The 59,774-nt window shown below is 43.1% G+C and overlaps 1 protein-coding gene across 3 annotated transcripts; it reads right to left on the bottom strand.

The window, feature by feature from the left end:
- Positions 1-4,715: 4,715 nt before the first annotated feature.
- LOC129552645 (carboxypeptidase A4-like) lies at positions 4,716-50,555 on the bottom strand. Of its 3 annotated transcripts, none has more exons than XM_088832546.1 (11): positions 50,414-50,555; positions 22,082-22,163; positions 21,546-21,680; positions 20,221-20,319; positions 16,067-16,168; positions 14,163-14,267; positions 13,277-13,387; positions 12,048-12,138; positions 10,275-10,474; positions 9,075-9,159; positions 4,716-4,983 (listed from the first exon to the last, which is right to left on the bottom strand). In XM_088832546.1, exons 1-11 carry the CDS (start codon positions 50,521-50,523, stop codon positions 4,799-4,801), a joined length of 1,305 nt encoding a protein of 434 aa, XP_088688672.1. In that variant the 5' UTR covers positions 50,524-50,555; the 3' UTR covers positions 4,716-4,798. The 3 variants fall into 3 exon arrangements, with proteins under 3 accessions (XP_088688672.1, XP_088688666.1, XP_088688673.1); XM_088832540.1 differs by lacking the exon at positions 50,414-50,555 and adding an exon at positions 27,310-27,446; XM_088832547.1 differs by lacking the exon at positions 50,414-50,555 and adding an exon at positions 23,423-23,502.
- Positions 50,556-59,774: the final 9,219 nt, after the last annotated feature.

Genomic DNA, 59,774 nt, shown 5'->3' with positions numbered 1-59,774 from the left:
TGGAGTGGGTTGCATTCCATCCTCCAGGGGATCTTCCCAACCCAGGGATCAAACCCATGTCTCCTGTGTCTCCTGCATTTCAGACAGATTCTTTACCCACTGAGCCACCTGTGAAGTCCTAGAAATAGATTAATTGTCAGTTCAGTTCAGTCTTTTGGTCGTGTCTGACTCTTTGCAACCCCATGGACTGCAGCATGCCAGGCTTCCCTGTGCATCATCAACTCCCAGAGCTTACTAAAACCCATGTCCATTGAGTCAGTGATGCCATCCAACCATCTCATCCTCTGTCGTCCCCTTCTCCTCCTGCCTTCAATCTTTCCCAGCATCAGGGTCTTTTCTAGTGAGTCAGTTCTTCACATCAGGTGGCCAAAGTAATTAATTGTAATTAATCCAAATTAATTGCAATTGTAATTACAAATTAATTGTAATTAGGATTAATTGTAATCCTTGGTTAATGGCATGCCTTCTTTTGTTATTTAGCTGTTGAATTAGGTTTTTTACCTGAAAAAAAAAAAAAAGGTAACCTAAAACAAATGCTCAGGTCCTTCACCTCACCAAAGGGTTTTGACCCTTATCTCATGTCCCACCCTCTCCCCATCTAAGGTAATCATCATTCAGAATTCCAGGTTCTCCATTTCCCTACAAGAAGAGCCTGAGATGGGATTCTTGTTTAGATGATTTACTGGGGGAGTTCTCAGGAAAAGGGGAGTTTGGGAAGCAGGGATGGAGAGGGAAAAATAGCTAAGCAAGGATGTGGAATCTGCTGGAGCCTGGATTCAGAGCTCTCAGGCATACAGTGAACCACAGCATTGACTCTACCTTGAAGCAAAGACTACCTGTTTGTACCCAGAGACAGTCAGTGATGGACTGACATTTGGGGAGGCGATAAACAGAAAGCAGGTGCGTGGTTTCCTGGGTAAGGCAACCCCCATTTGGCTAATGGCAATACTCCAGAGAGGGCTGGGGCCTGATATGTTGACAGCCAACATTCACAGTAGCTAGGGATAAGTGCACTTGACCAGGAAAAGGTGTCTGGGCGTGTCTACTATATCTTGCTTCCCTCCTATCCTTTTCATTGAGTTATAGCTGATTTACAATATTGTATGTTTTAGGAGTACAACAAAGTGATTCATAATTTTTAAAGATTATATTCCATTTATATTTATTATAAAATATTTGCTATATTCCCTTTGTTGGACAATATATATTCTTGTAGCTCATTCATTGTATACATAGTAGTCTGCACCTCTTAATCCCCTACCCCTGTCTTGCCCCTCCCTCTCCCCACTATTACACACTAGTTTGTTCTCTGTATCTGTGAGTCTGTTCCTTTTTGTTATATTCACTCATTTATTTTTCAGATTCAACATATAACTGATAACAAATAGTATCTGTCTTTCTCTGACTGACTGATTTTACTATTGCTTACTTTTTTACATAGTTTTATCAAATTTTGTATGTCTTCCTTATAAGTGTGTGTGTATATATAAATTTTATATACATTTACCTCCCAATTATTTGGAACTTTCTAGAAAGGAAATCACACTAAACTTTGTTCTGACTGTAGTATATTTCAGTATGTGAAAATACCATATTTATTCACCCACTGTCCCACTGGTGGACTTTTAAGTCCTTTTTAGGTTTCTGCTGTTATGAACACTGTTGCTGGGAAGATTCTCATATATGTCTCCTGTTACATACTGCAAGAATTTCTTGGGTTTATAACTCTGGGAGACAGTGAAGGGCAGGGGAACCTGACATGGTGCAGTCCATGAGGTCGCAAAGAGTCGGATACAACTTAGCGACTGAACAACAATGCTTGGGATGGAAGAGATGGAAGGGATGGATGGAAGTGTGAAATTTAGAAGATAATGCCAAACCATCCTCCAAAGTGAATTTGCTAATTCACACATCCACCAACAAGGTATAAGAGATCCTGTTATCTATCTCCTCTCCAACTTTTCTTTTTTTTGGCTGCACTGGATCTTCATTGCTGCTTGTAGGCTTTCTTTTAGTTTCGGCTAACGGGGGCTATTCTTCGTTGCAGTGTGCAGCCTTCTCATTACTGCGGCTTCTCTTGTTGCGCAGCACAGGCTATAGGCACACCGACTTCAGTAGTTGCACCACACTGGCTCAGCAGTTGGAGTGCGAAGGTTCGAAAGACAAGCTCAGTGATGTGGTGCACAGGCTTGGTGGCTCCATGCCATATGGAATCTTCCCAGACCAGGGATCAAATCAGTATCCTCTGCTTTGGCAGGTAGATTCCTATCCACTGTCCACAAGGGAAGTCCTCCAACTTTCTGACTTCTATAAACTGAATGAGTATAAAATGGCTTTTCATTTTGGTTTTGATTTGTATGTCTTCCATCAGTAATCATCTCTTCCTGAAAGTGTCAGTCACTCAGTTGTGTCCAACTCTGTGATCCCAGGACTGTAGCCCACGAGGCTCCTCTGTCCATGGGATTCTCCAGGCCAGAATACTGGAGTGGGTTGCCATGGCTTCCTCCAGGGGATCTTTCTGACCCAGGTATTGAACCTGCTTCTCCTGCAGCTCCTGCATTGCAGGCAGTTTCTTTACCACTGAGCCATGCGGGAAGCCCCAATCATCTCTTCCTATGTTATCAGAATACCTGTTACCTCTTCTTAAGTGAAGTGCTTGTTCATATCTTTTATCCACTTTTCTATTGGATTATTTGTCCTTTTCTTACTAATCTGTAGGAGTTCTTTGTATGTCCTTTGTCTTTTGAGTGTATTATGAATATTATGGCTGTCTTCTAATTTCCAGCTTGTTTTCTCATTTTATAGTGTCTTTTAATGAGATCTCTTAATTTTATTATAGTCACAGGTATTCTTTTATGGTTTTTTTATGCTTGTTTAATAAATCTTTCTCTTAAGGAATCTAAAGGACCATTTCAATCTTGGGGGTGGGCAAGGGGTTCCACAAACAGAGGATACAGGCAAGCCACAGAGGCAAGCATGTTATATCTACTGAGGCATTGTCTGGTCTGAAGCAGCCCTGACTAGCCAGCACAAGTGACCAGCTGGCTGGCAGGTGTGCTCTGGTTATAGAATTGGATGTATCATGCTATTAGAGCTGGATACCATTAAAAATTCTAATCATAGACTGTAATTAACTTTCCTTGCTCTGACGCCCCGCTCACTAAACAACCTTCTGATTATAATTTGGCTTCCCATGTATCTTTGCCTATAGGGAGAGAATGTACTGTTCAGGCCGACGTGAGGATCCAATCCACTAAACAGTTACATGCCATGATGTAAATTAATAAATTTGTATTCTGATTTTATCATGTGCCTCATCTAAGCTCTGTAGGCGTGAGTCAGCATCCCCAAGTCTAATCAATACAGACACAAAAAATATCAAGCCTCTGAGCTGAAAAACTAAGAACTAGACCCAGGACCAGAGCGCAATCACCAAGGTAACATTACCCTGGAGGCCCCTCAGCCTGATGGAGAAGGATATGTCATGTGATATGGACAGGGATTAAAATTGACTTTTGACATTATAAAGAGCTGCATATTCAAAACCATGGCTTGGTTCCATTCAGGTGAAGGCAAAGAATAGAAGATGATCAGGAGACTCATATTGAATATTTATTGGCTTATGAGCACATACCAGATGCTGCACAAATCCTAGGCAGAAGGGTAAGATTTACAGACATGTTTAAAAAGAGCAAATTAAAAAAGAGAGAGAGAAAATAAAACAGGCAGATGGTACATGCTAAGGAAGAATGTAACAAGAGGAGCCTGACTGATGAATCTTTGCTCCACCTTGCTACTCAAGGTCCAGGATGCAAAATAGAAAAAGCAACTTTAAAGATCAAAACTAAAAGATGAAAACCAGGAGAAGGAAACTCAAGGTACACCAGAGAACAAATAGGGATGTGCAAGGGTAGTAAGATTACCCAAGCCAGAGGAGTGATTTAGGACCAACAGGGTGAGAGAAAGATCTCTGAAGTAAGTTCAAAAGGCAAAGTAGAGGTGAGCCCATCAGGACAGATGGGGATAATTTAGCTATCCTGCTATTATATTAGATCAGCACTTAATCCAGGTTTTATGAGTGAGCAGTACCTATGAGGACACAGATCACCTTTTGGATCCCAGTTACACTGAATAATAAAGGGGAGAATGTGATCAGAATTGTAATATCTGGGAATTTTTGACCCAGTGATGAGACGTGAGTCTATATTTTATATTCAGACTAAAAGCGAGCAAAAACAAAACAAGGGGATGACCTGTACTGATTACCCTATGGGATTTATTTTTCAAAGAAAAATATGTTCAAGAAGGAGTAAGATCAGTTAAAGGAAGTTCTGTGACATCTAAAAGACAAGCATTACCAGTCTAAAAGACAAGCATTACCTCCCACAGCAATTCCCCTTGGGCCCCAACCAGAGCAAGGCCATGGGTGTGGCTAGATCGGATGAAACTAGAAAACCATTTCACACGCCTTTTGATCTAAAAATGAGGTAGAGACATGCCACCCAGTAAGGATTGATCCTAAGTGTGGCTTGCCCACCCAGCTATGTGGAAGGAAAGGCATACAGAGGGCTCAATGAAACAGCAGAACCAAAACACAGCAGGCTGGCAGAAGTGCTTCTCTCAGCACACAGCCAGAATGCACATACTACAAGGAAGGGGGCTGGCAGGTGGCTGACCTGTGTTCTGTACAAAGCCAGAAGACTCCGACTCACGTGTGAAGGAATAGCTCTCTTTAATAATGGCCTCTGTGTGTGTGCGGACAAGGGAATACAAAATGTAGACAGGATGAGGCTCTCTTCTAGATGTTGTCCTGCACATACTCCATGATGGTCTTCAGCCCCAGCCAGGTCTCCTGTGCAGTGGGGATGATCTGGTCGGCTGGCAGCGTGAAGGCATAGTGTCCAGTATCTCTCAACTCAAAAGTGAATGCATACTTGATGCCATTATCATATGCCCAGTCAACAGTGTTCCCGCTAGCTCTATCTGTTAAGTCAAAAAGAGAAAACACTTTGAGGCCTAGTTCCTTTCAGGGTTAGATGGGATGGGGCTAGGAGCTCTGCCAACCTGTGGTTCCTTAGTGATCTATAGTTCTTTCTGAAAGTCCAGGCCTACAACACACAAACGTTGACCTGATCCCTATGTCTCAGACTGTCCTGCACCATGAAGGTCTTCACTAGTCTCAATCCAAGAGATTTTAAATCCTCATTTCCATTTTGTCACCAATTCACTGTTTGGACTCCTTCAGGTCACTGGAAGCCAATCTCTTCAGAGTGTGGGAGGCAGCCTCCAACACAGCCACAATGATCCTTATCTCCTAGTATTCACATCCTTCTGTATACTATACTTGGCCCTCCTTCACTGGACAGGGCCAACATGACCTGTTTGCAGAAATAAAAGTGTGCGCCCTTCTAAGCTAGGTCACAAATATCATGGCTTCTGCCCTTGCTATCTCTTGGATTACTGGCTCTGATAGAGCCAGCTGTTATGTTGTAAGAACACTCGAGCAGACCTTTATAAAGAGGTCTATGTGGTGAAGAACTCATTGCCAACAATTAGCAATCACTTGGCAGGCACTAGAGTGAGTCTGAGAAGCAGATCCCTCAGCCCCATTAAGCCTCTAGATGACTGTAACCCTGGAAGACATCTTGACTGCAACCTCCTGAGAGTGCCTGAGCCAGAGCCACCCAGCTAGGCAGCTCCTGAGTTCCTGACCCACAGAAACTGTATAAGAAAATTTATGTTTACTGTTTTAAGCTGCTAAATGTTAGGATAACTTTTTGCATCTCAAGAGGTAACTAACAACAGAGACGGAAGGAAGCACTTGGGACTTTCGTTTGTCAAAAGGCTGAGGAAATGCAAAAGACCTGTTTTCCTGCTTCTTCCAGTCAAACTCTAGCAGAAGCTAAATAAAGGTGTAGTGTAGATGATACTGAATAATAAAATAACAATGTCAATAGCAGCTATCATTTGTTGAACATCTACCATGAGCCAGTCATCATACTGGTAAGTTTACATTTATGATCTCATTTAATCTTTAATAAACCAGTGAGGTGGGTATTACTGTCCTTGTTTTTCAGATGAGAAAAAAATCCAGGCTCAGAATAGAATACTTTGTCTAAGAAAATATAGATGGAAAATGGCAGGGCTGGAATTCAAATCCATCTGATGACAAAGCCCATGCCTTCTTCAACCTACTTGGGGTTCAGCAGGTTTTTATATTTATATATAAAACATAAGGTGGTGGTGGTTTATTTGCTCAGTTGTGTCCAATTCCTGTGGCCCCATGGACTGCAGCCCACCAGGCTCCTCTTTCCATGGGATTTCTCAGGCAAGAACACTGGAGTGGGCTGCCATTTCCTTCTCCAAGGGACCTTCCTGACCCAGAGATTGAACCTGTGTCTCTTGTGCTGTGGCAGTCTCCTGCATGGCAGGTGAATTCTTTACCAACTAAGCTACCAGGGAAGCCCATAATATACACATGTCTGTTAAATGAAAATATGGGTCCCTTCATTTTTCCATTGTTCCTGAAGGTTGTTTCTTATGATACCATTTGTGATTTTCTAGAGATGCTGCTTCAGCTGCAATTACATGTTCCCTGAGGTTATGGAATAGGCTCTCCTAATCTCTCTGAAATTCCTGTATAAGAATTCTACAGCATTTCTCTACCTTGAGAAAAATGCTGACTAAAAACCAGACTATGACACCAGCAAGTTACACAGCAAGCTCAGGTATTTCAGAACAGGTTTTAAATTCAGGAAGAGGGCAAGAGGACCTCTGCTGAACAAAGTGATCAGACTCAAGAACTTCACTTTACTTGGGTCCTTGCTAAGTCTACCTACCTACTCTTTTTTAAACACAACTGGGAACATACTAATAACACTGGTGTGCACACTCTATTTTTCAATTAACAAATGAAGATTATTTCCTATTAGCACATACAGATCCACTTCATTCACTTAAGGGCTACATAGTGTTTCACTGTAAATGAGGTGAAGTTGCTTAATCATGTCTGACTCTTTCTGAGCCCTTCCAGGCTCCTCTGTCCATGGGATTTTCCAAGCAAGAATACTGGAGTGGATTGCCATTTCCTTTTCCGTTTCACTGTAGGAATGCACCAAATACATTTTAATCCAGTATTCTACTGATAAACATTTAGGTGCTTCCCAGTCTTCTACGACTAAACAATGCTGTCATGAGAACATCCTTAAAACTCACAATCTACCCATGAGCCAAACAAGCTCAAAGAATTTGTTTCTAAGCCCTCAATAGATCAGAATCTGTGAAGAGGAGGGGAAAGTGTTGCTAGAAGAAGGTGGCCCAAGGAAGGAGACATGAAAATTCTAGAAAGCAGACACAAGAATTAAAGAAGCAAAACAAGCTGGGCTGTTTAGCAAAAGGATTGAACAGTCCAATATAGCATAGAAGGCTTTCAAGATACAACAACTGACATTCAGAAGGCCACGCAGTCATGAAGAAAGGAGCTTAAATCTCTTCTACATGCTCAAATAAGGCAGGAGACTGTGAAAATTCATTTTAGAATTATTTATATTTATACAAATACAAATAATTCTTATAATTGAATAATATATACAAATTTTATAATTCATCTAAAATGTATATTATAATTCATCTAAAAGGATTAATCTAGAGAAAGGGTCAGCACTTGAAGGGACAAATGTCAACTACTTACATCCCACACACCCTAACCCAGAGATTAGAGTGTTTTTATACAAAAATTGATTTCATTTTGGGGAAGAAAGGAGGGCAGGCAAAGCCTATAAAAACTACAGAAGATGGGCTCTTGAAAGAGATAGAAAATATTATGTCTCTTGATAACACTCAGGAGAGCCTTTCTCCTATTCTGTTGGAGCAATCTGATGAGTATCTCTTACTTTGGGCACAGCTTATGCCAGGAAGAAGAATGTTTTCTGATATGGGAGGAAAGGGCTATTCTTTAAACTGTCATTTAGACCCAAAGACCAGGACTCCGGTGACCTGCAGAGATCTTTGGAGAGGACCTCCTCAGAAGGCTCCTGCCAAGTTCCTTTAGCTCTCTTTGGCGTAGGGCTCAGTTCTGACTAATTAAATAGAGGGTGGCGAACCTCTCCTGATGTGTTTGTTCTCAGAGGTGTTCCCATTCAACAACACTAGTAATGATAAACCATGAGTAATTACTAGCTTGTTGATGCAATTAGCAACACAAACATCAACATCCTGCTAAGTCTTTATGCAGCTTGGTGGCATGTGAAATACAGACAAGAGTGCTGAGGTCAGAGTGCAGATGAGGACCTAGGAGGTGGGATGGAGAATCTTCGCAGAAGAGGAAGACTGAGGAGAACAGCAGCTGAGGGCAAAGTACGTAGGATGGGAGAGTGAGTTACAGTATGGAAAAGGAAAGAAATATCGGCAAGTTTTCAGGGGCTTTGAGGGCAGACCAACTGTTGGAAAACTATTTACAGAGGAGGCACCAGAGGGGGAAAAGAAGGACACTTGTTTGAAAGGAGCTTAGCTCCCCATGTTTTGTGTTTCTATTTCCCATTTATAGTTAGGGCCTTGGAGAATAATCATATCCTTCCATCTGATCTAAAAATTTAAAGATCAGATCACAGAATAACAGAACTAGAAGGATCTCAGCAGGAATAGACTGAAATGCTTAGATGAAACACTTCAGCAGGAAACCAAAACAAGGGTTATTTCCTGAAACTGAGGTTGAGTTGTAGGTGATGGGTCTCAAGACCCTCGTCAGGTCTGGAGTCTTCATAGAGTTTTTCTGTTTTTTCAGCTCAATGCTAATGACTGTCCGGAGGACCTCCTAAACCAAGCCTGCTATGCATGTGTTCATTTCAGACAGGAAGATGAGGGGGTCCCCTCCACGCCCTGGTACCACCACCCCAGTTTGATGAAGATGGTTGCCTGCAACAACTACCACCACATGGACTTGACATAAATTCAGCCTATCACTAGCAACAAAAACAGGTTACTACATTAAAAAAGGCTGTCTTGCAGCTCTTCTCCAGCTTCAAGTATCCTCTCCAACTGTTCCCTAGTAACCAGTAAACTCAGGGAGTACTTACAGATACCGGTGGCAATAGGACCCACTCGGAACTGAGTGCCCGACAAGGAAGCCAGAGCTTTGGCTGTATTCTTCGCCACCATATCCTAGGAGAGGGAAGATCATTAGCGTGAGAAAGAATGGACTCTGAAGCCAGACATTCCTCAGCTGTTCTGTACTGCAGTGGATTGGAAGATTCCCGAATCCCCACCCCCGAACCCTGCCCACCACCCAGTGTTCCCGTCTGGTTTCCTTCTTTTCCATCCGACCAGAGACAAGGCCTAACTATAAAGTGAGAGAAGCAGAATGGTTCCTCCAACTCCTTCTATCACATCCCCCGTTCTTTACCTCCAGTTTGGGACCAGGGTAAGGATAGAGGTGGAAGAAGGCCAGATAAGTGCTCTGAAAGCAGGTGTATTATAAACTCAAGTTGGGGTGCTGTATTGCAGCTCTTTGCAGATCTGGAGGGCTGCTCATCAGCCCATTAGAAATCTAGTAAAGGCATCGCCACGTTCACCTAACCTGAGGGAAGGGGATGTCACGTTCATGAAGACAAGGGAAGGGCAAGTATGTTCAAGAGAAAACCTTTTAAGAGTTTGGGTGTTCTCAGAGTGGAGGTGGAGACAGGGCCACCGTATATGGATGTGCCCTACATAGAGGACCTGCCTGAGACCACAGTCTAGACCACACCTAGTCATAAGCCCTGTAGCTGTGGCCCCTGGCAGAGGGGCACACTCCAGCAAACCAGCAGAGAGGCAGAGGCCTGCAGTCACTCTGCAGGTGCCAGGCCCACTCCAATCAGTTCACCCTAAACGTCTGCTCATATTCTGGGGTGAATCACTGCATGTGGCACAGAGCACCCCTGGGCTGTGGCCTACACCCTACTTAAATGCTACCATACCCCGAGTGAGGAGCACCTCCCCCTTGCCCACCACAATGCTGCCCACAGTTCTTGACAAGCAGTGGAGCTGTAATACATTTTTGTCAGAAAGACAAGTGAGAAGGAAAAACAGCATCCAGTGTGGATCTTGGAACTCACAGCAAACACAGAAATGAGGAGGATCATCTTCTTCCTGTTCCCAGCAGGCCTGATGGCACATTGCAGAGAACAGAGAGAGAACACTGGGCCCTTCTGGAAATAAGCCCAGCTTCTGGACTTTCTCTACAAAGCTTGAGAACCACTGCTGCAGCAGCACCCAGAAGAAACACATATACCACTTACCAGTTCATCAGCATCCTGGGCCTTCTCAGTCGTGTAGCCATATGGATACATCACCAGCTGGCCGTAGTTGTGCAGGTCGATGAAGCATTTGAATTTCCCATGATTTTTAATGAAATCTGCCACCGATTTCACCTCCATTTCTGAATTGGGATGGGCTCCATGATATATTTCAGAGCAAGGGTCGTCACTGGCTCCCACTTCTGCGGAGAGTGACCCAAGCAGAAACGTTAACCCATGGGCTAAGGAAATAGAAATGCAGGATTCTCCACCCAGAGGAGAGGCAGAAGGCAGGCACAGGCCGCTGCTGGCTGCCCTGAGAATCTAGTCCACAATGTATATATATTGTGGGGAGGGTGTGGAAGTGGGGTGCTGAATCTGCCAGTGTTGAGCAGGAAAATTGATAAGACTCCATTAAATGGATAGAGTTGACCTTGTACTGTATCACCAACAATTAATGTCATATTTTACAATGAGTAATTAATATGTATTCTTGATAATTAATATGAATACTAATTAATAATGAAAATGACTCCATTTATTCTGGTGTCAGCTAATTTTCTTGGTTTAGATCTTAATGGCCAAGTGCTGCCAAAAATAATCTATTGTTGTGGCTAAAATCTCTTGATTATTTGACAGATATTTAAAATTATTGCCTTCTGTATTACTTCACAATATAGCCCCCTAAGGTATCTGACATGTATGTGAAAGCATCCCTGTTGTGACTTAGCTTTGATGCCCTCAATTGCCACATTTTTATCAGCTCCTTTCCCACAGTCACATTATTTTTCCCCCAATGGTTTGTGTGGTATTTCTATGCAAGTAAGAAAATTGAAACCATTACATTAAAACATCACATCAAAAGCAAAACATCAGTACAGCTGTGGAACAGTGAAAGAGAACTACCAGATTTTGGAATTGAAAAGTGAGTTTAGATCCTAAATCTCATCAACCATATGCTCTTGAGATTGTCGCTGAGCTTCCATTGTCCCATTTCCAATAAGAAAACTCACTCTTTAGGTCAGGAGAATAAATAATATATGTGAAGTTATGTAGCACATAGTTGGCACTACTGTGGGGGTGATTTTTAAATAGCTGGAACTCAGAACCCGCATCTCCTAATTCTCATTCTCTTTCCATAACATCAAAGGGCAGAGGTTCATATTTATACATCTAAGGGATGCTGGGAGGGATTGGGGGCGGGAGGAGATGGGGACGACAGAGGATGAGATGGCTGGATGGCATCACCGACTCAATGGACATGAGTTTGAGTGAACTCCGGGAGTTGGTGATGGACAAGGAGGCCTAGTGTGCTGATTCATGGGGTCGCGGAGAGTCGGACATGACTAAGCGACTGAACTGAACTGAAGGGTAAACTGCTATAGTTTAATCTTCACAACGTCATCTTACCTATTGGGGTAACAGTGCTAATTGCTCTCTTCTGTTACCGCCAAGAGCCCTTCCACCATTCAGTAACTTGCCCAGGAACCAGGACGGCCAGGTAGCAGGTCAGCCCGTGGATTTGTATAAGATAGAATAGTTGTAAAGATAAAAGTGTTCTCTCAGGAGGACAGAAACTGCTCAGTCATTCCCTTTCAAAACTACAGTGAACAATAATATAGAGGGATACACAGAGAGAATAAGGGATTTGCCCGGTTTCTCAATGAACCAGCAATGGAGATAGCCCACAAACCAGTTCCCTCACTGCCAGCTCAGAGGCCTGAGGACCAGGCTACCCAGAGATATCAGGATTTGATAACTGTCTCCCCCACCTACCTCCAAACTTAGAATCCCAATTTCTATTTGGATCAGTACCAATGCAGGTGGTTCCAGGATTTATAGACCGTGTCTTCCTCCATAATCGGTTCTGAAAAATTCACCAAGAAAGAAACAGCATTCAGAGATGGGTCAGGGCAAGAAGATGTGAAGATTTTCTTTGGGGGCCTGTGATGGAGATGGCACCATGGATGGGGCAAGCTGCCTCAAATTCTGGAGGCAACTTCAGAGATCTGGAGGATCATCAGGTTTCAGCCCTCTCTAACTGCAGAGTCTCCTCTCCTTCCCCAGAAGGGAGAATTAGCCTACTGATCAGGAGAAAAGGACTTCCCCAAAATGATCTGATACCACCTGAATCCATTGGATAATTGAAGGCTTCAGTCAAAGTGGAGCAGATGGACATTATGGGCCTCAGTGATAATTGATGTGATAGCAAGTGCACAGTAACTATTTAACCCTTGCCTAAAACATTAACCTGACTCCAATCAAGCATCTAGATCTGACCACAAGCGAATAGAAAACACGGGGGATGAGGGAATAAATTAAATGGTACAGAACAAAGAAGTCATCAAGCAAATTCAGAATGTGACACATTTTACATGACAATTTACTTGGGTTTCTCCAACAAATGAATGACATTCTAAAAGACATGTGGGAATAAGGTGGGGGTGGAGAAGATGTTGTATAATAAAAAAAGCCTGCATAGTTGTAACAACCAAATACAGGCACAGACCTTATTTGGATCCTAATTTCAACAAATTGACTCAAAAGACATTTTAAAGATAATTAGGGATATCAGATGATATTGAAAAACTTCCATCAAATTTTTTTACTGTTGATAGTGGTGTTGTTTTAATTATCATCAGCTAGAGATGAATACTAAAGAAGTTTTGAATGAAGCAACCTGATGTCTGGGATTTGCTTTAAAATACATCAGAAAAAAAAATGCATAGGAGGGAAAGAAATGAAAAGAAGATTGGTAAAGTGTTGATAATTGTTCAAGATCCATAATAGGGAGTTCATTAGACGATTCTCTATAAGAAAAAAAATATTCCCTGGTAACCCTCAACCCAGAGAATGACTGGAAAATGAGACCCCCCAAGGAAGCTCCTAAAGTGCACATTTTGTGGAATTCTTATCTAAGGTCATAGATCTATGCAGTCACAAAGCAAGGAAATCAACAAATAGGTCTTAACTCCAAGCCCAGCCCATCTGTCAGTATTACTCACGTGAGTATGAGTGTATACATATCCATCAGGATTGGCCACCGGCAGCAAGAAAATATCCATTTTCTTCAAGATGGAGGTGATGGCTTGATCTTTCCCATAATCACATGCAATCTAAGCAGAGACAATGTGCTTGTCAGCTATGTCTTTGCAGGCTAGGTTGCTAGGTCTAAGTCAGATAATCTTCCCCAGATGCCCAGCTCCTAGAACAGCATCTACCCTCGGGCAGTCTCCCTGCCACCCTTGTAGGTGCAGCTCTCTGCAAAGCCCACAGAGCACCTCAAAATCTGAGGGAACATGGCTACCTGATGACATCAACTTCAAAGAGTCCTGGGCTGCCTAGTTTATTCTTCCTTTCAGGGGGTAGGAGCAGGGGAAGGGAGAACCACACATCATAATAGTTATTAGGAGTATGAGCCCCTGTGCTAGGGTGGGGGAAGATGGATCCTCCACTCGCACCACCCCTCCTTCCCTGGAACTGGCTTAAACTAGACTTTCCAGAGGGACAGAGCATAGAGATAGCATGAGGTCCCTGAGGGCCAGGGAAGCCTGAAAGGGACTGAAGGTAAAAATTATCTGAGCCTTGCAGCTAAGAAGGCCCTGCTCCTTTCCTGCAGGACTGACTATGTGTCAGTGTTTCGGGGCCTCCTCTACAGCTCATTAGTATGCTCACTGCTATAAGCGGACTTGGCCATTTAGCTAAACTATGAGGCTGACTGTGGGGCTCTGATCTTTTGTTTCTCCAATTTGAAAAGACTCCCCCAGCCTATTGTTCCTGTGAGAGTGCCCTCCTAACCAACCACCCCCTCCCCAACTGGTACAACTGCATAGTACAGTACAGGGCACCCCTGACCCTGCAGAATTCTGGGCTAATACTAGGCGATATGACCTTTTTCGCAGTCCAGATTGCTGTGGCAGGTGAGATCCACTCCCGGGCATGGATGCCTGCATTCAGCCAAATGGCTGGCCGCTGCCTGCCTTCTCCAGTGCTGAACTGGAAGGAAAAAGAGGCCAGAAAATTACCCTCCTGTCTGGCTGTGTCTCTACTCACCTCTCCTCTCCTCTTCCCAGCTCGCCCCTATTCATTTAAACCATTTAAGATCATTCAGAGACCAAATGTTCCTAAGGGCACCATCCATTTATCAGGATTCTTCAGGTCGGGGAGCTTAATTAGCTGACTGGCAGGGCGAAATTGCAGCACCACAGCTCCAGGCAGCTTGAACCACTCCAAAGTTGGAAGCAAATGGGAAGGGGAAACAATTGCTATTGTGAATTATAATGCCAGTATGATGAGAGATGATATTATGTCTCTTAAATGGACTTCCCTGGGGGCTCAGATGGTAAAGCGTCTGCCTACAATGAGGGAGACCCAGGTTCAGTCCCTGGATCGGGAAGATCTCCTGGAGAAGGCAATGGCACCCCACTCCAGTACTCTTGCCTGGAAAATCCCATGGATGGAGGAACCTGGTAGGCTACAGTCCATGGGGTTGCAAAGAGTTGGACACAACTGAGCGACTTCACTTTCACTTTATGTCTCTTGAATGACCTCAAATGGTATCTCAACAGAGAGAGATGCAAAAGTGCATGAACCAGCCTGTTCTATCTGATGCCATAAATGAAATCAGTTTTAAAGTGAGGAAGGGAGGGTTCACTATTGCTCACTGCATGAACTGAATTCTGGCTGCTGCTTTTTAGTGTTGGGCCCCCTTGGGTCACAGCTTGATGCCAACGAAGCAAAGGTCTCCATCAGTTGGCAAATAATCTAAATTGATGTAGATTATTTGACAGCTCAAAGGCAGGTCTTCTCCCACTGGTAATTTCGCCATTATTGTAAGCCTGGATCCCTCAGGACCTGTATGGATCTAAGTGTTTGACAAATTCTAGGCACCATCACTTGTTCCATAGTTTATATCTCCAAATTCCTTTTTATTCATTTGGCTGGATTATTTCTGTAATTTATGTCACTGCCATAAATTCTTTGCCTCTTTTGCCAGTATAGACCTAAAATCTGTTAGAAATATCTGGAAATTAGTCTTGATGCAGCCAAGGATCATAGACTGGGCTTAAAATTACATCAACCCCCAAATTACCCTCCTAGATTGCTTTTCCAATAAGTACCCCTAAAAAGCAGAATGGAATTTTTAGACCCATCCCAATTTGTCCTCATATTTACAGAAGATGGGAATGGAGGCAAAAGACTGTGGCCAATCTGAAAGCTTTATAAAACACTAACCACCTCCCACTTTTTTTTTTTTTTTAATTTTATTAATTTTCTTGGCTGCCCTGGGTCTTCATTGCTCTGCGTGGGCTTTCTCTAGTTGCAGTGACTTCTCTGGTTGCAGAGCAAGGCTCTAGGGCTCACAGGCTTCAGTAGTTGTGGCACACAGGCTCTAGAGCGTCAGCGCAGTTGTTGTAGTACATGGGCTTAGTTGCCCCTCAGCTTGTGGAATCTTCTCAGACCAGGGATTGAACCCAGGTACCCTGCATTGGCAGGTGGATTCTTAACCACTGGACCACCAGGGAAGTCCACTCACCTCTTCTTGATCCTGGCTTTCAGCCAAAACTTGGAAAGGGATGTGCTCCTTCTAGCTCCATTCACAATAAGCAGAAGCAGGGGACCCTGTGTCAGAACAACTTCTAACTCGAGCAGAGGTGTCCCTACCTCACCCTCCTCCCTGAAGTCAAGGAGGTCCTTACAAGCTGCCTCTTTCAAAAGTGTGAGGGCTCAGTCCTAGACACAAGGAACCAGGAGCCTGAGTCCAGTTGGGCCCTTCAAGGTGCATGGAACCTCACCTTCAGTACATACATTGACCGGTTCTCAAATGAATGCCCAATCTCCACCGTGCTCGCCAAGTGAGGATAACATTTGACAATGTTGTCCATCTCGTTGTGAATCTGAAGTGTGAAAAAGTAAACACAGGGGCATTTAAAAAATTTGTTCAGCTCTAGATGGGTATCTGTGAACTTTATTTTATTGATCTTAACAATTTTTTTATAGTCCCCTAACCCTGGGGTTGACAATATGAAATGCTTATTATTAAGCAACTACCTAAGAATACATCTTTATGATTTTCTAGAGAAAAACACATTTTATTTGTCCACAAAATTACAGTCCATTAAATGAGAGTAGAAACACTTATACAGATACTGCTCCAAAAGTGTGGCCTTTGCACTATACTAGTCTGGGCCGTATATTATCACCCTGCTTATTTAAGTTATATGCAGAGTACATCATGAGAAATGCTGGGCTGGATGAAGCACAAGCTGCAATCAAGACTGATGGGAGAAATATCAATAACCTCAGATGTGCAGAAGATACCACCCTTACGGCAGAAAGCAAAGAGGAACTGAAGAGCCTCTTAATGAAAATGAAGGAGGAGAGTGAAAAAGCTGGCTTAAAACTCAATGTTCAAAAAAGCTAAGATCAAGGCATCCGGTCCAAACACCTCATGGCAAACAGATAGGGAAACAATAGAAACAGTGACAGACTTTATTTTTTGGGGCTCCAAAATCACTGCAGATGGTGACTGCAGCCATGAAATTAAAAGATGCTTGCTCCTTGGAAGAAAAGCTATGACCAACCTAGAGAGCATATTTGCCAACAAAGGTCCGTCTAGTCAAGGCTATGGTTTTTCCAGTGGTCATGTGTGGATGTGAGAGTTGGACTGTGAAGAAAGCTGATCACCGAAGAATTGATGCTTTTGAACTGTGGTGTTGGAGAAGACTCTTGAGAGTCCCTTGGACTGCAAAGAGATCCAACCAGTCCATTCTAAAGATCAATCCTGGGTGTTCATTGGAAGGACTGATGCTAAACCTGAAACTGCAATACTTTGGCCACCTCATGCGACGAGTTGACTCACTGGAAAAGACTCTGATGCTGGGAGGGATTGGGGGCAGGAGGAGAAGGGGACAACAGAGAATGAGATGGCTGGATGGCATCACCGACTTGATGGACATGAGTTTGAGTGAACTCCGGGAGTTGGTGATGGACAGGGAGGCCTGGCATGCTGTGATTCACGGGGTCACAAAGAGTCAGACACGACTGACCGACTGAACTGAACTGAACTGAACTGAGATAGCATATTAAAAAGCAGAGACATTACTTTGCCAAAAAAGGTCCATCTTGTCAAAGTTATGGTTTTTCCAGTAGTCACGTATGGATTGAGAGTTGGATCACAAAGAAAGCTGAGTGACAAAGAAGTCATGCTTTTGAACTATGGTATTGCAGAAGACTCTTGAGAGTCCCTTGGATTGCAAGGAGATCAAACCAGTCAACCCTAAAGGAAATCAGTCCTGAATATTCATTGGAAGGACTGATACTAAAGCTGAAGACCTAATACTCTGGCCACCTGATGAGAAGAACTGACTCATTTGAAAAGACCCTGATGCTGGGAAAGATTGAAGGCGGGAGGAGAAGGGGACAACAGAGGACAAGATGTTTGGATGGCATCAAGGACTCAGTGGACATGAATTTGAGAAAACTCCGGAAGTTGGTGAAGGACAGGGAAGCCTGGCGTGCTACAGTCCCTGGGGTCACAAAGAGTCAGACAGGATTTAGCAACTGAACTGAACTGAGTCTAGATAATCAGCAAGGGCCCCATTTAGCCAAGATTCTTGAAAGAACTCCCCTCCTTTTTTTCCATCACTTTTTCATCACTTTCCCATCAGTTAGAAAGAAAATTCAGCATGTACTATGAATCTATAAAATACCACACAAGTATATTATGTACATTATAAAACAAAAAATAGAAACGAAAGTTGTTATATTAATAATAAATTCAAATATATGTAGAAATATAAATAGAAATTGCAACGGTTTATTCCTCCACCCCAATGGACTATCTTGCTTACACCCCACTGTACAAGCACTCCACTTTGGAAGTGATTCTTCTAAAGACTTTGATCTCTCAACTGAAGAGCTGTAATAAAGCAAGGTTATGAATGCTTCCATTTGCTTTCAGTAAAAAAAAAAAAAAAAAGGGTTTGCTTTAAATGGAATTCATCCACCTTAGTTGTTCAAACTTTTTGAGGGCTGAAATAAGGAAATAAATGAATTTATATTTAGACCTTAAATTTGAAAGAAGGAGCTTTACAGAGAAGGAAAGTGTGCAATCAATACAGAATAAAATCAAGCTTAAAGGGTTTATCAGACTTGCAGTCATTATGGCAGACTGAGCAAGAAACTCGCTCTCAAATATATAGGCAAGCCAGATAAAATACTATGAAAACGAGTCCCAGCCAAATTTAAACGCCAAAAAATAAAAAAGGAAAAATTGTGCCAGAAATGAAGAGAGAGCAAGCTAACAGAGTACAGGACGAAAGATGAAGCCCAGGGCTAGATATCCGTCTTAGGTTCTGAGGGTTTACAGCAACAAGGAAGAGGAATAGAGGGCAAAGGACCTGCCTGGAGCAAGGAGCAGGTTCCAACTTGAGAGCTGTAAAGTGGTAATTACGGCCGTGAAAAGGGCCTGGAAACTCTACCCACTGACCCTAGAGAGTGGAGCAAAAGCCAGATGCCTGCCTGGAGTCATGAGAGGAAAGAGACTTACTCAGGAAAAGTTAAAACAACAAGCTGTGTCCAGACAGGGGTTGCAAATTCACATTGCCAACACGAGGGGAAAGCTCACCCGCAACAATAACAAAAGTAACTGCCACCACAGCAATATGCACAAAGGGGCTGAAATTAGAAACCCTGGCGAGACGAACACGAAATTCCCTTTCGAGACCTAAGAAGGCTCGAGTGATTGTGGGATATGTGCTTCTAAAAGCTGCTTTTAGAAAGAACTGAATGCGAGCAGCCTTCTGCTGCAAGCCAGATGACAATGATACCTCAAGTTAGAGAACAAAATTGAGTGGATAGGAATGTGGGGCTCCTCCAGCAGGCAGGTGAGGGGATGGTGTTTCCAGTATCTTGGGTGACATTTGCAACCTGTTAGCTCAGCTCAGGAGTGCCCCAAGTTAATGAGGCTATCGTCACAGGCTGCATCCCTGTGTGGGCCTCAGCTCCATTTTCGTCCGTGGCCCTGCACTGAACTCCTAACTTTATCCAGCTGTTTTGCAGATGTATGTCACTGGTCACAAGAGGGATCAAGGGGCAGCGTGGCCAAGTGTACACAATAAACAAAGCTACTGACAATCCTGGGAAAGAAGTGGAAAAAAAGCTTGGGAAAAAAACCCTCATCTGAAAGAAAAATAATTCAAAGTATATGCCTCATGAAAAGCATGCCAGGAACTCTATCTTTGGATATATATTCAGCTATAGGAAACAGAATACCAGTTTAGATTTGGGGTTTGTTCCTGAGTTAGTGGAGAGTTTCCAACTAAGGAAAAAAACATTGAGGGGCCTAAGAAAACCATAGGCTACGTGATTCAGTTCCATTCCAGTCCTTCTTGGTTCTTCAAATTCCAATATTACATTAAATTATTCTGCTCCAAATTTCTTATTTGAAGGGCTGGCTTACCTTGAAAGTCATTTATATAGTGGTTTCTAACTAAACACAGCACCAACATGTATATGGAACAAATATACATCATAAGTAGTCATGATAAATGAGTGGAAATATTTGGTTAACCTTGGAAATAATCATTTGTCTATTTGCCTGGGATAAGTAACACTTTAATCTGGGTGAATAAAGTACAGGGATTCTGGTGGAATATAACAAGGTTGAATTACGAGGACTGAAAATGGTTGCAATTACTTCATGGTTTTCTTTGAGGGGTTGCTTAAGAAAAGAAGAATGCATAGGGGAGTAAATGCTCAGTTTGCATTTCACTCTGCTCTTAGGAGATAAACAACCCAAGAATTAGAAAGAAATTGAAGTGTATACGTTTTAATCCCTCATTGTAGGCATTCTGTACTAGGGACTAACACCTCCTGGAAGTAAGGAGAGGGGTTACAAAACCCAAAAGGCCAATGATCTGATCTTCGCCTGCTCTGAAATACTTACAGCTTCCAGGGTGTGATAGGCTCCATAGTTAAAGCAATTACTGCTCAGTTCTTGACGTACATTGTGTTGCATTTGTTGGTCTTCATTATCTAAAACGGTCTAAAACAGACATGGCAACATTACAAAGTGATTCTCTGGGGACAGACGTCCATGTTGTTTCCATTCTATCTTGGGACATGGGCTGGCCAAGATGGCAGCATCCTCAGCACACATATCAAGAAGCACAAATGTCAAGGTGTAAAAGGAGTCAGATTTCTTCCCCATATCTATAAAATCTTACTTCTTGGAGCCCAACGTACATCACCTCATTCAAAACTTACTTTCTCCCTGGAAGCAACATATGTGCCATTTGGTTATTCTATACTATGAATTCTCTAGACGTCAGCCTGCATCTGGTATCCAGTGCCTCTGAAATACCCAGCTTGGGAAACCATTCAGAAACAAAGAAATTCTTACAACCACTCCTACTTTGAAGGCTCCTGGCAGATGTCTGTGACATGTGAGGATGATTAATAAGCTCACAGCTGCTCACACCATCAGGAAACTCCCAGGCCAAATCACCAATTAGTCCACAACCCACCTCGGTGAAGGAGAGAACGTAAGCCAGACACTGTCCTGCTGTTCAAACACAGCTCGTGAGGCTGGTGTCTGAGTTGGGCAGTGACACTGACTCTGCTAGGGGCTGCTGGTAACATTCTCCCTTTTGCCAACGGTGCTTATTTATTATTTATTTATTTTTGCCCATGCCACATGGCATGCGGGATCTTAGTTCCCTGACCAGGGATTGAACTTCTCCCCCTTGCAATGAAAGTATGAAGCCACTGGACCAGCAAAGAATTCTCAAAGGATATTTTTTATGACTTGCCTTCAGCACCTCCCCACCAGCACACACTCTATTCTTCCCTCCTGACTTCAAATAAGAAAAAAGAGACATAATACTTGTGAGATAGCTATGACATACCAGGCACTGTTAGGCATTTTATGCTTATTTAAGTACTTAATCTCAATTAATTGTATGAAGTAGATAAAACTATTACCATTTTACTGATGAAGGAACAGAGTCTCAAGAGGGTAATAGTTTGTCTGAAATGACACAGCCAGTAGTTAGCAAAATCAGGATTTGGATCCAGATCTGACTGGTTTGCCATGTAAGCCCTTTCGAGGAAACATGTTCCTCTAACAAGTCACTGTACTTTACTTCCATATACCTCAATGTCTTCATCTGTTCAATGGAGAAGAATAAAGCCAGAACTTGAAAATGTTCCAAGTCCACTCTGGCTGCTTGGTCCTACGCAAGACAAGTGGAGGGACCTTGGCCTACCCACCTGCAGGTCTTCAACAGCCACTAAGTACTCTAAGCCATGGTCCTCCAGGAAGGATTTGACTTCCTGCAGACTGAAAGAAGGGACCAGGACATCTGCAGGATGACCGACGGCAGAGGGAGATTTCCACAAGTCGAGCTGAATAAAAAAGAAGTAAAACCAGGTGAAAGGGTAGTTCAGGTAAAAAGCACAATGAACTCATCCTTCTAGAACAACTGCCAAAAGCCTGGGTGGTCCCTGAGAAGCTGAGTTCTGCACAAGGGCAAACTTCTGTCATTTCACAGGTTTATCTGGTCAGGCCTGCCCAGCAGGCAACACATGGCAAAGCTCAAGGAGTAACAAGTCAATGGCAGAGAGAAAGATGAAGCCCTCTGCTGAGGACCCCATCTCCCTGGAGAGCACTTCCCCACCAACTCTCTCCATTGTTCAAAGACATGTTGATTAATATAGGATTATACACAGAAACTCTTCAGGAATAACAATGCCAGCGCGCAAGAGTCTTCTCCCACCAATACTCAAAGAGAAAGAGAACTAGGTACCTTAAGGTTGTCTGAATTCACTAGCCGATTGAGTTTGCTGATCTCATCTCCATTTCTGACGTTAATTCTGAAAACCTGGTGCCTGGAGAAAGAGAGGGAAAAAAAACAAAAGATAATGGTAAGCTTTCAGCTGGCAAATAAACCCCAGGACTACTATCCCAGACATAATGAAAGGAAATGGTCTAGTCTTTGGTTATAATATATAGCCACTAAAAATAAGGCTACGTGGCAAATATGAAAAAGTGCTTATGGTATATAACTTTAAGGGAAATATTAAGTGAAAGAGCAGGACGCAAAATTGTATGTATGCCATGACTGCAAGTATGGAAAAAGCAGATGCATTGGAAGAAAAACAGACAACGGAAATATAGCAAATGCTGACAGTGCTTATGTTCGGGTCATGGGATTATGGATGACTTACTTTTTTCCCCTTGTATCTGTTTTCTGTAATGTGGTCATATTACTTTATAATGAAAAACATATATATTTTGCAGAAAGGAATGTTCCTGACCTACACGCAAAGCTAACTCAAGACATAAAGAGGCACTTCTTCACTGTCAAGGTCTAGGACTGAAACTGGCTGAATGTCCACGCTGGAAAGAGCAAGGAAAGAGAACAGACCTTCCATCCTGGGAGGGTTAGTTATTTTTCCTCTTAGCAAAGAGGGGAGAGACTGGGTGCTCTCCAGGCCCTTCCAGCTCCGGAATCCTACACAAATACATGGTGCTGGGGCTGAACTTGGGATTCATCCTCCCAATGGGGCTCTGACAGGGCCCAGAAGGAAGCTGGCCAGTCCCAAGTCCCCCTTTGTTGTTCGTCCTGCACTTGTTTCCTATACATCATTTAGCTCCCACGGCAGCAGCAGGGGTAGAGGCCCCCGAAGTCCTGTGTGTGGGTGGGAGAAGGCCAAGCCTGAAAAGCTGCCTTTGTGCTCTCAGCCGGCTCAGAGAGCCAGGGGAGCCATTAGGCCGTTGCTAGGTGACGGCCCAAATGAATCGGCACTCAACACTGTCACATGCGTCATCCCTTTGACACAAATGAATGCGGGAAGAGCTGCTGGAGACGGCTGTGGGCTGAAGGACCTGTTGACAGAGAAAATGGTTCTGTCACAGGGAGCTAAACGTGCAGCCTCACGTGGCAGATCAGCATCTCCTCATCAGAAAACCGGTCTAATCCGGATGAACTCTCAGAGCTTAACTTTGTTCTGGGAGCTTCTGGGGGGTCTCCAGGGGGTCTGGTCTAGCCTCTAAGGAGGTAACGTCCGCTGCAGAGTTGCTTCTATTGCAGGCAGCAGATTTGAAGGGAACGCCATTGCTGAAGCCTCACTTTCCCCCTGCTCACCTGGTCTCCACAGGGTCCTGGGAGGTGGACAGCCAAGTGCGTCCCATGGGAGTCTCTGAGGCCACAGTGGAGAAGCCAGTGGCTGGCAGGTATCAGCCTGAACCTGATAGACTTGCTAGATGTTGGACAGTAGCCCTGGGAAGATGGGAAATCAAACCACCATTTCCCTGATACAGGCAAGCAGCCTTGCAAAAGTAACAGGTTTAAAACAGAAGGGAAACCCTTCCTCCTAGCTGAGTACCAGGACCCATCTGTAGAACTCATGCTCTGTTCCAACCTGTCCTCAATACTCCAGAAAAAGGGGCATCTTAAAAATGGGTGTTTGCCTATTTGCAGGGCAGCAATGGAGACACAGACATAGAACAGACTTGTGGACACAGTGGGAGAAGGAGAGGGTAGGATGAATGGAGAGAGCAGCATGGAAACATATACGTCACCAAATGTAAAACAGACAGCCAGTGGGAATTTGTTGTTTGACACACGGAGTTCAACTGGGACTGTGTGATAACCTAGAGGGGTGGGATGGGGAGGAGGGCGGGTGGAATGGGAGGGAGGTTCAGAGGGAGGCAACATATTACACCTATGGCTGTTTCATGTCGATGTATGGCAGAAACCAATACAATATTGTAAAGCAGTTATCCTCCGAACAAAAATAAATTAATTTTTTAAAATGGGTGTTCTGAAAAATGCCTGTGCACTGGCATCTCTGTTAGAAAAATGAGGCATCAGTAAAATACAGCATTGACTAGAGTGTCACAAAGAGAACAAGGAGGGAAAAGGAATAGGAAGAGAAAAAAAGAGGAACACAAGAATAATGGGCTCTAAAGAATATTAAAAGCATGTTACACACTTATCCACAGCATGTGCTTTAATTCTCCCAAAGTGGTAACTACACAGCAGAACTTTCATACTCCTGGGCACAGTCCACAAGGGAGTACAGGGAATCTAATTGGCCCTGATGATGATTAAACTCACAGCTCATTTCATTACGGCCTAATTAGCCCAGCTCCAAAGGATAAAGACACATCTGTAACATGCAGACAGGCAGGGCGGAAGAGCTGTACAGAATAGTCTTTCCCCACATGTCTCTCCTCCGCGTCTCCCTCCTACACATTCTTGGCTCCAGCCTCACTCAAATCCCAAATTCACCATACATTTTGCCCTTCTATGGCTTTGCACATGCTGCTTCCTCTGCCTGGATGTCCAGCCCTTTTCTTTATCTGCCTAGCCAATCTCTCACCCAGGCTTTAGGACCAGACTTCATCACCCATAAGGTTTTCCTCAACCAGAAAAGACAATGTTAGGGACCATCTTCAGATGGCACTAAAAACTGGCAGGAGGCAGGGAGGATCTAACATTATTCCCATGAACATAAGTTCATCCATACCTAGAAGAAGAAAAAACGTTAAGTGGGTGCCAGGTGAAGGGCAGCCTTTCTCTTGCTCTCAGTATCTTTGTCTCTATTTGGAAAATGCACCCTGAGAGTGTGGGTGGTGGAACATAACCTATCTCCACCATCTGGAAATCTTTTCAAAGGTTTAAGCTCTTTCTGAAGATGGAAAATTGGCCTGGGAAGGGGGACATGCTGGGGTTTGCAGGATGCCATGTTTACCCTTCCTACTCCACACAGGTAGGTGTTCCTACAGCTCTTCTTAACTCTGGTGCTCTTCAATACCCGGACTGGCAGCTGCTGCCAACACAATGGTTAGTGATCCGCTCTCAGTCACTCTCACACTCATCTCGTGTTCTGGACAGTCAGTAGTCACCTTGGTTCAGAGCTTCTATCCCTCCCCCCTTTCACCATGTGGGTGGCCAAGTAGCATGTTCTTTGTGCCTTTCTTACTTGCATCCCAGTCAGTCTTAGAAGCCACTACATCTGAGTTGATTTCATGGAACTCTTAAATGCCTACCAGTTACTGCCGATGCTACAAGTTCTGCAACTATTTACTGTTCTCTGCTTGCCGTTCACCTTTAGGCATCCTGGCCACCATCCTATCCTTAAGATGAGTGGAGCCCAGGACAGAAGATACCAGCAGAGTGAGAGAGACTGGGGAGGTATGTGAGTTAGGTGGAAGGAGCAGAGACTGGGGGTGTGGGGGGATGAAGCCATCACTTCCATCTCTATTAGCGCTCTTGCCCCTACAACCAACCTGCTTCCTGGCAATCCAACCACTCGAATGCTCAGAGACCAACTTCCCCTTGCTCTAAATGTTCACCAAGTTGAACTATGGACCTCAGGCTATGTCTATGGACCTCAGGAAGAATTCCTCCACCTTTGCTGGGTTCCCTACTATAAGGCGAGAAAGATTTGGGGGTAAGGATGACACTATTGATTAAAACTGTCTGCAATTTGCTCAGGCACACAGCGCTTTCTGTGTAAGCTCCTATGGTGAGAACTCCAGAGCCCAGCCAAGCAGTCTTAACCCAGGTGTCCACTGTATTATGTGAGAAGTCTGTATCTTGAGAAATAAAGGTTTTTTTCAGCCATGCTAATAGGTGCAGCAGGAACCTGAGAGCTCTATGCGTCAGCCCACATAACAGCAAATGTAGTTATTACACACTTACTGCTGAGTTGCCTGTGGAAAAATCTCCTTCCCTTACCACCTGTTATGCCTAAGCGCTCTGAGCTATTTGGCAGTAGAGACCAGGTGTGAACGGAAGTCATCACCATAAAAATTACTCACTCACATATAAGTAATTACTTCAATAAACAATCTCAAAGTCCCTTTAGCCAGATAGTATAATGGACAGTAAACTAACAGATATAGACAAATCAGTTAGATATAGGATTCTTTCTGGAGATTGTCATTCAGTCGCTCGGTCATGTCTGACTTTTTGTAACCCCATGGACTGCACTTGGGTTTTGCATTCAGAGTTCCAACTCCCCTGCTTACCAGCTCAGTAGCCTTGGGAAGGTTTCTTAATCTTTCTAAGGGTGATTTTTTTTCATGTTTACATTGAGGAAAATAACACCCCTGCCTGGCAGAATTGTGTAATCCAAAAGATAATGTACGTGACAGCTTTTTGCAAATGGCAAAGCATTATGCAGTAATTAGTTATTAGAATTCAATCTTCCAGTAGGGTACCATGGCATCCTTTCATCTCTCCTACCTCCCAAATGTCCTCTCCTTTGTACACCAAAAGGCATTCCACGTGGAGCACATGTGCATGTGCACGCACGCACACAGAATGTACAGGGATACTGTTGCTTTTCACAGCTTTTCACCCATCAAATCTCCATATGCTAGAAGCCACCAAGAAGGGTCTGCCAAACCTTAACCGTTAACAGGAAGCTGAAGCCAAGAAGCCTGTGACCCAGGTTTTCCCCTAAGTATGGCAGAAACTGGGCTTCCCTGGTGGTTCAGCAGTAAAGAATCCACCTGCCAATGCAGAAGCCACGTGTTCAATCCCTAGGTCAGAAAGATCCCTGGAGAAGGAAATAGCAACCCACTCCAGTATTCTTGCCTGGGAAATCCCACGGACAGAGGAGCCTGGCAAGCTACAGTCCATCAGGTCCTAGAAGTTAGACATAACTCAGCGAATAAACAACAAAACATAGCAGAAATTAGAAACAATTGGTAATTCTTAGTAGTTCATAGCACAGGAGTAACAAAGCAGGAGATGCCTGAAACTGACCTTAGGAATAAGAACCAGGAAGAAAGATGGGGCTGGGGAGGGACCGAAGACCACCTAGTTTTGACACGACAGCTAAAACTGAGCCTGAGAAAGAAGTAATCGGTCCAAGATGATACAGGGGCAGAGCTGGGACAGGAATCCAGGTCTTCCCTCCCAGCACCATACCACCTGAGGTGCAATCAGCCATTCATGTCCAAATCTATTTGGTTCCTGTATCTCTGAACTAAGCAGTAAGTGCAAAAGGAACTTACCCAGAAAATGTTTCTCGGTCACAGATGCCAGACCCAATAAGGGCCCCAAAGAAGAGTATCCACTTCATGTTCCAAGGATACCAGTCATAGAGTGGTTGAGTCAAGCTGTATTTATAAGGAGTCTGAGGCAGACTCATGTCCTCAAAAATGCTAATATGATTCCCAAACACCCTTGTAACTCTGACAGTACATCAGGTGGGTCTTTGATGCCTCTTCCATTCCTTTTGAGTGATAAAGGCCAAGCCTCTTGACCTACAAAGTCAGGAATCTGCTCCTCAGGCTGGAAAAGTCTGTGACAAGGGTTCTGTATTGCTCAACACTTGGTTTTAAGTATTTTTTTTTTAGTAAATAGGGAAGTCCTACAGGGCTGAATAGAACTTACACTGACAGAAGAGGCCAGATTATAAACCTGAGATTGTGTTAGCTCTAGAATAAAAATAAAGACTAACAAAAAAACCCCAAGTCAACTCCAAGACCACACACTTCACACACTTGACAAGCCCTTCTCTGGTGAGAGTAGATCATGATGGAAAGTTTGTGGCTTCTGTTTTGAATCTGACACCTAATTTTTCTGACTCCACTAAAAAGGCAAAAACACATGAGGTACACGGTATAGGAGAAATGTGTTAGTCTTAATAAATTATCAGTTTTCCTTGGAATCTAAAAAGATAAGGCTTAATGGTATTATTAATAATAAGACTTACTTATATTTACTAGATTCCGAATCTGGTGTCCTTTCTACCAAATCACAGCAGAATAAGTGGAAGACACTCATGATCACCACTTCTTCAAGGACTCTGGAGCCTTTCAGTCTGTCCAAGGTGCCCCAGATTGCACAAGCCTCCCCCATCCTACTGTCCCCCCATCTACATTCTTTCTGTACTTTCTCAAGGGGAGTGGATTCAACCAAGGGTCATGGTTGACAGTGTTAAAGAAATGTTATTCTGACATTTGTTACAACTGTAAGGGAGACTTTATTCAAGATTATTGCAACAAGACTTCCCTGGTGGTCCAGTGGTTAAGACTCCATGCTTCCAATGCAAGGCGCACAGGTTAGAGCCCTGGTTGGGGAACTAAGATCCCATGTGTTGTGCAGTGTGGCCAAAAAGAAAAAAAAAAAAAGGTTATTGCAATAGAGGTCATGCAATAGGAGAGATTAACTGTGGTCAACTTCAAATCTATTAAATATAGCAGAGCAAGGAGGTCAGTGGATGGAAAATTGCTAAGAGGAGACACAAAGTATAGGGAGAATTTTTGCTTAACTGACCTAACAGGATTTGTGCAAAAGGCAGGCTACAGATTTAGACATCAATGGTGGAGAACAAGGAACCTAATCAGGTATCAAGGACTGAGGGATATAGGTATTGTTTGCTAAGACTGACTTCGGGTCCAAGGATAAAGCTAAGTAGAAAAGAGGGCTCAGGGAAGCCTGTCTAAGGTTTGGTCAAGAAGAGTTGGTCAGGAGTTGTGGAGCTGGGGGTCCTCTATCAGGGCTCTTTTGTCCTTCCAACACTGAAAATGAACTCCTAGGCCCACCCTGATCTGTCAAAAAAGCTGGGCTCTACTTCACCAAGATAGAATTCAGCCTGAGAAGCTGAGCCCTAAATCTGCAAGAAATCTGAACTAAGTAATCAAGCACTCAGAATTCCAGGCAAGCTGAAATTCACTTCCCACCCATATCTCCCAAGGAAAGCCATTAACATGAAGAAAATCCAAATCTCTAATGGAAGTCAGTGTCTAAAGAGAAATGATATGGAATCTGAGACTCAGATTGATGGAGCAGCCTGGAGGGAGGAATGTCACTGGTTTGCCATCACTAGCTTTTATCATGCAGTGTATCAGAAACAGAAAAGCAACTCAACAACGGAACCAGAGGATACAGCACCTAGCATGATACTTAGCACAATCTAGTTGCTTAACTAGTATTTATTGAATTAATAAACTCCAAAGTCCCTTTCTAGCTCTAAAATGTTACTCTATTAAGATGAAGGAGCTGATATATACCACAACATGGGTGAATCTCAAAAACATTATGCTCAGTGAAATAAGCCAGTCATAAGAGCACAAGTTCTATATGATTCCATTTATATGTGGTACCTAGAATAGGTACATTCATAGAGACAGAAATAGAAAAATTACCACAGGTTGGAGAGAGAAAAAACAGGAAGTTGTTGCTTAATGGGTAGAGTTTCAGTTTGGGATGATGGAAAATTTCTGGAGATCGATGATGGTGATGATTGTACAACACTGTGAATGCACCTAATGCTACTGAACTGCACACTCAAAATGGTTAAAATCACTTTCAGTTCAGTTCAGTCGCTCAGTCGTGTCTGACTCTTTGTGACCCCATGAATCACAGCATGCCAGGCCTCCCTGTCTATCATCAATTTATGATATGTATATTTCACCACAATTTCTTTTAATTTTTAAAGGATGTTGGTAGCATTTGCTTTAAATGGGATTTAAAAAGATAAAGGTTTTTATTTTTTATTGTTTTTAATTTTTATTTAATAAATGGTACAAAGCATAATGCCAAAAACATTAACAGTTAAAATTTCACCAAATGAAAAAATACTATATAATACACAGTTATAAAAAGCTACATTAAGTTATTTTACAACTGTCTCAAGCTGCAAAAAGAAAAAAACCCCAGTACCATACCTAAGTTATCCCTCTCTCAAAGTAATGCCATTTATGTTATAAACCATGAGCACCCCATCAAAAGATGGGAACTGCTTTTGTTAATTCATAATATATATATATATATATATATATGACTGTATCACTTTGCTATACACCTGAAACAAACAGAACACTGTAAATAAAATATAGTACAATATAAAATAAAAATAAGTAACAGACCTTTGGGGCTTTACACCGAGTGAGAGTTCCTATTAGAGGGATAACAGCACCACAGCCGTATTGAATCCACATGAAGGAGGCACATGAATGACTGGATTACAAGAGTTACAGGAATGAGAGCTGCTCACGACCCAGAAACTAGAGCTCACAGAAAACCAACAAAGGCACGAGATACAGACCATTTACTTATGAATGTGTAAAACTCAAGAAAGTCCACATTATTCCTATAACATGTTGAAAGTGCTTCAGAATTCAGACAATACTAATTTTCTTATGGTTCTGGTTAAGTTATATGTACCACTTTATAACAAATGGTAAAATCTGTAACTCTGTTCAAAGTTTTAAAAGATTACTTAAGAATGGTTTCTTGTATTTCTATGCCACCTTTATAGTTCTGGTTTCCCATTTCTTAATTAGTAAATTCAGCGTGCAGGTTTTATCCCAGGCTAATTTATACACTTCCTAAAAAGATAAAGGTTTCTAAAATAGCGGTTTGCTGTGTTTCAGGGCAACATAAAGATATAATGTTCCTAGATCAGGACTAGAAAAAGGAATAATCATAACCCAATTTTGCTTCCAATCAAAGAGCTTTTAATGGTAGTTAGTCCCCAGAGTCCTAATGGGGGTGGTCTCACACATGCTCCATGACTGTCTTCAAGCCAAGTCAGGTCTCTTTTGCTTGCGGCTAAGATCTGATCTTGGAAAAGGCAATGGCAAGCCACTCCAGTACTCTTGCCTAGAAAATCGCATGGACAGGGGAGCCTGGTGGGCTGCAGTCCATGGGGTCGCTACTAGTCGGACACGACTGAGCGACTTCACTTTCACTTTTCACTTTCACACATTGGAGAAGGAAATGGCAACCCACTCCAGTGTTCTTGCCTGGAGAATCCCAGGGACGGGGGAGCCTGGTTGGCTGCCGTCTATGGGGTCACACAGAGTTGGACACGACTGAAGTGACTTAGCAGCAGCAGCAGCAAGATCTGATCTCGAGGGAGGCCAAGAGGAGCAACCCCACATCCAAGTAGCGGTGGCTGCGTGGGCGCAGGAGGGCCGAGAGGAGCTATTCCACGTTCAAGGTCAGGAGGGGCGGCCGTGAGGAGATACCCCTCGTCCAAGGTAAGGAGCAGTGACTGCGCTTTGCTGGAGCAGCTGTGAAGAGATACCCCACGAACAAGGTAAGAGAAACCCAAATAAGAGGCTAGGTATTGCGAGAGGGCATCAGAAGGCAGACACACTGAAATCATAATCACAGGAAACTACTCAATCTGATCACACAGACCACAGCCTTGTCCAACTCAACGAAACTAAGCCATGCCGTGTGGAGCCACCCAAGACGGACGGGTCATGGTGGAGAGGTCTGACAGAATGTGGTCCACTGGAGAAAGGAATGGCAAACCACTTCAGTATTCTTGCCTTGAGAACCCCATGAACAATATGAAAAGGCAAAATGATAGGATACAGAATGAGGAACTCCCCAGGTCAGTAGGTGCCCAGTATGCTACTGGAGATCAGTGGAGAAACAACTCCAGAAAGAATGAAGGGGTGGAGCCAAAGCAAAAACAATACCCAGTTGTGGATGTGACTGGTGATAGAAGCAAGGTCCAAAGCTGTAAAGAGCAATATTGCATAGGAACCTGGAATGCTAGGTCCATGAATCAAGGCAAATTAGAAGTGGTCAAACAAGAGATGCCAAGAATGAACATAGACATTCTAGGAATCAGTGAACTAAAATGGACTGGAATGGGTAAATTTAACTCAGATGACCATTGTATCTACTACTGTGGGCAGGAATCCCTTAGAAGAAATGGAGTAGCCATCATGGTCAACAAAAGAGTCCGAAATGCAGTACTTGGAGGCAATCTCAAAAATGACAGATTGATCTCTGTTCATTTCCAAGGCAAACCATTCAATATTACAGTAATCCAGGCCTATGCCCCAACCAGTTATGCTGAAGAAGCCGAAGTTGAATGGTTCTAAGAAGACCTACAAGACCTTTTAGAACTAACACCCAAAAAACATATCCTTTTCATTACAGGGGACTGGAATGCAAAAGTAGGAAGTCAAGAAACACCTGGAGTAACAGGCAAATTTGGCCTTGGAGCACGGAATGAAGCAGGGCAAAGGCAAATAGAGCTCTGCCAAGAGAACGCACTGGTCATAGCAAACACCCTCTTCCAACAACACAAGAGAAGACTTTACACATGGACATCACCAGATGGTCAACACTGAAATCAGATTGATTATATTCTTTGCAGCCAAAGATGGAGAAGCTCTATACAGTTAGCAAAAACAAGACCAGGAGCTGACTATGGCTCAGATCATGAACTCCTTATTGCCAAATTCAGACTTAAATTGAAGAAAGTAGGGAAAACCACTAGACCATTCAGATATGACCTAAATCAAATCCCTTATGATTATACAGTGGAAGTGAGAAATAGATTTAAGGGACTAGATCTGATAGATAGAGTGCCTGATGAACTATGGATGGAGGTTCATGATATTATACAGGAGACAGGGATCAAGACCATCCCCATGGAAAAGAAATGCAGAAAAGCAAAATGGCTGTCTGGGGAGGCCTTACAAATAGCTGTGAAAAGAAGAGAAGCGAAAAGCAAATGAGAAAAGGAAAGATATAAGCATCTGAATGCAGTTACAAAGAATAGCAAGGAGAGATAAGAAAGCCTTCCTCAGTGATCAATGCAAAGAAATAGAGGAAAACAATAGAATGGGAAAGACTAGAGATCTCTTCAAGAAAATTAGAGATACCAAGGGAACATTTCATGCAAAGATGGGCTCGATAAAGGACAGAAATGGTATGGACCTAAGAGAAGCAGAAGATATTAAGAAGCGGTGGCAAGAATACACAGAAGAACTGTACAAAAAAGATCTTCACGACCAAGATAGTCACGATGGTGTGATCACTGACGTAGAGCCAGACATCTTGGAATGTGAAGTCAAGTGGGCCTTCGAAAGCATCACTATGAACAAAGCTAGTGAAGGTGATGGAATTCCAGTTGAGCTATTTCAAATCTTGAAAGATGATGCTGTGAAAGTGCATCAATATGCCAGCAAATTTGGAAAACTCAGCAGTGGCCACAGGACTGGAAAAGGTCAGTTTTCATTCCAATCCCAAAGAAAGACAACACCAAAGAATGTTCAAACTACTGCACAATTGCACTCATCTCACATGCTAGTAAACTCATGCTCAAAATTCTCCAAGCCAGGCTTCAGCAATGTGAACCGTGAACTTCCAGATGATCAAGCTGGTTTTAGAAAAGACAGAGGAATCAGAGATCAAATTGCCAACCTCAGCTGGATCATGGAAAATGCAAGAGAGTTTCAGGTAAACATATACTTTTGCTTCATTGACTATGCCAAAGCCTTTGACTGTGTGGATCACAATAAACTGTGGAAAATTCTCAAAGAGATGGGAACACCAGACCACCTGACCTGCCTCTTGAGAAACCTATATGCAGGTCAGGAAGCAACAGTTAGAACTGGACATGGAACAACAGATTGGTTCCAAATAGGAATAGGAGTACGTCAAGGTTGTATATTGTCACCCTGCTTATTTAACTTATATGCAGAGTACATCATGAGGAACACTGGGCTGGAAGAAGCACAAGCTGGAATTAAGATTGCCGGGAGAAATATCAATAACCTCAGATATGCAGATGACACTACCCTTATGGCAGAAAGTGAAGAGGAACTCAAAAGCCTCTTGATGAAAGTGAAAGAGGAGAGTGAAAAAGTTGGCTTGAAGCTCAACATACAGAAAACTAAGATCATGGCATCTGGTCCCATCACTTCATGGCAAATAGATGGGGAAGCAGTGGAAACAGTGTCAGACTTTATTTTTTTGGGCTCCAAAATCACTGCAGATGCTGATTGCAGCCATGAAATTAAAAGATGCTTACTCCTTGGAAGGAAAGTTATGACCAACCTAGATAGCATATTAAAAAGCAGAGACATTACTTTGCCAACAAAGGTCCGTCTAGTCAAGGCTATGGTTTTTCCCGTGGTCATGTATGGATGTGAGAGTTGGACTGTGAAGAAAGCTGAGCGCCGAAGAATTGATGCTTTTGAACTGTGGTGTTGGAGAAGACTCTTGAGTCCCTTGGACTGCAAGGAGACACAACCAGTCCATTCTAAGGGAGATCAGTCCTGGGTGTTCATTGGAAGGACTTATGCTAAAGCTGAAACTCCAATACTTTGGCCACCTCATGCGAAGAGTTGACTCACTGGAAAAGACTCTGATGCTGGGAGGGATAGGGGGCAGGAGGAGAAGGGGACAACAGAGAATGAGATGGCTGGATGGCATCACCGACTCGATGGACGTGAGTTTGAGTGAACTCCTGGAGTTGGTGATGGACAGGGAGGCCTGGCGTGTTGTGATTCATGGGGTCACAGAGTCGGACAAGACTGAGTGACTGAACTGAACTGAAGATCTGATTGGGATTCCCAGGTGGAACTAGTGGTAAAGAACCTGCTTGCCATTGCAGGAGATAAGAGATGCAGATTTGATCCCTGGGTCAGGAAGATCCCCTGGAGAACATCATAGTAATCCACTCCAGTATTCTTGCCTAGAGAATCCCTTGGACAGAGGAGCCATACTTTGACCACCTGATGCAAAGAACTGACTCACTGGAAAAGACCCTGATGCTGGAAAGATTGACGGCAGGAAGAGAAGGGGATGACAGAGGATGAGATGGTTGGATGACATCACTGACTCTATGGACATGAGTTTGAGCAAGCTCCAGGAGTTTGTGATGGACAGGGAAGCCTGGGATACTGCAGTCCATGGGTTGCAAAGATTTGGACACGACTGAGTGACTGAACTAACTAACTGAACTGAAGATCTGATTGGTTGGCAAGAGGAAGCCATATCAACCTGCCTGTCATTCAGTTCAAAGGTAAATGAATATTTGATGCCAGAGTCATAAGAGCAGTCAGTACTTCCTCCACTGGGTTGGTCTGAAAAGTAAATGAAAATAAATTCTGGTTATACTATTCCCACTGGCCTCTCACAGCTATGCAACCGCTATATGAAATTCCTTCACTGTCAAAAATAAGTCCAGCCCCTATGTGTATGAACCTTGAGAACAGGGATAACTTAGTAGAGGGCCATGCTTATGAAAAAAACAAGATTAATTTGAAAAGAAAAAATGGTGTTATTCAAATAGAGACTATACTTAGCCTTCCTTTGGTGTTCTTAGGAGCCTCTGGCTTCACTCACCCATTTGAAATCCTGCCTGCTCTCCTCACTGGCATCTTCTACATCTTAGGGAGGCTATGCCACTTCCTTCTTTAGTTGGGTGCTAGGTACAAATATTTTTTCCTCCGGTGGGAGAGGAGGAATCACAAACAAAGGAAGAGAGGGAATTCCCTGGCAGTTCAGCGGTCAGGACTCTATGTTTTCACTGCCTAGAGTGCAGGTTCAATCCCTGGTCAGGAAACTAAAATCCCATAAGCTGCATGGTATTACCAAAAATAAAATATTAAAAAAAATAGAGGAAGACATTTAGCCTCTACCCTTAGGGGACTTTCAGCGTAAGGACTGAACAGGCTTTGTTCTGATATAAAATAACATGCCCAGTACCTATATGCGTGGGTAAAATCAAGAATGTGCATCTGTGTAATATGTGGACACTGATATGTGACATATGATAAAGGAAGGAAGCATTAGCCTACAAAGACTTCTGGCGATCATGACTCAGAAGAGCTGAGCAATGGGCCAACTCTGAGGCCCCTTCCGTGGAGGGCTGGTAGAGGTCAAACAGGAGATGGCTGGGGAAGAGATGGAGGAAGTCACCTAGTCCCTAAGAATGAGGCTGGGCAAAGTTCAGTTCAGTTCAGGCAGGTTCAGTTCAGTTCAGTCGCTCAGTCGTGTCCGACTCTCTGCGACCCCATGAATCACAGCACGCCAGGCCTCCCTGTCCATCACCAACTCCAGGAGTTCACTCAAACTCATGTCCACAGAGTCGGTGATGCCATCCAGCCATCTCATTCTCGGTCGTCCCCTTCTCCTCCCGCCCCCAACCTTTCCCATCATCAGAGTCTTTTCCAGTGAGTCAACTCGTCGCATGAGGTGGCCAAAGTATTGCAGTTTCAGGTTTAGCATCAGTCCTTCCAATGAACACCCAGGATTGATCTCCCTTAGAATGGACTGGTTGGATCTCCTTGCGGTACAAGGGACTCTCAAGAGTCTTCTCTAACACCACAGTTCAAAAGCATCAATTCTTCGGTGATCAGCTTTCTTCACAGTCCAACTCTCACATCCATACATGACCACTGGAAAAACCATAGCCTTGACTAGACGGACCTTTGTTGGCAAAGTAATGTCTCTGCTTTTTAATATATTATCAAGGTTGGTCATAACTTTCCTTCCAAGGAGTAAGCGTCTTTTAATTTCATGGCTGCAATCAGCATCCGCAGTGATTTTGGATCCCAAAAAAATAAAGTCTGACACCGTTTCCACTGTTTTTCCATCTATTTCCCATGAAGTGATGGGACCAGATGCCATGATCTTTGTTTTCTGAATGTTGAGCTTCAAGCCAACTTTTTCACTCTCCTCTTTAACTTTCATCAAGAGGCTTTTGAGTTCCTCTTCACTTTCTGCCATAAGGGTAGTGTCATCTGCATATCTGAGGTTATTGATATTTCTCCCGGCAATCTTAATTCCAGCTTGTGCTTCTTCCAGCCCAGCGTTCCTCATGATGTACACTGCATATAAGTTAAATAAGCAAGGTGACAATATACAGCCTTGACGCACTCCTTTTCCTATTTGGAACCAGTCTGTTGTTCCATGTCCAGTTCTGACTGTTGCTTCCTGACCTGCATACAGGTTTCTCAAGAGGCAGGTCAAGTGGTCTGGGATTCCCATCTCTTTCAGAATTTTCCACAGTTTATTGTGATCCACACAGTCAAAGGCTTTGGCATAGTCAATGAAGCAGAAATAGATGTTTTTCTGGAACTCTCTTGCTTTCTCCATGATCCAGCGGATGTTGGCAATTTGATCTCTGGTGCCTCTGCCTTTTCTAAAACCTGCTTGAACATCTGGGAGTTCACGGTTCACATATTGCTGAAGCCTGGCTTGGAGAATTTTGAGCATGACTTTACTAGCGTGTGAGATGAGTGCAATTGTGCGGTAGTTTGAGCATTCTTTGGCATTCCCTTTCTTTGGGATTGGAATGAAGACTGACCTTTTCCAGTCCTGTGGCCACTGCTGAGTTTTCCAAATTTGCTGGCATATTGAGTGCGGCACTTTCACAGCATCATCTTTCAAGATTTGAAATAGCTCAACTGGAATTCCATCACCACCACTAGCTTTGTTCATAGTGATGCTTTCGAAGGCCCACTTGACTTCACATTCCAAGATGTCTGGCTCTACGTCAGTGATCACGTTATCGTGACTATCTTGGTCATGAAGATCTTTTTTGTACAGTTCTTCTGTGTATTCTTGCCACCTCTTCTTAATATCTTCTGCTTCTCTTAGGTCCATACCATTTCTGTCCTTTATCGAGCCCATCTTTGCATGAAATGTTCCCTTGGAATCTCTATAATTTTCTTGAAGAGATCTCTTGTTTTTCCTATTCTGTTGTTTTCCTCTATTTCTTTGCATTGATCACTGAGGAAGGCTTTCTTATCTCTCCTTGCTATTCTTTGTAACTCTGCATTCAGATGCTTATATCTTTCCTTTTCTCCTTTGCTTTTCGCTTCTCTTCTTTTCACAGCTATTTGTAAGGCCTCCTCAGACAGCCATTTCGCTCTTTTGCGTTTCTTTTCCATGGGGATGGTCTTGGTCCCTGTCTCCTGTACAATGTCACGAACCTCCGTCCAGAGTTCATCAGGCACTCTATCTATCAGATCTAGTCCCTTAAATCTATTTCTCACTTCCACTGTATAATCATAAGGGATTAGATTTAGGTCATATCTGAACGGTCTAGTGGTATACCAGGGGAAAGTAGGACTAGTGGTTAATACTGGGAATTAACACTACGAACCCTTGTTTCTTGAGTCTTTGCCTTCACCCACAGAAGGTGTAGTAGCACCTGGTTATTAACAATTACCAAATAGTTTCTTACTTGAACTATCTTCCTGGGTACAAAAATTACTTACTTATCCCTTTCATGTGGCCACATGACACAGATAATCCCACTAAGAGCTCCACAGTGCACCAAACCCTGACCTCAGATTCAATCTTGATTCTGCATCATCAGCTGGTCATCACAAGTGATCTAAGGCAATCACTTATCTGAGTTCCAAATGCTTATTCTGTCAAAAAAGTACAGTAATACAACTTATTTCACAGGGTGGTGAGAATTAAATAGGATAATATAATGGTTAAGAGTCTATCACTTGTTGAGTGCTTATTAAATGTGTTAAATGTTATGCTAAATTGGTTTGTTTAATCCTTACCATGTCACAAGGTAGATATTAGTATTATCCCCATTTTACAGATGAGGGAAACTGATTTCCTCTCTATGAGGAAACCTCAGAAAGATTAAGTGAAGGAGCTGAGATCATGTACATAGAATAGGCATTCAATAAATGTCAGTTGTGATTATAATCATCAACAAATGACTAAGATTCCACAAAGGGATCAGAGGTATCTGGATTAGCTCCATCAGGAAGCTGCTGTTGCTGCTGCTAAGTCACTTCAGTCGTGTCTGACTCTGTGTGACCCCATAGACGGAAGCCCACCAGGCTCCCCCATCCCTGGGATTCTCCAGGCAAGAACACTGGAGTGGGTTGCCATTTCCTTCTCCAATGTGTGAAAGTGAAGTTGCTCAGTCGTGTCCGACCCTTAGCGACCCCACAGACTGCAGCCTACCAGGCTGCTCCATCCATGGAATTTTCTAGGCAAGAGTACTGGAGTGGCTTGCCATTGCCTTCTCTGCCATCAGGAAGCTAATTCACTTCAATTCAGTCACTCAGTCATGTCTGACTCTTTGCGACCCCATGGAATGTAGCACACCAGGCCTCCCTGTCCATCACCAACTTCCGGAGCTTGCTGAAACTCATGTCCCATTGAGTTGTGATGCCATCCAACCATCTCATCCTCTGCCGTCCCCTTCTCCTCCTGCCCTCAACCTTTCCCAGCAACAGGGTCTTTTCCAATGAGTCAGTTCTTGGCATCAGGTGGCCAAAGTATTGGAGTTTCAGCTTCAGCATCAGTCCTTCCAATGAATACTCAGGACTGATTTCCTTTAGGATTGACTGGTTTGATCTCCTTGCAGTCCAAGGGACTCTCAAGAGTCTTCTCCAACACCACAGCTCAAAAGCATCAATTCTTCAGTGCTCAGCTTTCTTTATGGTCCAACTCTCACATCCATACATGACTACAGGAAAAACCATAGCTTAGACTAGATGAACCTTTGTTGGCAAAGTAGTGTCTCTGCTTTTTAATATGACTTCTAGGTTGGTCATAGCTTTTCTTCTAAGGAGCAAGCAATTTTTAATTTCATGGCTGCAGTCACCATCTGCAGTGATTTTGGAGCCCAAGAAAATAAAGTTTATCATTGTTTCCCTATCTATTTGCCATGAAGTGATGGGACTGGATGCCATGATCTTAATTTTTTGAATGCTGAGTTTTAAGCCAGCTTTTTCACTACTGGACTGGGTTGCCATTTCCTTCTCCAGGGGATCTTCCCAACTCAGGGACCAAACCCGGGTCTCCTGCATCACAGGTGGATTCTTTACCTACCACTCTATCAGGGAAGCCCCCTGTTGCCCTCTCTCATTGCAAACCCCTTCTACTGCCTAACATCTCCCTCCTATCCTCTGCCCAGGGCTTTTCCTGCTTCAAATAGTCTCCATGTTTTCCTGTTCCAACTACCCTATCTATGTCAACTACCTCTCAGTCTCTCTGCAGAATCCCACAGCCACATAGCCCAATGCTTATAGGACATCACCACCTGAAAAACACCACCATTATCTCAATCTCAATAACCCAAAGCTGAACTCATTATCTTTCCAACCTCATCCCTCCTTCACCTTCCTGGATATCCCCCTCAGGTAATGGCACCATTCGGTGACCATCAGTGAGAAACTCTCCACTTCCAATAAATGACAAAAGCCTTTTGATTTTACCCTCTTGGATGTCTCCCTTCCATCCTCACTGGCCTCAGAAAGTCTAACAGAAGGCTCCCAAGCTCTATTCCTGCCACTGCTATTATTCCTGACTTGTCCTTCTCTGTTTCCCCTAACTTTTCATGGAGAAATGGCTGCAACAGAGTCTTTCCACTGGAACCTCTGTGTGCTCTTCAAGAGCCGCATCCATCCTGTCCCTACACAGTCCATGGGTTTATTTAGGGTGTGAGCCTCTTTTAGCCAAGCTATGTGTAATTAATAAAAAGTGATCATTTACGACCAAGTCTTGATAAATGCCCATTTTCAGGCAAGGAGATCCCACATAAAGAGAGTGAGCCATAAGAATCATGACAAACAGAGCAGGAAACCCAGAACTTTGCTCTAAATACAGAGTAACTAGCAGGAAACCCAGAACTTTGCTCTAAATACAGAGTAACTAGCAGGAAACCCAGAACTTTGCTCTAAATACAGGGTAACTAGCAGGAAACCCAGAACTTTGCTCTAAATACAGGGTCAGTTCAGTTCAGTCGCTCAGTCACGTCCAACTCTTTGTGACCCCAAGAACCACAGCACGCCAGGCCTCCCTGTCCATCGCCAACTCCCAGAGTCCACCCAAACCCATGTCCATTGAGTTGGTGATGCCATCCAACCACCTCATCCTCTCATCCCTTCTCCTCCTGCCCTCAATTTTTCCCAGCATCAGGGTCTTTTCCAAAGAGTCAGCTCTTCGCATCAGGTGGCCAAAGTATTGGAGTTTCAGCTTCAACATTAGTCCTTCAACACCTAGGACTGATCTCCATTAGGATGGACTGGTTGGATCTCCTTGCAGTCCAAGGGACTCTCAAGAGTCATCTCCAACACCACAGTTCAAAAGCATCAATACTTCGGTGATCAGCTTTCTTTATAGTCTAAATCTCACATCCATACATGACCACTGGAAAAAACCATAGCCTTGACTAGACGTACCTTGGTTGGCAAAGTAATGTCTCTGCTTTTTAATATGCCGTCTAGGTTGTTCATAACTTTCCTTCCAAGGAGTAAGCATCTTTTAATTTCATGGCTGCAATCACCATCTGCAGTGATTTTGGAGCCCAGAAAAATAAAGTCTGACACTGTTTCCACTGTTTCCCCACATATTTGCCATGAAGTGATGGGACCAGATGCCATGATCTTAGTTTTCTGAACATTGAGCTTTAAGCAAACTTTTTCACTCTCCTATTTCACTTTCATCAAGAGGCTCTTTAGTTCTTCTTCACTTTCTGCCATAAAGGTGGTGTCATCTGCATATCTGAGATTATTGATATTTCTCCCAGCAATTTTGATTCCAGCCTGTGGTTCCTCCAGCCCAGAGTTTCTCGTGATGTACTCTGCTGCTGCTGCTGCTAAGTCACTTCAGTCATGTCCGACTCTGTGTGACCCCATAGACAGAAGCCCACCAGGCTCCCCCGTCCCTGGGATTCTCCAGGCAAGAACACTGGAGTGGGTTGCCATTTCCTTCTCCAATGTGTGAAAGTGAAGTCACTCAGTCATGTCTGACTCGTAGCGACCCCATGGACTGCAGCCTACCAGGCTCCTCCGTCCATGGGATTTTCTAGGCAAGAGTACTGGCGTGGCTTGCCATTGCCTTCTCCGGATGTACTCTGCATATAAGTTAAATAAGCAGGGTGACAATATACAGCCTTGACGTACTCCTTTTCCTATTTGGAACCAATCTGTTGTTTCATGTCCAGTTCTAACTGTTGCTTCCTGACCTGCATACAGATTACTCAAGAGGCAGGTCAGGTGGTCTGGTATTACCATCTCTTTCAGAATTTTCCACAGTTTATTGTGATCCACACAGTCAAAGGCTTTGGCATAGTCAATAAAGCAGAAGTAGATGTTTTTCTAGAACTCTCTTGCTTTTTCCATGATCCAGCGGAGGTTGGCAATTTCATCTCTGGTTCCTCTGTCTTTTCTAAAATCAGCTTGAACATCTGGAAGTTCACAGTTCACGTACTGTTGAAGCCCGGCTTGGAGAATTTTGAACATGACTTTACTAGCGTGTGAGATGAGTGTAAATGTGCGGTAGTTTGAACATTCTTTGGCATTGCCTTTCTTTGGGATTGGAATGAAAACTGACCTTTTCCAGTCCTGTGGCCACTGCTGAGTTTTCCAAATTTGCTGGCATATTGAGTGCGGCACTTTCACAGCATCATCTTTCAGGATTTGAAATAGCTCGACTGGAATTCCATCACCTTCACTAGCTTTGTTTGTAGTGATGCTTTCTAAGGCCCACTTGACTTCACATTCCAGGATGTCCAGCTCTAGGTGAGTGATCACACCATCGTGATTACCTGGGTCGTGAAGATCTTTTTTGTACAGTTCTTCTGTGTATTCTTGCCATCCCTTCTTAATATCTTCTACTTCTATTAGGTCCATACCATTTCTGTCCTTTATCGAGCCCATCTTTGTATAAAATGTTCCCTTGGTATCTCTAATTTTCTTGAAGAGATCTCTAGTCTTTCCCATTCTATTGTTTTCCTCTATTTCTTTGCATTGATCAGGGTAACTAGCAGGAAACCCAGAACTTAAATACAGGGTAACTAGCAGGAAACACAGAACTTTGCTCTAAATACAGAGTAACTATCTCCTGGAAGGGATCTAGCCTCACTGAAGAATGTTGGGTAAGGCTGGGTTTCATGTATTTTTTAAGGTCTATTCCATTTCATATCAGGGCATTTAAAGGCTTTTATCCTAAATTACATGGTGCCTACTAGCTTAGTAGGCAAAGACATATTAGATATCTACATTTGACTGAGGACAGAGGTCCCACTTTGTATTTGGAGCTGTGCAGGCTTGCCAGAGATTGCGCTGCCTTTGGAGCACATCATTCTAGAGTGAGGGAACCAGGGAAAAGGTGGATGAACAGTGCTTGTCTCTTGGAAAAACAGAAGCCCAATAGCAGAATGTAAAAGGGACAGTCTGATGAACTGGATTCTGGTTAATTAAGCATAACATTGTTTTCGTTTCAATTATTTTCACTGGGAAGTGAGCACAAGTTCGCTTCTGTTGGCTCTGAAAGTGCAATAGACCTTCATTGTTTATTTGATCATCCAGGTGTTTGCAATAAATACACCAGGGTCATTATTTTGCCACCAACTTCCTCATTCAGCAGTATGGGAGGAAACAGAGTGGGCGTATGGGGCTAAAGAGAATGTGTACTGACCCAAGGAGGTACCCAGGAAGTTGGGGGTTTTTTCTTTAACTCAATCCCTGTTGTTGATGTTCAGTCGCAAAGTCTTGTCTGACTCTCTGCAACCCCATGAACTGCAGCACGCCAGGCTTCCCTGTCCCTCACCATCTCAGAGTTTGCCCAAGTTTATGTCCATTAAATTGGTGATCCTTACATTGGCTTATTTCCCTATGACTGTCTCTTTTTCCAAGAAGTAAAGCTCAACAAAGTATTTTCCATTATTTGAGGGTTCCAATTTTGACTGATGGAGGCTTTACTGTCCTTTCTAGGAATAAATTCAAGGTCTTGAACTTGGATTCAGGAAAACAACTGTACAATTACCAGATGGGGGAAACCTGGCTGGGCAGAATCCTCAGAGAGCCTGGGGGTTTCAGCTGTCAATGAGCCCAGCATGAGTCAATGGCATGATATCACTGCCAAAAAACAAATATGACCCTCAACTGCATAAGCTTGATGAGGGCAGTTATGGTCATGCTCTGCTCTGTGCTTGTTAACATACACAAGTTCTACATTCACTTCTGGAAGCTGCCCTTGAGGAATACAGACAAAGCAAAGCACATTCGTGAGATAGCAACTAGAAGGGTAAGGGGAGTTAGAACCATATTCTGAGAGCTTGAAGGGACTGGGGTACTTAGTTAGGGTAAGGAAAAACCTAGGAGAAGCAGTTTACTAATCTTTAAATAATTAATGAATTTGTCTCTCAGAGGGAAATAAGCTTACTCTCTGGAGCAAGACGGTAAACCAAGGCCGGTACGTGAAAAACATAAGCAGAGGGTTTGAGCTCACTATGAGACAGAATTCAAACAATCTAACCTTCTCAACATGGAATAAGCTGCCTTAGAGACAGGGAGTGATCCAATTATGGGCTGGAGGACTATTTGGTAGAGATGAAATCACCAGGTTTGGATAATTTGAGGTTATCTAGAGTTAACTTTCCGGAGGAGGCAATGGCAACCCACTCCAGTACTCTTGCCTGGCAAATCCCATGGATGGAGGAGCCTGGTAGGCTGCAGTCCATGGGGTCGCAACGAGTCAGACATGACTGAGCGACTTCACTTTCACTTTTCACTTTCATACATTGGAGAAGGAAATGGCAACCCACTCCAGTGTTCTTGCCTGGAGAATCCCAGGGACGGCGGAGCCTGTTGGCTGCTGTCTATGGGGTCACACAGAGTCGGACATGACTGAAGCGACTTAGCAGCAGCAGAGTTAACTTTCACTTTTCACTTTCATGCACTGGAGAAAGAAATGGCAACCCACTCCAGTGTTCTTGCCTGGAGAATCCCAGAGACGGCAGAGCCTGGTGGGCTGCCGTCTATGGGTTCGCACAGAGTCAGACACGACTGACGTGACTTAGCAGCAGTAGCAGAGTTACTAAAGGGCTTCCCACATGACTCTAGTTGTAAAGAATCCACCTGCCAAGGCAGGGGACATAAAAAACTTGGGTTCTATCCCTGAGTTGAGTCAGGAAGATCCCCTGAAGGAGGGCATGGCAACCCACTCCAGTATTCTTGCCTGGAGAATCCCATGGACAGAGAAGCCTGGCTGGTTATAGTCCATAGGGTCACAAAGAGATGGACATGACTGAAGCGACTTAGCACATGCACAGAGCTACAAAAGTACCTTTGACTTTCAACCCTGACATTCTTTTTTCCCTGATTCTATGTTGAGTGGTAACATTCATCATCAAACCCTGAAAATCGCATAACAGAACTATGAGATAAAAGATACACCTGAATTGGAATAATCTGTTCCATTTCTGCTAGCTGCTGACAACAATCTACTTGAAACGGACCAAAAGGTCCCATCTCAGGGCTTCTCTCTAATATATGGGCTTCAAAAACCAAGCTTAAAAGCCAAATAGGAAATATTTGCACATTCTCTTCTGCTAGGGATAGCACTTTCTCAATTATAAACAGCCCCCTGAGACATCGTCATCTGACTTAAGGCTGCCACCAGTTTGCTCATTTCTGAAACAGGAAAGATGTTGGAGGATATCAAGTGATACCTTAGAGAAGTGTTTCATGCCCAACATACACCAGTGCAGCATGATGATGGGTGAGAGAGCCTAAGACACCAGCAAGGTATGAGGCAAAGTTGGGAGCAGCACTGCTTAGCACAGGGAAGCTGACTATAGATCCAAGACTCTCAGGTCCAAATCCAAGTGGTTATTTCCTGAGCAACAGAAAATGTACCCTGGGAATTGATAGTCAAATCAGGCTCCTGTTCATCTACATTAAGGCAATAATAATTTCATAAATCCTATTTCCCAAGAAAACTTAATTCAGGAAGTCCATAACCAGTGTTTTAAATCTTTGCCTGAGTCACAGTCTTCTCAGAGGTTGGATGTATTCTGTCTCATTCATCTTTGTAACCTGTCACTAGTCCACCCAGATCTCAATACCTATCTTTATGACTGAAACTTAACCTGTCCACACCATGGATGTTTGTTTCCAAGCTGAAATGAAGTTTCAGAAACTTAACAGCTCGTCAAAGTTATGTGACTTGGCACATGTATACTCAAAGGGGAACATCAGCAACTGCGAATAGCTGCGGAAGGTATTGAAGTCCTTGACTTTTCCATGACTCTTGATGAAGTCCACTATGGATTTCACTTCAACTTCAGAGTTGGCACTGGGTCCATGGTATGAGTCGGAGCCAAGAGTTGTTGCTGGCTCCAGGTTCTGATAGGATGTGGAAGAAGCCAAGTGAGAACAGTGAGCTTTAGGAGGACAGTGTATGGAGGCAGTTACCATGCATCACCCAGTTCCTCCTCTGGAAATCAGAGCAAGATTGTCATTGTATTAAACTGAGATACTACCTAAAGACACACTCAGAAAACCTAACTTAAGAGTCTGGACACATCTCTCTTCTTTAAAAACATGGTTCCTCTATATGGCAGAAAGAGCAAGTTAAATTATCTCCCCTCTGTGGGAGTTGTTGGAAGAAAAGCTAGATTTAACATTATAGATGGAATTCCTGCATCGGGTGGGGGTTGAGCAAGCTCATTTTCTGGGATTTCTTCCAATTCTTAGAGCCCAAGAGTAGAAGATTCTATGCATCTGTACTTCTAAGTCACAAACCCACAAATGCAAAGAACCTCTGAAACCCTTTCTGTGGTAAGGAAATCACAGCCACCATCGACAACAAGGCTACCTCTGGCCTCATTTTCTCAGCTACAGGAGTTACTTATGACCACTGAAGTGGGCCCACTATGGCCTGGCCAGGGCTAGAGAAACTCAGAGTGGACAGGTAAAGGCTGGGACTCCCCAGGGTCTCTAAACAATATGGACAAAGTATATATTCAACCTATCATCTTATTTTGAGAATATTTAATACGAACAACATCCCAGGAAAAAGTCTGACTCTGAATTGCTGGATATTGTTCAACATTTTGGATCTGATGCTTTGATATATTTCTTTCTGACACTAAAAAAAGAAAAGAAAAGAAAAAATTGGTAAAAGTAATGAAGTTGCCACTTGTCCGTATCCTGTCACAGCTCCTTAGGGTATCCTTTCTTGGTTCAATGATTCTCATTAATTCATGTGTCTTACAAGTATTTATTGATTGCTTTCTATGTGCCAGACACTGTGTCAGGTGTTAGGAACACTATTTCTAACTGCACTATTACATCTAATGAGGAAAAATCAAACTCAGCTTAACTGTGATTAGAGAAACATAAGGGGTTTTAACTGGTGCCTGAAAGCAAAAAGAAGCCCCCCCTCAACCAGCATTTCGGCATTAGATCCTCAAAAATCAGAGCTACAAGTCAACAAAGGCAGAGCAGGAAGTATTTTCTCTTTGAATCTATTTTGATTTGTACTTCATTTTAGTTTTCCTTCTCGAAGCATCCATAGATGACGTAGTGCTTCTCCTCTTTTAGATCCCAACCCCCTCTAGTGGTTGGTTCAGGGCTGCCTGAGCCTTCCTGCCAGCATGCAAAGTCTTTGCTCTGGAAGCTCAGAAGCTGAGCTGGGATACAGCTTATGTGAAAACCAAGATGTGAGACAAAACTATATTAAATGCTCCTTAAACTCAGTGACAGCACTGTGAGCCTGTGAACGGAACTTACTGAAGTGGGTTTTTTTTTTCTTTTTTCAGATAGATTTTTAAATAGCTTCAATCCTGAATGGGCTAAGTAGGCTGACAGCAATGGAGAGCCATGCAAATAGCTAGCTGGCCAGACAACATCTGACCATCCCTGGGGGCAAGTCCCTGTGCTCAACCTCCAAACCCGAGTCTCAGTTCTGGTTTGAATCAGCACCAACACTGAGGTTTCCAGATACCTTCGACTGGGTCTTCCCCCACATACAATTCTTTAAAATCCAATGGAAAGAGAATACAGGAAAAAAAAAAAGATGGCTACTCAGTCTGATGAGAATGTTCCTTTAGAATTCTGTTCATTGCTCTCGTTTCCTCACTGGAAGGCCTCTTAGAAACTGCATTCGTGTCCTCCTTTGCCCACAGAGTGACCAGTAGTCCTCACACAGGGTTCTGCTTGGAGCTTCTCAGCCATGGTTGTCTCACTGATGCAAGAAGTAAATAATCTCTCCATCTCCTCAAATGAATACCTGCCTCTAACCATGTTCTGTAGAAGTATAGTCTGGCCAAATGTTAACAATATAGTAACAAAAAACAAGAGCAACAGAAAACAAAAATTTAAAAAAAAAAAAGTGGGGAGAAAATGAGGGTTTTGTGATAGAACATTTGGGGAAAAGATAGGGTTAAGTTGGCTAATTTACTTCAGAACTCCTAAAGGTTTTTTTTTTTTTTTTTTTAATGCTTTAAAGTTTTTAATGAAGTGCCAAAAGAGGGATACCGTGGACTGTATTCCTCAAACTTGAATGTGGAATCCTTTATTCTCATGAGATGAGTACTAGTATTTGTATAAGTTCCTTTTGAACACGCACTGAAAAACACTATGGTAGTTGGCTCTCTCCAAAAATAAACCTGAAGCTCTGATTCATTTTTAATATACGTGGGTCACAGTTGCCATAATGGTGTTCTGTAATGAGACTTTAAAAGAAAAACTACAAAACTCCTTTTTGTGATATTACAGAGGATTTCTACAGATTTTAAGTAAAATGCCAGATGCATTGTACTGCCTACGTAAATCCTTACAGCAATCTAATTGTCAGCAGGTAACATCCGCCTCCTCTTTTCTATCAATCCTACCACAAAAAAGCAGAGACAATTGGAACAAATCTCCTAGGTGACTCACAGTGAACACTGAACTCTTAATAGCCCAGCCTAAAAGCTAAAACAGGCTCTGATTCAGGCAATATGGAAAGATATCATGTGCTGGGAAAAGAAATGATTATAAATATCACTATATGCCTCAATTCTGGGCCACAACTAAGAGATAAGGCATTCTGTTTAGGGTAAATCAGAAACAGAAAGATCACTTTTATTTTGTTTTGAAGTTTCTACACATCTCCTTAGATTCTTGTTGAAGAGAAAAAGTCAAGCTTACTCTGAGAGAACACATAGCCGTTGGGGTTGGTGACCCGAAACAGGAAGATTTCCATCATATCCAATCAAAGTGATGAATGGATCATTTCCCTCATCAGAGGCAATCTGAGCAGAGACAACAACATATATGTCAATCTCATACTCCCTTTTCACCAGGGAACAGAGAAGAGACTATTAAGGCAATGTGTTTTTTCCAAACATGAACTATCACTAAAGGTCAGTGAGAGTCTTCCAGGACTACAGCCCAATCTCCAGTTAACATATTTAATGTGCCGAAGTCGATACTTCTACTTCTAGTCAGAATAATTTATTTATATTAAATAAAAAATCAGAAATCACTTATCCATTCTCTCTTAAAAGCAGAATTCTTCCAATTAATTTTGGTGAGGCATTTTGCAATGCTGGGGAATGGTGTATGCAGCTTATAGGGATCTGTGAACCAAAGAAATTTTTTCAGTTTCCTAGTTTCCTTAATCATCACACAGACTATAGCTTCCCCAAAGTACTCAAAACCAACATCAGATTACTAAAATATGCAGACTTTTCTAAAGATCCAGAGAACCGGTTAAATTCCATTTGGGGAATTACATTTCTACTTGTGATCAATTGCAGTAGAGTTGAAGTTTCTGCTGGATTAAAATTTATTCATTTCCTGTGCTCAGCCATTCTAAGGCATTATTATTCAACTGTTAAATATCCATTTCATAATACCCTAAAGGTAACCGAATTTTAATTGAAGGGGAAAATGTATCAGCCGGTATGCACGTGGTTGCACATGCTTGAATGATCTGATGTGGATTGATTTCCTTTGCTCATGAATTAACATTCTTATTTATAGCATGTCATTTTTGAATTACTTAAGAAATACCAGAGTAGGTCACACCCAGCACGGTATCCTGACACCAATGTCAATGAACATGTGGAAGAGAGGTATCACTACACCCTAACTTTAAATCAGATTTGGAAAAATTTCAGAACAACCCAAAAACCCTTAACAAGTTCCACTTCAGATCTGCAGGTCAAAGTAAACTCCTCTAGCTCCTATTTACATTTTCTATCTGAGCTCCTTTTGAGATTATATACATTTCTAGTACACTGTGCCATAGCTCTCCGAACTCCAGGCAGCAAAGCAATTTTCTCTAGTCCATTCTTAGGTTGAAATCTGACTCCTGGGGTCCTTACTTTCCACCCTCTTAATCTCTTCTAGCTCGATTTTTTAACAGAGCACCTGGTGGCCAGCAGGCCAGAGGAAGACTGGGGTGCGTACTAGGGTGCTGGGTGGGGCAACACCAAATTAGGTTTGACTAGGTCTATTTCCTGCCTTGTGACAAGAGAAGAGCTTGGGATGACAGTGTTAGCTGTTAGGACCACAGATACTGCTTTGAGGTTAGGCAGGGCCTGACCCCAGAAAGACATAATAATTGGGGGATGTGGGGCAAAATTACCTTATTTGCAGTCCACAGCACAGTAGCTTGTATAACTCACTGGCGGGCTTGGATCCAGGCTCGGATCCCGAGTGTGTCCTCCCTCCCGTGCTGAGCTGCAAAAGGAGCATGGAAATGGGAATGGCTTCACTGCTGCACAACCCTTGTCTGTTCCTCTTCCTGTACTTGATGTGGTTGAGGAGGAGGAGGTGTAGACAGTGGTGCTGTCGATTAACTATTCATTTAACGTGGGTTTTTCTTTTTTTTTTGGTCCCCTTCCTTTAATGTAAACTTAAATTCTGGCTAACAAGAGGAGCATCCTTTGATGTTTGTAAAAAATCATTGTGGGAAACGTGATGACATGAAAATATGTTCATCATATGTTTTAAATTTTTAAAAATAGATTATCAAATAGTAAGTGCCATTTTTAAAAGGCTAGCTCATGTGTATGTATATATGTACGGTACAACATACAAATACAGGAGAAGAAGGGGGTCTGGAGAAGAAAGGAAGAAATAGATATACAACAAAATGTTAATGGTTAACAACCCCGTAATTGTAGAATGAGTAAAATAGGTATGTTTTTCATTTTTTTCTCTACAATTTTTGCAATGATTGTATTATTTTTGTAATAAAAATGCTTTCGATTCCTTCATAAAACCAGGATGGTAAGCTCCGGAGGTGCTTTCCAGAGTTTAAATTTTATGATCTAAGTGGCTCAGTTTTATTTGGAACAGTGGCTTTGCCAATTGGATCAGTAAATGGGGAGGAAAAGATTATTTTTGCACCATCAACTTCTGTCTTCGTGCAGCGTTCTAAACATCACAGATAAGGTAAATGAGAAATGCAAATCCTTGCTAAAAATAACTTTTCACGCGCTTTGGGAGTTTTAGTTTAAAATGTTTTGCGCTTTTTCTCTAAAGGGCTCAAATGTAAAAAAATGGGAAACTTCGGGAAACAATATTTTCAAGCATGAACCAAGGAACCATCCGGGAGAAGGAAAGGCCAGGAAAGTTCAAGCAGGAAAGAGAATCTGGGGTTTCCTGATCCCGTTGTAGGAGAAACCGGGAAAAGGAAATAGAAAGAAAAGAAGGTAGTAAATATGAGCAAATGTGTCACGGTGTCATAGAGTAGGCAAAGCACTCCTCCGAGGCCTGCTTTGTGAGAACCGCTCTGGAGATACCCATCTGTCCCAGTGAGTCCGTTGGTTCTCAGCCATAGCGTTTCCAAATTTAGCAGGGAGTTGTGACATTATCTTTTTTTTTTCTTCTTCCTTAACGAACTCTTTCTAGGAAATAATTTTCACTCTTTTTAAAGGCAAGGTGAAAAAGCTTGAAATTATCAGCACTGAGACCTGCCAGCGCTTACAGGTTGGAGTAAAACCATAACCTTTTCCGGCTCGCACTTAAAAAATGCCTCCGTTTTTGGGCAGTTGCCTTTGCTGTTTAGTTGCCCGTCATCCCGCATCACGGGAAGAACTCTTGGTTTTAAATGCGGCTCGGGCAAGTACTTGGAGCTTTTCTTTCTTCTTTCTTAAACTGGTTGAAAGGAAAAAAAAAGGAACCAAAAAACACACACACACACACAAAACACCCCAAGGTACAGAACTGCTACCTTGATTAATTACAGAATTCCTTCCGCCATCCTCCCTAACCCTGGGGCTCCTCACTACCTCGTGCAGCCCCCGCTCACACGGGGGCCCACACCACCTTCCCAGCCCTCCTCACCCTGGGGCCCACGCCACCTCCCCCTTCCTCTGTTCCTATTGGCGCATACGCCCCTGCTTCCCTGAGAGCAAATCTATCAAGAGGAGAGCATTAATTCACTCCTGCAGACCTGCGTCAGCTTGCGCAGTTAAGAAAAAAGAAAAGCGATGGGGGCGGGGGTAGTAAGGAGGTGAATACTCAAAACCAGCAAGGACCGGTTGGGGTGGGGGTGGGGGTGTGGTAGGGGGAAGAACAGCTCTGCAGGCGAAGCTGGGACTGAGAGCTCGCCTGGGAGGAGCAGGATTCTAGAATCATCGGGAGGAAAAAAATCAGCGTTGCACCTGTGTACCTTGAAACATGCTCATGGGCCGGTTTTTTAAAGTAGCCAGTGTTCAGTTTGCTTCCTAGACTAGGGTGCTCAGCAACCGAGGTTATCCACGTCTTGAGAAATCTGAAATGTTTTAAGATGCAGAAAAATATATTTGCAAATGAATAATCATTAGGTGACTTTTCTCTCTCCTCCATTTCCAGTCCCTGCCTGCGGGAATGGAGAGGGCAGCACGGCAGAGGCTGTGGGGCTGGGGACGCTGGAATCGTAGCTGAGCGAGGATGAGTCACGGGCATCCGCGGCGGATGGGAAAGGGGAAGCCATTTTGCCGCAGCAGAGCCTGCTATTTCCCGTTTCGTGCTTCCAGCAAGATGGTACTGCCCGGCCTAAGGTTTGCCTCAGCCCAGCTCCAGGTGAACTTGGCCAGCCAGAAAGCCTTTTGCCCTCACTAGCAGAAGAGCGCATAATGGGAATGGTACACACACATTCCTCCCCTCCCCCGACCCCGGCTCCACACACACCACCACCACCAAAAAAAAAAAAAGTGGATTTAGAGGTATGCGCTGGCAACCCACCGCAGTATTCTTGCCTGGAGAATTCCATGGACAGAGGAGCCTGGCTGGCTACAGTCCACGGGGTCTCAAGAGTCCCACACGACTTAGCGACTAAACCAAACCACAGCTACAAAACGCAGCAAGGCTGGGTCAAGCCAGGGCGGCGGGGTGCCTGCCTCAGAGGCACGTCTGCCACCAGCTACTTCAGCTCCTGACCGCACGTCTGTGCAGCTGGGGCACCCAAGCTGTGTCCATTGCTGGGACTGAGACGTGTCTGGGCCTGTCTGAATAGGGATCAGCATGAAGGGCCGCTGCAGCTGTTGCCAGCATTTGCTCTCCGCAGGATGCAGACACCAGTTTGTGAGGCCCGGCCGAGAAGAGAGCACATCGTGTTTCCATCACTCCGTTCTTTTTCTCCCTCATTCTCTGTACTGGTCCACAGTTCCTACTGAAAACCCTTAGGTTTCAAATTAAGAATTTGGGGACGGGGTGCAGTTTTAGAAAAGTAGGAAGGTGTGTTTTACACATGCGGCAGTGCTTCTTACTCAAACATGTTAATATTTCTGGCAGTGAAACAAATGAGTGGCAAGTCAGTTCAGGTCGGGTTTTTGCCCCTAAATGAGTTTAGGTCAGGTCAGGGTTTGCCACCAAATAAATTTGGGGGGAAAAATGTTTTCAGAATTCTTTGTATTTTAGAATTACAGATTTGGGGAAATCATTTCCTACCACATATCTCCTCCCTGGCTCTTTCCTGCTCCCCCAGCACTCCCCTTAACGCCCCAATACCCCATCTCCTCATCCCCTTCCCCCAACGGACCTGGCAAATCAGTGCAGATCCCATGCCACCCCCGCCCCCCAAGAAAAAGAGTTCTGTGTCACAGAGGCAAGCGCAGCACTGTCCAGGTGATCCAGATGAAAGGGGGCTTTCTTCATACCAACAGAACAGGAGAGATGGCACAAGACTTGGCTGCTATCAGGTCTAGGAGCATTTGGCAGGTTGGGAGACTCCACGGTGGCTGTAAGTCAGAGTATCAAGGTGTCCCTGGATTCTATCATCAATGACAGCCATGAAGCACAGCTCTTGGATGGGTTGTGGGTAGCAAGGTCAGAGTTCAGCAAGGGAGCCTTGAGGGGAGAGGATAAGCATGAGAGGCTGTTTTGTGCTAACTTAAGCTGCTCCTGGATACTTCTAAGTAAGGCAGTGGCTGCTGGGATGGGCAGGTGGGCTTCAGGGCCTGACTTAAGGCAGTGACACTGATACTGGCTGTAGAATCTTAGGGAAGCTTGGAGAAGTCAGAAAATAATGAGTGTAATTTCCAGTAAATCACGAAGTGGAAGTACACGCCTTGTTATCAGAGGAGAGCACGGCCCATTTCTCTGATGTTCATGTTGAAATACCTCCCTTTTCCAATGTATGATAAGTTTCAACATTGAAGTTACCATTCCATTCTTTTCTCTAACATTTCTTCATTCTGCTTGTCAAATAGAACCTAAGATCACAGTCACACATATGAGTGGTTTATAGCAATGCATTTGAATCTACAATTGTGAAGGAAATGGTGACACCTAGTCCCAAGCATTCTTTCTGTCCTATAGGCATTGGGGTCACATCTTTCCCATATTCTGGCAGTGCCTTAAAATGGGATGGGACATTAATGGGTCTTGTGGCCAGACAGATGCTGTAAATATAGGATGACAGTCAGTCCTGTGATTGTCTTATGACTTATTCTCCCTTTCCGGGAACCCAGAATCTGAGATAATCTCAAAAACTAAATGAGGGGGCTTCCTTGGTAGCTCAGCGGTAAAGAATCCACCTGCCAATGCAAGAGACACAAGTTCCATACCTGAGCTGGGAAGATTTCATATCCTGTAGAGCAGCTAAGCCCAGTGTGCCACAACTGTTGAGCCTATGCTCTAGAGCCTGGGAGATACAATCGCTGAGCCCACCTGCCACAACTACTGAAGCCTGAACGCCCTAGAGCTTCTGCTCTACAACACGAGAAGCCACAGCAATGAGAAGCCTGAGTGCTACAACTAGAAAATAACCCCTCTCCCCGGCTCACCACAACTAGAGAAAGCCCGTGTGCACCAGCAAAGACCCAGCACAGCCAAAAATAAATTATTAAAAAAAAGAAAACTAAATGAGGACCTCCTTGATGGTCCACTGGTTAAGAATCTGCTTGCCAGTGCAGAGGACACTGGTTTGATCCCTGTGTGCCACAATTACTGAAATCCACTCACCATAGAGCTAGTGCTCTGCAACTAGAGAAGCCACTGCAATGGGAAGCCTGCACATCGCAACTGGAGAGTAGCCCCCACTTCGTGCAACTAGAGAAAGCCCATGTGCAGCAATAAAGACCCAGCACAGCCACAAATAAATAAAACTAAATGAATAAACATCTTACTTTTACCTACTCTGAGTCACACTCTTCTGAATGCACTTTGTTTTTCATGTCAGAGGCTCTTTTTTGCCCTTTTCATTACACTTTTTATTACCATATCCCACTTGTACTGTGTGCTTAGTTGCTCAGTCGTGTCTGACTCTGCAACCACGTGGACTGTAGCCCACCAGGCTCCTTTGTCCATGAGGATTCTCCAGGCAGGAATACTGGAGTGGGTTACCATGTCCCCCTCCAGGGGATCTTCCCAACCCAGGGATCTAACCCAGGTCTCTGGCACTGCAGGTGGATTCTTCACCACTTGTACCAAATGTGAAAAAAAGAGGGACAGAAACTTCCTACCACTTTGCAGGGGTGGCTCAGAGTTCAGAAGGCCCTAGTGGCACCCACACGTCCCTTCCGTGGAAGAGAATACCCAGAGATTAAAGAGGATGGACCTGCAGTTCATACGGATCAGCAAGCCTCTGGAAGAGTGGGCTGTGGGATAATTACCTGAACATCTTCAGTCATGATGGAATAAGCAGTTCCCTGAGACTCTAAAATAGCTTTGACTGCCTGGATGCTGACAAAGGGAATTTGGACATAAGTTGTCTTTCCTAAGATGGTGGGTGACTTCCAGAAAACAAGCTGAAATGGCTAAAAGATCAAGGCAATGACTAGGTCATTCCAGGGAAATGGACAGTTCAGCATGGATAGATTTCAGGAAATTAATTCATATCTATCTTAACTCAAGTCTCCAAGACCAGAATCATTGTGAAATCACTGTGAGGTTGCAAGAAGAGTTCTAAAATATCCAAGCATCAGCATATGTATTATATTCCCCCCCATATGGTTAGATATTAAAACTGGCAGAAGGTAGAGATTATTTTAAACTATGGCAGTTTTTTTTCACAGTTGACATTCAAGTGATCCAATTAATTTCATAACAGAATATTAACACTATAAATTATTTAGGGGAGAAATAATGCATTGAAGGTGGCAATAATTTTTTGAAATAACTTTCACATTTGATTTCTCTTTTCATTCTTATAAAACACCTGTGAGATACAAGAATGGTGTATTTATCCTCATTATATCAAATGGGATCTGTAACAGGGTCTGTAGCTCAGTTGGTAAAGAATCTGCCTGCAGTGCAGGAGACCCAGGTTCAATCCCAAGGTCAGGAAGACCCCTGGGAGAAGGAAATGACAACCCAAAAGTCCAGTATTCTTGCCTGGAAAATCCTAGGGACAGAGAAGCCTGGGGGGCTACAGTCCATGTGGTCACAAGAGTTGGACATGACTTGGCAACTAAATCACCACTACATACTGAGTGGGAAAATGCAGAGAAGGTAGATGACTCAATGTCATATAGTTGGGACAACAGCCCAGGTGTTCTGGGTCCCAGCTCCATGGGTTAGGACTCCACAATTCACATCAGAGAAAACAAGATACAAATCCAAAATAAGAGATCTCTATCATCATGTCTAATTGTGAACTATTCACTCTGGGAAGCAGAAGTCCCCTCAGGACAGAGACCTGAAAATGTTCTTCATTCTCCAGTTCCACCAGATTTTTTATTTTTTCTTCATTGTTTTTATGATCTCAAGAACTTGGTCTCTAAAAAATATTAACCGCAGACGTGACCTTAAAAACAAAACCTGGACACTGTTTCCTGTTGCTTTCTGTGCCTATACGTCTCTACATATAAGAGGTTAATGCAGTAGTCAATAATTCTCTTTGATAATCAAGAAACTAATAAATAGTACACTGACCCACAACCTCAGAATGAGGAGTTGGTAGAATGGCTTTTACTTTCCCTAAGGAAATATTATTTAAATGATAATTAAGAGCTATACCCACGCCTAGCAGGAAGTTTGCCAATAAAATCATCCTTTATTTAGCTAATGATTATTTACCAAATAATGCCTGCTGCTCATAAAGCATTGGTTTGTACATCTTGTCTGTTCCTGTTTTTCAGAAATTAGCTTCAAAAAGGTAGAATGATTAATTTGGTGCTTATAAGTGCTCAAAAAAGGAATCAAATTTACATTTAAGTAGACCTAAGGTGTTTTTGTCGTCAAGTGAAATGTATCAGAATTCCATCTCCAAACCCCATTCATGCAGCCCAAACTTGGGGTATTGCTAGGGACAATTGAGACCTGGATAAAACATAGTATGTGTGTCTCTTTCTCTCTCTACGCACACACAATGAGGAATGAAGGATATCAAGGACATCCTGGCAAGAAAGAGAAGTTGCAAAACAAGCAAATATATACCCTCTAAAAAAAGTGCAGTAGTAGAGCTAGGTTCCTCTAGCCCTTCCTTTGTGACAGAAGTGTTTCCATTCTCCCTTTCTTTGAGTAGGCTGACTTCCCTACTCTTTCTGTAGTTATCGCCCTGCCCATTTGTGCAGAGGGGAAGGGATAGGTACAAAGAGCCATAATAAGGTACCAGAACCTAGACTCTCTAAAACCAAATATTACCCAATTTCCAATGAACTCCAAAGGAATACTTAAGTGATAGAATGTGAGCTCTTCAAAGCTCTCCTGCCTCCTGGCCACAGATGGTCTGAAAATTCTTCCTTTTGAGTCTCATTCCTCCTAGCTAATCTGTAGACTCCCGGGTGTCCTTTAAAATGAAAAGGCACTGGGAAAATAATATGCTGGGCCAGTATTTCCTGGTACGTGTCCTAAGGAATAATAGCCCTTTGAGTTGTTCAACATAAAAAAATAACAATAAAGGTAGGGAAGAGTTTGATGATCAAAGAGAAGTGGATAGCTACAGCAACCTAGACCCCCTCTTATAGATTTACAATGCACACTAATTTAGTTAAAGTTCCTAGAAATTCTATAATTTGTTTAAGCCTCTGATTCCCAAATTTACTTGACCACCTGTGTTTTTGGGCCAAATTTATTAGGCTGTTTCGTTAATTCTCTGAAACACTCTTCAAGAAATGCTGCCTAAAGCTCTTCATAGAATCTTGAAAGTGACGTACTTTGGAGCAAAAATGGACACAAAGCCATGATAGTTGGATTTGGACTGAAGTCTGAAGCCCTAGTCCTCCCACTTCATGAGCTCCCACTGCCTAGAAACTAAATCTGAAGATAAGGAGGACTTGAGCTGACTTGAAAGATAAAATTCAGAGAGGTAGAAAGGAGGACAAGAGTAACCCATCACTTACCGAGATGACACTGAGATAAATGACCAAACAGCTTTATTTTTATTGATGTCTGTCATCACTACATTACAATCATCAGAGAAAATGATTAAGAACAAAGAGAAATAGGGTACCTGTGTTCTGTTTTCACTTTTTTTTCTTTAAATTCATTTATCTCCTTCTTTTTAATCACTCATTCTTATTATTTCCATTACTCACTCTCCAAATCTAAAAGAACTCTAAAAATGCCGAACACTTACATTCATTATTCTACAACGGTTTAATATGATACTCTGTGAATCAAGTAAACAAAATTCAAATAGGCACCAGAAAGCATAACTTACCCTACAGCTGTTTCTCGACAGTAGATATGCCCTAAAAGGGCACCAGAAAACAGGGTCGATCTCATAGTCAAAGATCTTCCAAGAGTCCAGAATTAAGTGTCACTCCTGAACTTTATTTATAGAGAGTACAGCTAAGGCTGATCTGTTGGCAGTCTAAGAACTCAAGTGAAGTTCCCAAATGGTAAAATTCCTACCTGCAGGTCAGATTCTCAAGGTTGCAGTCATCCACCTGTGTGATATCACCAATCCATACATTTTACATTCCTACAATGAGATAACAAACTTTGAGGGAAAGAAAACAAAATTGCTAGAGCATATCAAGGACAAATCATGCATTCATGATTTAGAACATAAAGTGCCACTAACTATGACCAGTAATAGAAGCCAGATTAATAGACCTAGAGGCTAAAGTCCTTTCTGGGTCTCTGACAAAATAAGGGCACAGCATTTATAGTAATTATTCAGGCATCCCTTCTATCACATTCCATTAATTGTCTCATTTGTTTATTTTTATAATGTTTACCCTGAAACACTGCAATCACTTAGTCCACATCTGCTGAATCTCCCTGTAGATATGGCCCATTCCAGTCCTCACTCTATATTAAAACAAAACAGAAGGCCATTTAATATTCAATTCTGAACTGTTTCTAAAGTGATCCATCTGCATTTGTACCAAATTGATGTCCCTGTTTCTGTGCTTTTTCCTAAAATGAAAATGTCTTTCTAATTATGACAATGAAATTGCTTGTTACAGAAAGTTTGGATTAAAAGAAAGTGTTTTATTTAATCACCAGTAGTAATTCATCCACCCTTGACTTCCTACTTTGCTGAAGCTGAAGCTCCAATACTTTGACCACCTGACTCAGCCGACTCGTTGGAAAAGACCCTGATGCTGGGAAAGATTGAGGGTAAG

The sequence above is a fragment of the Moschus berezovskii genome, chromosome 3 (genome assembly GCF_049115385.1).
Source record: "Moschus berezovskii isolate FMDL1 chromosome 3, NW_MosBer_1.0, whole genome shotgun sequence".
Lineage (NCBI taxonomy): Eukaryota > Metazoa > Chordata > Mammalia > Artiodactyla > Moschidae > Moschus > Moschus berezovskii.
This window is presented reverse-complemented; position numbering and strand designations above follow the sequence as displayed.

Coding starts and splice junctions, on each gene's coding strand:
- LOC129552645 (XM_088832540.1), bottom strand. CDS start 27,446: ATGAGTCTGCCTCAGACTCCTTATAAATACAGCTTGACTCAACCACTC. Junction 22,164..27,309: donor GACCGAGAAACATTTTCTGG/GTAAGTTCCTTT, acceptor CTCTTTCTCCAG/GCACCAGGTTTTCAGAATTA. Junction 21,681..22,081: donor TGAATTCAGACAACCTTAAG/GTACCTAGTTCT, acceptor TTTTTTATTCAG/CTCGACTTGTGGAAATCTCC.